The sequence below is a fragment of the Colius striatus genome, chromosome Z (assembly GCF_028858725.1).
Source record: "Colius striatus isolate bColStr4 chromosome Z, bColStr4.1.hap1, whole genome shotgun sequence".
In the NCBI taxonomy this organism is placed as follows: domain Eukaryota; kingdom Metazoa; phylum Chordata; class Aves; order Coliiformes; family Coliidae; genus Colius; species Colius striatus.
In genome coordinates, this window is record NC_084790.1 from 42,111,009 (window position 1) to 42,183,097 (window position 72,089).

The window sequence follows — 72,089 nt, forward strand, 5'->3', positions numbered from 1 at the left end:
GAACTCATCCAGGTGTGCCAGGGCTCCCTCACTCTTACAGTAGTTTTTCCTTATGTTTAAGTTTTTGTATTCCAGCTTTAAAAGAATGCTTATGAGTAGAAAACTCCTTAATGTTTAAGGACATTACCTAGGATGGGAACTTCAGTGTGGAAGACTCAGTGTCATCCTTGCCTACAATTTCCTCATAAGCATCTTGTAGTGATAAACACTAATAGTGGCTACTTTCATGCTGACATGAAAAGACCTCAGTCTGATCCAGTGTTGCACTGTTAGTACACTTCTGTTCTATATTTCAGTCATTATAAGGCTAAAGCAAATGCTTTCCAAATGAATTTTACTGGACAGACCAGTTGCTTCATCAAAATGTTTATTACATAATTTCAATAACTTCTTGCTAATCTCAAAAATATTAAAAAGTGTTTTCCCTCAATAAATTTGTTGCCATTCAGTAGTTGATACCACTCAAAATATAGGCAAGCTGAAGAAGTGAGAGACTATTTTAAGCAAATTTCCCTTAAAGAACATTGGTACTCTGCACAGTACTTCTTTTGAATTCTGACTGCAAAATGAGTTTGTGCATCCAAATGAAGATTAGATGAGTGAAAGAAAAGCTTCAGATTGCACAGAGCAAAGAAAAAGAAAATAAAGTGGCAAAAAAAAAAGTTAGTTTCAATACTATTCTATACCTTTAAATAAACTAACAATAAACCAAGTAGCATTTCTCGGAATTAATTTTCCTAAATTCTCAAATGCCTGTATTTATTTTAGTGTATCTATGTTTGCTCTTTTCATAAGGAATTAACTATTTAGATTAACTATTTGAAAAAAATCACTACTTTTCAGTAATATATCAAGAAATGTTTCCTAATTTTGAATTAAAGGGAAATGGAGATCAGAAAAATGGTATTTCCACTGCACTAAATGTTATTATATGATACAGTGTTTTCACTGGTAATACAAAATGACAAATTTATTCCATATTAACCAATTTTTTTATCCTAAACATCATGTACTTTTTTACAAAGCTCCTAAACTCTGAGTTTAGAGTTCAAAATCTATCCAAAATGTCAGGTATAGATTTATACAATGGTTGTCTAGAGAGGAGCCTTTTAATTTTTGCAGCATGAACTGGAAGATCAAGCACCAGTCAGAGTTGTACTCTGTCAAGACTGGACAGAAACATTTCCTGAACTCTTAGTTTTCCAGGAACCTTGAGAAAAGCTAAGAAGGAAGAATGAGAATTGTTAGCATTATAAATCAAGGAGTATCTGACCTGGACAGCTAAAAGGACTAGAATTTCTAAGAATTGTTCTCTTTTTATTATTCTAAGGCTCTCCTACTAACAAATACTCAGGCACACCCAGGATCTTTCAAAAATCATAGGAGAGAGCAGATGGCTATAAAAATTCAAATACTAAAATCTGTTTTACCTCCATCTTAATTAACAAAAAAACCCACCCCTAACTAAACAAGCCAAACAAAAAGAGAAGCAGAAATTACCCTACAGATGTTAATAATTTTCTGGGGTGGGAGTCAGGGAAGGGGGAGGCTGGCTTCTAAGTAAACAATGCAAAAAGAGACAAAGAGGTCCCTGCTGATGTAAAACAATAAAAGCAGTTTTCTCAGCAGTGTTAGCTTAGCAAGCCTGAGGGTCTGTATTTTAAACCCCAGTGGCCTGACGTCACTCACCCTGATGGTGTGTGTGAAGGAAGCTATCTCTCCACGATGACCGACCTGAAAAGTGTTTTCAAAGCCCAGTGGGCTAATGTCACTCACACCAACAGTAGATGGTGGGATCTCTCAGGGTGGCAGCCTGGGGGAAGTGAGCTGCAACACCAGCAGCCGACCATCACTCACTCTGATGGCAGGGGGTCAGCTGGGATTCTTTGGTGGCCTCCCGGGCAATAGTTAAAAAGAAGATTTTGGTTCACATGTCAATGTCTAGCTTGAAAGCAGGGAGTATAAAAAGTGATTTTTTTTTTGTTTTGTTATGTTGGGTTTTTTTTAATTGTGGTTCACCAGTGGCAGCAGTGCAGCCAGGAAGGGGAGTTTCCCTGAAAGGCTGTTTGATTGCATGTGAAGCTTACAATGGGCTGGCTCTGCCTGGTTTTAATTTTTTTCTCCTGTATGAGCTGAGATGTTTTATTCTCCCATACCAAAGGGGGATTGGAAATTAAATCCAGACAGCTCCAACTGCACTTTAAATCTCATATGCAATCAAACAGATTTTGGGAATGTTGTCAGCTTCCTTACCAACCTGGCTGCCATATAGAGAATGTAAATAAATACTTAAGTCCCAAAACATTACGTTCTTATCCTAACTCATATTTTAATGCAGAAATTGACATCTAGTACAAATTCTCCCATTAAATTTATCCTGACACCTAAAGCACAGTAAGGTTTGCAAAGGACCATACAGGAGGAATAGTCTTTGTCCCACTGCAACTACTCAAAGAAAACGGAAGCATAACTGCACTTGATATTCCATCAGCAAAATAAATTATTTTGGACAGAATGGAACCAAAACAGTCACTACCTAAAGAGTAAGCACTTATAAAAAAGAAAATTTCCAACTAAAGGTTAGTATTTTTTAAACTAAGTCCCAGTCATACAAAAGTTAGTTAATGTGAATTACTCAGTTTATGCTAAGCTGTCATGTTTAGATGTCTGAAGGGTCAAAATCTGAGTTATTAAATACTGAAATCATAGCTTCTGTATGCAGAAGCAATGTAACTATCAAATAAAATGAAACTGAGAATGAATGCAGCTATAGACAGTAAAATGAGTCTGCTTGTATGAGGTACCCCTTTTCTACCAGTTCTTTGCTGCATTAGACTGTCAAGATCTTTGAGACTGATGCCATTGTTTCCTCCAGAGTTCCTCTGTGCCACCCAGAAGAAAACAAACCAATTCAAAGTGACAATACACTAAGGAATAGCTCTAGAATTCTGCTTGTCACAGCTAACTGTGGTTTATTTGAGACTAAAAAATTATTTGCACTACAACTGATTTGCTTGGGCATGGAGTAAACCTGTGCAACCCCAGACTTGCAGGGAAAAAGTGAAAGGTTAAGTTTTCCTCTCCAATTCTTACAATGTGTGCAGCTCACATACATGAAGAGAAAATATGACTCTAACTCTGCATAGTTAAGCTAAAAAGCTTTCTCATAGATTGAGACAATAGGAGCTGTGAGCATACTGTAAAGCACAATAAATGCTGGCACATGAACTGTTTCAGTCTTGAGAGACAGTGTTTCACAGTGCATCAATGACAGAAGACCAGCTTGCAGCAAGACTTATGAATGAAAAGTTTAAGCCTTCATGAAAGTACGGACTTAGAATGATTCTTCTGAAGTCACCTCAACAAATGATGCATTGAATTATTTTGGGAAATACTGTATTTAACAATTCATTTTCAAAGACTGCACACAAATTAATTAGTTTAACATTAAGACATGATGACTATAAAAGGTGATGTATTATGTGCAGGAATACATTTACAGAAATATAAGTCAATCTGATAAAATAGTATACATTCAACTTAAACCTATGTAAGTGTACCTTACAAGTCTACTTACAAGCCCAGAGAAACAGTGGGAGACAGCAAAATTCACTTCTATCCCTTTCTCAGGCACCAGACTGCAAAGTATTGTTGGTGCATATTAATTTCACGGTAAACTCTGTACTTGGAATTTCCACACATGCTGTCTCTGGAGAGCTATGGTTATTTGTCTTGAAATAGTCTCTCATGTGTTTGTGACTACTATACAATAATACTTCAGCAACAAATGCTATGGTTACATTTATATTAGTAAATAAACACTCCAAAGACCCTTTTATATCCCTGATGCAGCTCAGCTTATGTGGCACAGTTCATATCCATGGAGCTAAACTCTTTCCTCTATTCTCCCCTGCTCCCAAAAAACAATCCAAAGACCAGAATGGCCTCATCCAAGCAGCTCACTGGGAACAGTCCCAGGCCCATGCTAGTTCCCAGACTGTGCTCAGACATTGTTTGGGACAGTGCTAATTGACCTGGGCCAAAATGGTTCCAGGGACTGTGCTAGCAATTAGCAGCACGTTCACTTGCACACATGCTTAAGCCCATCAGTTGCTGTGATCTAGCACAAGATGGTTCTGTCTCTGCAACTGCCAAAGACAGCTCCTGAATTTGCCACCCTCCTTTGACAGATTCAGTTAATAAGGTGGCAGTTCCAAATTCCAGCTGCCCTGTGCAGCCTCTGTCTTTCCCTCACTCAAAGAAGAGGTAGCAGGGAGAGCAGGAGTTGAAAGAACTGACCCATGTGAAGCACAAGAATATCCATGTGCTGCCTAGGAACATTCATGTGCTGCCCAAGCCACCAGCTCCACCTCTGACACTTAAAGAAGACACCAGATACAAAGCTGGACCAAACCCAGAAGTCTTTGGCTGAGATATGATGATCTGCCAGCTGATGTAAAGCAGACAGACTCAAACAACTTGCCTCAGTTGACAATGGAGCCCTAAAAGGCAACTGGCCTCACCAAACCGCTAGTGCCTTTGAACAGCTGTAAACTTTCCCCTGCTTCCAGAATGACAGGACTTTTCTCCTAGCTGAAGTACCATAAACGGGACAAGCTTAGATTAGCTGAAGCTGAGTTGGTGTGACCGCTTCCTCTAACCTACTATCACTCATGCATGAGAAAAAAGACCCTGGAAGAGGGAGAGAAAAATCAATGAATTTCCTGAGATAGAGATATTCTTACTATGTCAATCTGCATGTGACTGAGGATTCAGTGCAAGAGATAACATGCATTATTAGGTTAGTAACTTACACGGTTGGCAAAGAAAAACTCAAAAAACAAACCCCCTAAAAAACTCCCAAACTTTGGTGAATAGATGTTTTCAAGGCTTTCTTTTAAAATTCCTGAAAAAAAACTGCTAAGTTCAAAAGTTTGGGGTGTTTTGCCATCTGCATCTAACAAAGGATATCACCTCCATATTAGCCATTTCAGTTCACCACTGCTACAAAATTACTCCTGCTGTCTGACTTAATACATCTGACTCTGAACACATTCACTGATCGAAATATTTTTAACACTCCTATCTGTTAAGACCAACAATTCTGTAAATCACTGTCTTTACTGCGTCTCTGTATAATGCTGCCCAGAAAGCTTCTTCACTTTTCTTCCTTTGCTGAAGCATTGTTGCCGCTCTGAAAGGGAAAAACTGAATTTTCATTTTCCCACAATTCAGAAATATTTAATGGAAAGAAAGCATAGAATATTGCATATTTCAGAGTGGAAAGTTCTAACAGGATGATTTACAACAGAAAGTATTTTGCAACCTTTGCCCAAGACAAGGACTATGAAATAATGGCTCTAGGTCTGACATTGAATTAAGATTATATAATATACGGGTGTTGCTTGTTTGTTCTCAATCAGAAATTAATGCTCTGTTGATTTGAGAACTGCAGAAAACACTCATTGAGAGTTTGTTTAACATTTCACTAGAACTATTCTTTTTCCATCTTCCTTTATTTGGCGTAGGAAAATGTTGAATGTACTTGCTTGTGAAGAATTTTTGTATCTGACTGTGTCAAACTGTGCCTTCAAAACTGAGAACAAGGCTGACTTCTCCTGCAGCAATGCAGAAACAGCTAATCAAAAACAACATCTCCTTTAGGAATGTCATCACTTTTTTGTTTAACAAACTTCTAAATATTTTTTTAAGTTTTCAGTAAAACTAAATGTGAAAATTTAGTGTGGGTTTTTTTTCAAATTGTTAACAGATATTTTAATTAAAAAATAATTATTTTTAAGAATACTACCACTCCTTCAAACCACAAACTTTTCAGTCCTTCATCATATTGAAGACTTTACTCTAACAGTGTGCTTTTGCACCACGTATGTTTGGAAACTGTCATTTGAGGTTTTGGCACTGAACACAGTTGTATTTAACTCTTGATTTATAGAAGCTTGTCTTCTTTAACCATGGAACACATAATGATTCTAAGGTGTAAGTACCAATACGTACTTCCTATTTACAGCTAGTCCATTAAAAATTTGACTCAGCTTTAAGCAAACATGGATCTTGCCAGTCTTCTCTGATTGATTATGGGAAACAAGGCTGAAATTGATTCCAAACCAAAAGTCCTAAAAGTATCACAGTATGTTACAAGATTTGAAGATCTTAGCAAAACAGGAATGTTAATCCATTTTAAGCAGCAAAACTAAGAAACAGCCTAAAAACATGTAAGAAGATATATCCAAGCTTTGATGTCTTTGTATGCACCATTTTCCCAAAAAAGTGTACTAGGAAAGCCCAAGGCCAACTACATGCCTCCATCAGCTTCTGTGTCCACAGAGGACAGGCTGCAGATGGTGGGGACACCAGGGCTGGGCCTTCCCTGACCTGTAGGCCCAGGCACGCACTTCCCCCACTGGGCTCAGCCATGCTGTCAGTGGAGTGGACGGGCCGCTGGGCCCGGAGGTCTGTGCCATCCCTCCTAGGGCCACAGAGAAGGTGGTGTTGCACCCAAAGATCCCAGAAAACACTTCTGGGATGAACATGTAGTGAGGACAAAGGGGTATTTGTGCCCCAAACACGTGCGTGGTTCCTCCACGAGGCTCCAGGCATTGGGCCTGCCTTCCCTCCGTGCTGGGGACGGTGGCGGGGGGGAGGGGGGCAGGGGCGTTCGGGCAGCCGTCTACTTCTTCACTTGTCCCTTTCCCTTGCCCAATTTCATCCTATCCCATCCACCACCCTGCCCGCCCCTCCCTCTCCCTCTTTCCGCCCTTGCCTTCGCGTTTCCTGTCTGGGCGGAGAAGGTTTGGTCCTACGACGCCACCGTCTCCCGGCGGCTGCGGCAAGCGTCATGGCGGCGGTTCTCTCAATGTCAACGGCTCTGAGGCACCTTGTCATGAGGAGCGGGGTGGCCGCGGTCTGGTTGATGCCGGCCAGGTAACGGGCACCGCGGGCTGGGGCTCCGCCGCCCAGGCGGCCGACCCTGCCGCAGACAGGACCCGCTGGCGGCGGCCGCACTCCCGAGGAGCGTGACCCGGGCCTAGGGCTACGCCGCGGCCACCTCGGGCGCTGGGCCGGGGGCGCCGCGCAAGGCTTCACCGCGGGTCGGGGGCGGCCGGGCTGCCGACGGGGGCCTGGCCCAGGCGTTCCGCCGATGCTGTGTGTGTTTGCCCCGACAGTCCTTGCTGTCTTTCTCCCTGCGGCCGCCCGCCTGGTGTCCTTGTGGCGATCCGAGGTCGAGAGCTGGTCGGAACAGCGGAGGAGCGAGTAGCGTCTGGGAACCAGAGATGGCGATAGCCCCTTTCGTCGCCAGCAGGGCCTTCCCAGAGATTTGAACCCCTTTGCCCTGTTGAATACCAAGTAGCTTTTGTTTTCCATTCCATCCCCAAGATCTATTGCTTTTTTTTTTGTTTTTGTTTGTTTGATTTTTTGTCTACGAGATGTGTATCTACTCTTTTATAGATTTGTTGAAATAATGCTGGAAATCGCTTTATAATTTTTGGTAGCCCTTGCTGTTTGTTTCTTTAATGCAGAAAACTGTCTTGGAAGTCCAGTACATGACCCAACATCAGTTATCAGGGGACTGGAACATCTTTCATATGAGGAAAGGCTGCAGGAACTGGGCCTGTTTAGATCTTATTAACATTTATAAATATCTAAATGGTGGATGTCAGGATGTCCCTCTTTTCTGTAGTAGCTAGCAACAGGACAAGGGGTAATGGGATGAAGCTGGAACACAAAAAGTTCCACTTAAATATAACAAAAAACTACTTTACTGTGAGGGTGACGGAGCAGTGGAACAGGCTGCCCAGAGGGGTTGTCTTGTCATTCCTATGCGACATGATCTAGGTGAAGCTGCTTCTGCAGTGGGGGTTGGACTAGATGATCTCTAAAGATCCTTTCCAACACCTACCATTCTGTGATTCTACGATCTGGTTGAAGATATGTGCATGTGTTTAATTCTGTGCATGTCAAAGGACTCAGATTTTTCTAGGACACAGTTGTAGTCAGGAGAAAAAAAAAATACTTCAGTGTTGTTAACTGTGATTTGGAGGCTTTATTTTCTATCCTATGTAAGCCTTTTTAGATAAACATGCATACAAGATAGTTTTAGTGTTTTTAAAAAAACCCGTGAGGTCTTTATAAGTATAGATATACATGTAAAAACACACACCGAAAGCTATATGTAGAGAAAGGAGGACTATGACCATACTGGTTTTTTTTTCCAGTCTTTGTGGTTTGACTGTCCCAATAGTTACTGCTGCTTCCTTTCTCTTAAAATGTTTTACAGCACCTGTTTTACAGTGCTGAAGGTTAATCTTTGGTCTCGTGAAAACACTGGAATCTGTGAATACTAATTTAGGAATTGTTCTCTGCTAATGCAGAAACTTACCATTTATGTTTGTCCATTTCTCCTCTTCTTTTGTTCCTCTCTTGTTGACATAACTGCTCTCCATGCAATGTGGTAAATTGTATCGGTCAACGAGTTCAAGTTAAAAATATTTTTACTTGTTTATTTTAAAGTTTCACAACTATGCCTATTAAACACTTATTCCAGAACAAATAGTAGAATGTAGCAGGGATAGGAATGAACAGCACAAAAAATGTGAGGTAAGGACTGTTAAGTTGACATTTCTTCCAGGAAATTTTTTCTTTGTATTTTCTTTGTGTTTTCTTAGGTTTCTTGCCTGCCACAAACAGGGACTGAAAAATTAATATCCCTTGATGTTTTCAGTATGAGGGAAGTTGAAGCTATTTGCCTGAGGGGACTGGGGACTTAAAGTTTCATAGGAGGGTGGCCTTATCACAGATTTGAAGATTTCTTGGAGAAGAGACAGGGAAGAGTTTTACAAGTGTTGCTTGTTGAAAGTTTACAGATCTTTGTTATCATTACATCTTGGAAGAGTGAGAATAAATTTTCCTTGTAGCAGGGAAAAGATATTTAAGTACAAAATAATTTTGGCAGTATGAAGGAATGGTTACGGCTGTCATTTATTCAATAATTTTTGTAGTATAGTTATTTTTTTGATGAAATAGGCAGTGAAACTTATATCTTTCCTATTCTCAGTTACTATTTTGTACAAAAAGTGTTAAGGAGCTCTGCAGCCTCCTTACTTGGAAGGGAGAATCAAGGTACCTAGTTATAGAGAAGCATTCAGGGCTATAATTTTTAAGTTCAAGATGTCATCCTGCAGCTCGTAGTGAAGTAATAAAATTAGACAAAGGTATGTGGGAAGCGTATCTTTTGCATAGTGCTTTCTTTTGGAAAGAAAGGAGCTGTTTGGCTTAATTTCTTTCATGGATACCTTTCTTATATACCATATAATCCTTTGTATTTTACCAGAAATCTAGGTTACTCCAATGTAATACATTTCAGTAGATGGGTGGGTGCCTGAAAGCTTAGCAGTCCTGTTTCTAGCTTTAATATCTGACAAGTCCCATTTCTGGCTTTATAATATGTGACAAGTCTCATTTCTAGCTTTAGTATCTGACATCACATTTCTAGCTTAAGTATCTCACATCTCATTTTGTAAAAAGGGGATAAAGGAACTTCCTTATCTCACAGAATTGTGCATGGTCATATAATACAAAGCAATTAAGCTTATTTTCTAGTTATAATGATCAGCAACTATTCAAAAGCCTGCTTCTTTGAGAAGCCAGTGGTTTGCAGCATATTTTGCGGTAGACTATACAGATCCTGCTATACTGGTTCTCCTTTCAACAAAGTATTTTGACAGATATAGTTTGTTGCAAGTAACTTCATTGTTACAAAAAATTCAGATGATATTTGAAGTCTCTGTCAATCTAATTTATTATTGGAGTAATCTTTGTGTTTGTCAAACTGTAGAAAGAATGTACTATACTAGTATACTGGTCTTGTGACTTAAATATAAGCATTAGAGTTACTAACAATAAAAGTTAACACTATTCTTACAAAGTAGCTGAAAAGAATAATATAGCTTATTATTGGATTAAAGTTTAAACCTTCAAGAAGTAGTTTTGTTTGCAGTCTTTCTTGCAGTTTTTTGCATATGAAACTTCTAATAGTTCTCCAGTGTTCAGAACTTCACTTACAGAATATAGCTGCCCTTTGACTTTGAAAACAGTTCCTGAAACCAGTTTCCAATAGCCATAAGAGAGATTCTATTCTGATTTCCATGAGTTATGTTTAATTCTTGCAAATATTATTACATCCTCTAACGCAAAGACTGAATTTATCAATGTGTGCTTAAGCACTTCAAAATATGCACACCCAAGCTACTTGACGATTCTGAAGTGAATATTGGTAACAAAACAAGGAAATAAGCTTTTGTTCCAAAGCTAAAAGAACATACTGCAACATTCGTCATTATTTTTGTGAAGTTCTGTGTGTGTAGTTTAAATGACTGAAGCAGTGGTTATTGAGCCCATCATTATTTTTTCTGGTAGTGAGCCTAAGAGACCATGAGCAAACAGCTTGAGCCAGTGCAGAAAGTACAAGAACCTCCTTTGCTTAGCTCAAACCTTTAAAATCAAATCTGTAAGATCTCTCAGGGTTTCAGGAGCTTGAAATCATGTTGAATGTGCTCTACTGAGTTTAACCACTTCAGAAGGATAGTTATACTTTGTTTGTCTGTCTTAATTATTTCAAATTTTACTTCTGAGTTATCTGCAGATAAAATTTGATTAAGGTGTATAGTTTAAAGACAGTTATGTTTCTTCAAGTTTCATGTGTATTGGAGGAAATCAGAGGAGGGACTCCTAAATGTGTTTGTCTTCAAAAAGATTTCCAATGACAAGGAGACACTGCAAACATGGGTAGGTGGAGATGGGAAAAATTCAGACAAATCTGTTCTGAATTTTGTTCCAAATCCACTTTATTTCATAAGATACTGAAGTCAGGGTGCAAAGATAGTAGTTTTTGTTGCAGAAGCAGACGATTTTTTGTATGCTGGTATAATACCTGCCCTCACAGTCTCTACAATTCCTGGTAATGGATTGTTTTTGTCACTTTTCAGTGATAGATGACAGTTCTTTGAGATGTATTACCTTCCTCTTGTAATTCTGTTGTAAAAACTCAAAGCATGATAGCAATTATTTTGCTAGTTCAGGTTATGAAAGCAAAGAATTATGGACATGTATATTAAAGGGAGGCCTGTTAGTCAATTCATGCTGTTTGCATAAGGAGAGTAAGGCAACCTAAGATGGCAATTAAATCTTATTCTTCAATTATACTGTATATAAGCAAACTTTCCCCTCAGTATAACAAGAAGGAAGCCATTTAAAACAAAAAAAAAGTAAAGTACTTAGAACATGAAAGAGGCTTCTGTATTTTATATCCTGCTCTTTTTTGAGTAAAAAGAAAATGTTTATCAGCTTTTCAAAACCAAATTGGGTTCTTTTTCTTCAAGTGACTAGTTTAGTCTTTAGTGTTATTGTTTATTTTGTTTCCTTTTTCCTTCTTCAGAATAGTATTGACTTCTTTATTGCATATTCATACTAAACTACATGTTAAAATAGAGCTTAGTAGGCTTTCCAGGTGTAGGTCTGAGTGGACCAGAGAACTACACAAAGATACACAAAGCTCTGACTGTGTGTCCTGGTTTTGGCTAGGATAGAGATAACTTTGATGGGGAAGTAGGAAGGGGCACAGCATGGGCAGCTGACCTGGGCTGGCCAACAGGTATTGGATACCATACTGACATCATGCCCAGTACCTAGAGGCAGGGAGCTAGTCGGGGGCGGGGCTTCGGGAGCACAGGCGGGGCTGCCGGTCGGAGGGGGGGTCGCGCCGGGTCCCGGGTGGTGAGCAGCCTCGGCACACGCCATTCCATTTGTATATTTCCTTCATTTACTGTTAAAACTGTTCCTTTTTCCCCCTGAACCTGTTTCTTCTTATTGTTGTTCTATTAAACCGCTCTTATTTCAACCTACGCGGGTGTTCCCCCTTTTTCTCTGGTTCCCCTTCCCACTCCACCGGGAGGGGAGGAGTGAGCGAGCACCCTCGTGGCTCTTTGTTCCCGGCTGGGCAAAACCACGACACTGTGTCTGGTTAATACAAACAATAATTAGCCAGTATTATAGCTAGTTAGTGTGACATTTTTGTTTGGAATAAGTGACATGTTACAGTAGTTGTGTTATTACTTATTATTTCATAAGTATATTGGGTATTGTAATTGTGTATACTGTAATATTGTATATTACTTGTTACATCATCCAGCTGTAGTATTTCTGCTGCTTACTCTGGTGTACTGTATGGGATATGTGTGTTGTTGGCAAAATTAAAACACACCAGAAATTTTGGTTTTCACCAATTAAAAAAAATACTTCTGCAGCATTTAACTTCATCAGAATTAATTCCAGTGACTAACTGCTTCTGAAAAAGTACCTGGAATAAAATTCTAAGATTAGACCAGGGGAAAAAGTTTTGTGAGATCTTGCCATTGCTGTGTAAGTGGTGTTAATTTGTAGTTTGGGTTTGGTTATTCAAAGAGAAAAAATACCATGTCTTTAACTGGAATGGTACCATTTTTTCTTGAATATTTTGTTTTAATGCATATCAGAGAAAGTACAGTGACTCAGACTATGTTACAACACAATAGTACAACTGTAAACGGAAATACACAGTAAAACTCCAGGTCATAAGATTGTAGTGACATGGAGGTTTGAAGCAGACTCAAGGTGACATTGTGGATAGACAACTGGACATAGTAAGGGGAGTAAAAGAGGAAAACCACTGCAATTTGTACACTTAATAAGCCTAAAAAGTTTGAAAACAAGGCTTCAGGCAGCAGTGAGTGTTTGCCTGATCTTACTGACAGCTTGAAGCAGTAGTTTGGGAGAAGGAGATGTTCTGTATATCTAAGTGTATAATTCATGTAAAACCCATTCCTTTTGACTTAGTCCACTGTTCAAATAATGATTGTGAAGTTAGGGGAGAGTCTGTCAGCCAGATCTTGCATATTCACTGTGAATGCAAGTGTCATCACTGATAATGATCTGGTGTTTGGTTCTTGTGAGGGAAGGCCCTCTTTTCCCATCAGCTTTGTATATTTTGAAGGAGGGCTTTCTGACAAGTAGGATGACTTAAGTCCTTTTGGAGTACTCTTTGTAGGATCTCAAACACTGCTAATCCATCACTGCTTGCTTCTCTTTTCTAAGAGTTGATGGGACAACAGCGTACTGTCTTATTCATGACTGGTGTGTTATTGATGGATATGCACATTTCTTACGAGATGACTCTGGTTTACCAGTATTAGTGTGTTACATCTTCTGCATTATATGAAGTAGGCTGTGAGGATGCTCTTTGTTTTCTTAAAAATGGAAAGAGGATGTTTTGGAAAGCTCACACGTAGAAACAAACGTGGAATGTAATAACACAGTAGAGAAGTACAATATTGCTGTCAAAGTGAATAATTCTGTCACAGATTAGTGAAATGAAAAAGTGAAAAACAGCGTGTGTTGTGTATCTTTTTTCATTGCATACTTTGTCTCCTAGTGAGATAAAAGCAAGATCATTCTTGTTCTTAAAGTTGTGTGGCATTCCCATAATGTTTCTTAGTGTTCAGTTACTTTCAGTATTGATCTAGGTGAGGAAGAGGGATGAGTAGAAAGACATATGAGAGTGAGAAAGACAGGAGGAAGAAAGAGGTTTGGAGAGCCAAAATTTGAGAATGGGCATAAAGAAGAAATGTATTGTTCTGGAAATGGCTGTTTTTCTAGTGTAATGGCAATTTTTCTGATGTAATTCTGGAGAAAAAAGTAGAGCAGGTGCTATGACAGCAAAACATTCCTGATGAGGCTCCTTGAATTGCTGTTCATTATTGGACATGTAACTTTTAAGTCCCTTATTTTAGTTAGATTTGGTTCCCTCAGTTTTGGAATTAGAAGCCCAAAGAGGAAGGAAAGACAAACTTTTCAGTAAAATAAAGTTTAATAGACACAAACAGGCAAATGTTTAATGTATGTTGTGTGTGTTGAAAGATAACTAGTCAATAAGTGATATCCTTGGTTCTGTGCTAGAATAGCTGAAAACTCTTCTTACCAGCTTTGTGGCAACTAGTTGAGGGCTCAGAGTTGCAGGTAGCTTACCTGAAGTTTGACATGTCTTCAAAAAAATCATTACGTGCTAGAATAACTTCTTTTGCTATATCTACTGATCTGAGAACATACAAATCTCTTAACTTTGAAGATAAGTGGAGATGTGAATAAAACCCCAAAACCTCACCAGAATCACAGAATATTAAGGATTGGAAGGGACCTTGAAAGGTCCAACCCCCTTGCCAGAGCAAGACCACCTAGAGTAGGTCACACAGGAACTCACCCAAGTGGATTTTGAATGTCTCCAGAGAAGGAGACTCAAGAACCCATCTGGGCAGCCTGTTCCAGTGCTACATAACTCTCATGATGAACAAGTTTTTCCTTATGTTTCTTTAGGACCTTTTATGTTCCAGCTTGTACCCACTGCCCCTTGTCCTGTCTTTGGCCATCACTGAGAACAGCCTGGCTCCATCCTCCTAACACCTGCCCTTTACATATTTGTAAACATTAATGAGATCACCCCTCAGTCCCATCTAAACTAAAGAGCTCCAGCTCCCTCAGTCTTTCATCATAAGGGAGATGCTCCACTCCATCATCTTGGTGGCCCTGCGCTGAACTCTCTCCAACAGCTCCCTAAAAGAAAAAAGGCTGTGGAAAGTAGAGGTGAAGTTTACTTCCACCAGTGTCCTTAAACAAAAGGACCTAATGCTTTCCTTCAGGGACTAAATGCTTTAAAACTAGTCCTGACACCATGTTTGAAAATGGCTGCTTTATTTTCAAAACAAAACCCTATTTTTTTTTTTTTTTTTTTATGGAAAGGACTTGGATGTTGATATTTCCTAATACCAAATATTTGGTATCTCAAATTTTGAGAGAAGTACATTTGTGTAACTTGTTACAATAACTTGAAGCACTTTTTTTTTAATCAAGTATATAAAGAAATTGATAGATTATGAAATAACATATGGATACATGGAAAAGGAGAATTTGAATGCCAGCTGTCAATAGATAGAATTTCAAATCTGTGTTAACAAAATAATACAATTTAGTGCTTTAGTGGTTGTGGTTTATTATGTACTTTTCAGCATGTTTAACTCATGCTGGAAAAATACTACTTTTTTGCTTACAGAAATGACCTTGATGTTGCCTTAATGTAAGTTTGTGCATTATGATTCAATTAATCTTGTTATTACATTGTGTGTCTCAACAGTGCAGTATTTAGATATGATTGGAAAAGCACAGAAGATAGTTGGGTTGGTTGTATTTCTAACTGATAGGAACTGTCAGTTTCAAAGCTGTTCTTCACAAAAACAGGCAGTATCAAAATATGCCACTGAGATTCAGATGAAGTTAAGTTCCAAAACATGAAGAGACTTAATTTAGTTGATACTGTCTACCTCAATAACGTTCTGCCTTGACCTTTCACAACTAGACACAAGAAAAATCATTGTCTGATGTTTTCTACCTCAATAACATTCTGCCTTGGCCTTTCATATCTAGACACAAGTAAAATCATTGTCTGATATTTTTGTTTTCTTTATGAGGAAAATCAACAGTAGAAATCGTTAGACCAACTTATAACTCTCAGTCTTATTAGACCAATGTGTATAGATCTTCCCTGTGGCACTGCGGTAAATCTCAGCTGTTGTTATGGATGAGTAGTGAGGGTGGAAACACTGATTCCAGTTTATATGGTTGATGTTTTTAGTTTTTTATCTGCATTCTTGGTTTTGAATGTTGTTTTTGCTGACATATTTGTATGGCTTATTCTATGGACAAATCATCTACTTAGTAAGATAAGAGTTTATCTTCTCCAAACTAGTGACCATTTCTGTCAATATATTTTTTTAAAGGAATTTGTCAACTTCGAGCATTCTTGGAAGCAGTATTAGGCATAAGCTAAATTTCTGGAAATGCAAAGGCAATGTTACTCGTCAGTTCTGTCTGTGGACAATGTGCAGTCTTGTTCTTAGTTATATTTTATACAATTCTTTGTGATATAGTGTCATGATTTGACATGACAGCCTTTTCTGGTAAGGGGGAAGGGGCTGTAAAGATGGCTTCTGTAAGAAGTTGCTCACAACTCTCCCCAGCTCTGAGCCAGACCCACTTCTGGGGCTGAGCCAATTAGACGCCTCCACGATCACTTTTTAAGCTGGAAGAGGAGGTTTCTTCCTCCATCTTCTTTCCTTCTTCTGCCCCTTCTTCTTCTGGCTGGTGGTGGTGCAAGGAGTAAGAACAGTGAGAAAAACAACCATGTGGACTCCAAGATCAGTGATGAAAGAGAGGAGGAGGTGTGCTGGAGCAGAGACTCCCCTGCATTCTATGGAGAGAACTGATGAAGCTGAGATTTATTTTCATTTCTTTAAAGACAGGGGCAGAGACTAATCAGGGGCAGAGACTCATTTTGCTAAAGCTGGCCTGGACCAGGGGCAGCAATTCACTTCATTAAAGGCCCCGAGCCAGGGACAGTGACTGTGGCTGGAGGAGGCCGTGTCCCATGGGAGGGACCCAATCACTTCACTACAGACCCCAAGACAGGGGCAGTGATTTTTTTCTTTAAAACTATGGCCAGAAGAGGCTGTGTCCTGAAGGAGGGACACAATATCCACAGCTGTAACTGTGGGGAGGAACCCACAACAAAGCAGCTCATTAAACTTGTGCCCAGAAGAGGCCTTGTCCCGAGAGAGGGACCCTGTAACTGCAACCACGGTGAAGAATCCACACCAGAGATATACACCAAGGACTGCGTCCCGTGTGAGGGAACCGTAATTGGCAGCGAGCCCTCCCTGCCCTTGTCTCAATCCACAACAACCTTGCTTATCTTTTTACTCCCATTTTGCTGGGTCCTCCACCATCCTAACGAGGGTGGGGGTGAATGGGGGCACCGAGCGAGAGGCTGTGGTAGTGCTGCTCTGCTATCTGGGCCAAACCACGACATATAGGAAAATATCTGTTCTTAAACGTTTGCATTTCTGGTTCTTTGAGAACTATGTCTCTTTGCTGCTTTTTTTTTTTTTTTTTTACCATAGGGCCTGAAATTAAATTTTTTATGTTTTGAGAAAAACTAGAATTTAGAGATAATCCATCCACCAGATGATTATCTGTTGTAGATAAATTTTCTAGCAGCAATAATTTCTGTCAGTCTTAATCTTCCTCTGACCTGTGGCTGATGTTGAGGAAGTAAATTAGCTTTAGACTCAACTGGGCAGACTGTAGGCAGTTCCAGAATGTCTATGGGCAAACAATTCTTGCAGCTGCTTATTCTTGGAGTGTTAATGTTCTATTCATTTTTTTAAAATGACATTTGATGTATTTTATGTAAATTATTTGAAGACCTATATTTTATGAATATATACTCTAAATACTGCTTCTGATGTTGTCAAATACTTGTTATTAGCTTAGTGAGGTAATAGTCTGCTAAATGTTAGTGATGTCGCTTGCATTGGAAGTCCAAACCACGAATTTGTTGCAGAGGGTAACTTAAATTTTTCATCCTTTCTATATATTTCAGTAGCTTCAATTTGAGTTTTTTATGGATATTGCATCTGATGCCAATAATGTTCAGAAGTACTATCTTTCAGTATAAAACCAGAGATGTATTTTGTGGCTATTTGAATACCTAAGATTAAACAAGTGTCTTACTACTTTCAACAGAGCCACCATATTTTAAATGAAGGAAAAAACCCACAGTTCTTAATGCAGTAGCTTTAACTGTTGTGTCATGTATTCAGGGAGTATTTGTAGGTGCTGCATAAGTTCTGAAGGGAAATTATAGACCACTGATGTTTTGTCATAGGTCAGGGTTGATTGTGCCTCTCAGATAAAGATAAAAAATATGAATGTTGCTGTCCAAACTGGAACTCAAGAGTAAGATTTGCATTGGAAGCACCAATTTTGCCCTGAGGGCTTATTCTACTTCTGAAAAGAGTGAGCAATAGCAAGGCTGTCATTCTGTTTTGGGAGAGCTAATAGCTGCTCAAAAAGTAAGAGTATTAATAGACTAGGAAAAGGAAAGATTAGTAGAGGAGAATATATAAGCAAAGAATACAAGAGAACATAGAGGGTAGGTGATAAGGTTATTTTTATTCTCAAAGGTGAGTTCTTAAAAAATGCTTGTAAGAGGTGTTTAAATCAATAAATAGCAGTAAATAGCAAGACAATTATGGAACAGGACACTCAAGCTTTCTTTTAAAGTAGACTTCATTTAAGTAGCTTGGCAGTTTCATTATATTACTCTTGTAACACACAATAAATTATCTTTCATCAGTTTAAAGAATTGTTGTCCCAAGACTTCAGATGCTGATAAAATACTTTCTAGGAGGAAGTACTTTTTTTTTTTTTTTTAATTTTCCCTAAAGTAGTGCCATGTCATTGTTACTTGCCTGTGCATGTAGAATAGCAGTTAAAAGTTTTGATGTGATAATTTTTAAAAACTCTGTTGAAGACACTTGCATAGGCTGCTTACATTCCAGCCAACCATTTGCTTTAAGCTAAAGATATATGTGTATTGAAAAAGCTAATTAATCACACTTACACCTACAACAAAAAAAACTTTGTGGTTAGTATCTTTTTAAAAAGAGATAAGATTGAAAATTGTTCATCATAGAGACACTACATAAAAGAAAGTGTTGTGCTTTGGTTGCAAAGCAATGAGGCTGAAGAACATGTACAAATATCTCACCTACACTGGAAAAAATGAATTTGATAAGAATTAATGACTAGCAAAATGTCAGAGGGCAGTAAGACCTACATGCTCCTGAAGGTAAGGCAAGATGGAAGTTGAGTATGATCCTATCAGAGACAGTGCCCTCACTCACCAGGGCACAGTCCCACAGCATCTATACATGAGGAGGGCTGGATGCTGATAATAAAGTCCATCAACAGTTCCAGACAGTGAAGTCATGATCAAGGTCCAGGGTCCATTGAGGAGCCCAGTAAGGAGCAAAAGGAACTAAAGACAGGTTATGAGGCAAGCTGCAACACGTGTCTGAAGTCAGTCCAGGCAACAGACTCTGAACAGAACTAGAGGCATACTGCAGCTTGAGTGAGGGGTCTAGCCAGGCTTGGAGATGGGAAGCAGAGCCAGGTCTGTAGGTGAGGTACTCTTAATGGTGTTGCTTAGGCGAGGGCTGAAGGACTAGTGCTGTTCTGAAATGGAGGACTGAGGCCAAAGGCAAGGCATGTTCATGGACAACCTGGCTTAGGTTGGTCAGGACCATTATGATCAGTTAGCACCCTCAGAATCTTGATATGTGATCTAACAGAGTTTTATCTTCCTACAGTTAATATTAGAGCACAAGCTGACTTGTAAACTCGAGTGATATTCTGGCACTAAGATGGCACCACTGGTATATCTTTTCTACTTATAAATTAATAGGCAAAGATTGATTGAAATACAGAGGTCGTTCTACCTATAGGTGTTTGAAAAGAAATCTGGAAATACGTCAACAAAGGAATGATATGAACAGGTAGGACTGTGGTGTGATTAGATTGTGTGATATAATGGAGAGTAGCTAAGGTACCTAATAACTGGAATGGCAACAGTTCAAAGAGGGTTTGAGGACAAAAGCTTGATACCAGGAAGGAAATTGAAGAGTAAGGTGGCTGAGACAAGGCAAAGGTGATATCAAGTAATATGCAATAATATTTGCTATACTGTCCCATTCTCATCTAGAACATGTAGTTCTGAAAGGTGACCTGCTTCTGTATGTTGCATTGCATTTGTCAGTCATTTAGCTATCTCTAAGAGGATTTTACAAACAAATGGATAGCTCTTAAACACAGTTTTTTCTTAGCTGCCCAACAGGCTCAGGCTTACAAGCCAAATAGCTCCATTGACTTTCATGAACCCTTAAAAACCAAGGTGTAGTTTTCCAGTAACATTTTAAAGGATTCTTTTCATACTACAGTTTAGTTCAGTAGTTTACAATTCAAGTATTTGAGGGCATTAAGAAAGAAGTTGCCTTTCTTTCTATGCCATGTTTTACAGACTTTGCTGTTACCTTACGTCATTAGAGTAAGGTGCAGTCAGATAGAAAGGCTAAATCAAAAAGGAGGGATAGGGATTAAATAAATGACCATACTATCCCATAAACTGATTTGCAAACAAAAGAATCTTTACTCATTTTTATATAATTTTACATGATTAAAAGGCTCTTGTTCAAAATGCAAAAACTTCCATAAGATAGAGGTGGGTTGTAGAACATTAGTTTCATTCCTCACAGTTTTGGAATTAAACTCTTTGACTTCTGTTGTTCTTACTATAAAGAGAGCACAGTTTTTAGTTATTGTCTAGATGTATGATTGCCTGAATGCGCATGTGTGGGGAGAAGTTTGACATTTAGAAAGCATAGAGAGAGAAAATATGTCACCTGTGTATTTTATCTTTACTCACTACGTAACTTTTCTCTCTTAGTTTCTAACTTTGTTAGGTTTTCTAACTAGATAATGTAAAATTCACTTTGATAGCTGATTTTGTCTGTGCAGCATTTCCAGTATTATTTGTCTTTCAGCTGACGACTACAAGAGATTTCCACTAGTTCGTGGGGAAGCTGCTGTTCTCAGATTGGGTTCTGAGGTTTACTTGCTGAGGGAACAGAAGGCCCTGTCGGTGACTTTGCCGATGATACTAAACTAGGGGGAGTGGCTGACACACCAGAAGCAGGCTGTTCTGCCATTCAACGAGACCTGGACAGGCTGGAGGGTTGGCAGGGAGAAATCTAATGAAATTCAACAAAGGCAAGTGTGAAGTCTTGCATCTGGGAAAGAATAACCCCATGTACCAGTACAGGTTTGGGAATGAACTCTTAGAGAGTAGTGTAGGGGGAAGGGACCTGGGGGTCTCTGTGTACAGCAAGGATGAACATGAGCCAGCAATGTGCCCTCATGGCCAAGAAGGCCAGTGGCATCCTGGGGTGTGTTAGTGTGTAGGCCAAGTTAGTAGGTTGAGAGAGGTTCTCCTCCCTCTCTACTCTGCCCTTGTGTCCAGTTCTGGGCCCCTCAGTTCAAGAAGGACAAGGAGCTGCTGGAGAGAGTTCAGCACTGGGCCACCAAGATGATGAAGGGAATGGAGCATCTCCCTTCTCATGAAAGGCTGAGGGAGCTGGGGCTCTTTAGCTTGGAGAAGAGGAGACTGAGGGGCGACCTCCTTAATGTTTACAAATACATTAAGGGTGGATGTCAGGAGGATGGAGCCAGGCTCTTCTCAGTGATGACCAATGATAAGACAAGGGGCAATGGGTACAAGCTGGAACATAAGAGATTCCAAAGAAACAAAAGGGAAAAATTCTTCACTCTGAGGCTGATGGGACACTGGAACAGGCTGCCCAGATGGGTTGTTGAGTCTCCTTCTCTGTTGACGTTCAAAACCCATCTGGACAAGTTTCTGTGTGACCAACTCTAGGTGGTCCTGCTCTGGCAGGGGAGTTGGACTAGATGATCTCTCAAGGTCCCTTGCAACCCTTAAAATCTGTGATTTCTAAGATTAGGTCTTCTGTTTTGCAGAGAAACATGTAACGAAATTGCTGATCAGCAACTATGTGGATGCTAGTAGTTCAGAGCTCCTATCACCTGACAGCAGTTGGATGTCTTACAGATTATGTTTGTTGTTGTAAAAGTAGAACACCACATCTACTTTCATAACAAATTTTATGATTTCTGCTACAAAATTTGTTTAATCCTTTTGGGTTTTTTATTCCTAACATGTTAAGCCCCTCTCTCCAAAGCATTTCTAGTTTATTTGCTATAATCTGGGAGGGACCACTGGCATACTTGGAGTGCATATGAGAGTCTAGAAGCACTGGCATAACTTTGTTCGGAAGTTTAGTTGGAATAATGACTGAGTTTATGTCCAGGCATATTGGACATGAATATGTCCAGGCATGTTGAGAGACAGTCTGGTGTTAGCCTGAGACTTGCAGAGGACTGTTTCAAGATGTGCAGCACTCACTAGTGAGAGTACTGCCTTCCAAGCTAGCTCTGTGGATTTTCGTTTGAACTATTGTCCCTGAGTTGAAGCTGTTTTCATCATGTTTGTGCTTATGTCCTGCAAGTACCCACCTAATCAATGGTCCTACAAGACATAGCACTCAAAAACTTGTTGGAGACACTGGTGTAGCTCTGCAGTAGTAGGTTGAGCTTGCCTGTGCTGCTTTCTGGCCATTGTGAAGCCTTTGGAAAGGTTGTGCTGGTCTTTGTTGTGTGCCCAGTGGTGTCAGCTGAATTAGCTGACTAGAGAGCAGCTCAAATGAGCCCTGTTTCAGTCAGAGGCAGTGCAAGCTTGGCACTAAGTCAGAGCTAACCTTAGTCATTCTTTGTTGACCCTGAAAAAACTGTTTAAATGAGGAAAACTGATGGTGGGCAACTCAAGCCATGTCTTAACAGAGATGGCTTTTGTCCTGGGGACTTGAGTGCCAGGAATGGATATAGTACTCTGCTCCTGCAGTAGTTCTGGAAGGACTACAGCTGTGTCTGGGTAGTGCAGTGGTTCAGCTAATGCCTTGATTGTCTGTAGGTACTTCAATAGAATTTTCCTATCTGTGGGATAATTAAAGTAGAGCCTGAAGTAACTAAAATTTGTTTTCTACTTAATAAAGTATTTACTACTTGCAAATGTAACCCATTTAACATTTCTAAAGTAAACCTAACATTCAGCTTTGAAGATGCCTACTGAGTTAAAAGTTACAAATCAAATGCTTGAAGTTATTTTCATGTTTATCAGTCCATTTATATTTCTTTTTTTCATAATGCAGATTTGCCTAACAGAAAAGCACAGTCAATTCCTGACCTGTTTTCCAAATACATACTTGGAAAGTTTATATATATGTTTTGCATATGGAGTTCTTAGCAAGTAGAAGCAGTGTTTATATATTTCAATTTAGATTTTTTTCCCACTTAATACAGAAATTTCAGTAGATTAGATTAAATGAATTGATTTCTTTTCATCTATTCAGAAACATAATTAATATAATCAACATAATTAACATCAAAAGGAAAAGTTGTGATGTGCCAATATTCTTTGAGAATGTAACTGTTTATAAATGAGGAACTTGCTTTTCCTACAAACTTCATACTACAAAAGAGAACTGCATGGTCTCCACAGGCAGTATTTGGCATTATGTTCAATATTTTGTTTATGTTGGAATGTAGTAAGAACAGTAAATGTATCCTCATAAAAATGAAATACCATTGACTCTTGTTAAGTCTTTATCACTGTAATTACAAAAGTGAATTTTAATACCAAGGGAAAAGTATCCCACTGTATTGAAGTTCATCGCTCACAAGTTCAGCTTTACAAACTGTCTTTATGAAAATACATTATATTGGACTTATTATATTGGATACTGTAATGTGCACTGTATTAGATATCATATAACAAACAGTCATTAATGCCTGTATTTTATATGAGAGATTATACCAATTTGGTTTTAATCTATTTAATAGCAGTGTATGACCAGGCTGGATGCTGTGGAAGTTCCAAGCTGGCTGTTTGAATGTTCTTTTTTGTTCAGAATTTTATGTCTTCATGGTGGCTGTATACTGTGAAGCTTATCTTATTCCTGTCAAATGCAACAATATTTTAAAAGGTTGATTTTCTAAGAATCATTATCTCTTCAGTGTATTGAGTGATTCATCATGGCCTCTGCTTCTGCATGTATGTATATTCAAACCTACTGGTGTCCTTATCTTTCAGTATCAGAATAATTTAAACTCTTTTAAGATTTACTTCTTAATATCTGCCCTTAATTTTTCGTGAGGCACGTAAGGTTTTATTCAAGACTTTTCATCTGTGTTGTGATCTGGCCTGGGATCTAGTTTTCTTTAACATTTCTCCAACAGTTGACCAAAAGGGGGTGCTAATAGATCAAACAGTCAGATGTGTTGCCTTTTTTTGTGTGCAGTGAATTAAATCTCAGGTACTGAGTTAGATCAGGTAAATTCAAGTTTTTGCATCTGGATGTTGTGCAACATGCCAGTCATGCATTGCTGTTCTTGGAAAGCAAATACATGCCTTGTACATATGTCTACTTCTCACCTTCCACTAGCCTTGGAGAGGATTCTTCATGACATTTCAGAGGTTCTGTGGCAGGAATTCTCTTTTGTAAGGCTTCCATTTATTTTTCTGTTTCTGCAGTTAAAAACCAAAAGCATGTAGGGTTTGAACATAGGTTATTTAGCAGATATTGAAGAAGTTCAAATTTGTTGAGTTTTAGAATTTGAATACCGCTACGTCAAACTGCCAAGATAAATGTTCAACTTAGATATCTTAGTATTTTCATTCTGACATCACAAAAGACTTTCACTGTCCATTTCTTTATTATTTGATTTTTCTAGTTCAACAGAAGTGGTTAATAGTGTCAACAGAGCCATTCTTGGCCATGAGGGCACTTTTCTGGCTCATGTTCAGTTTATTAGCCCAGGCATCTCCCTGCAGAGCTGCTCTCCAGCAGGTCAACCCCCAGCCTCTACTTGTGCTTGGGGTTGTTCCTCCCCAGGTGCAGGACTCTACACTTGTCCTTGTTGAACCTCATGAGGTTCCTCTCTGCCTAACTCTCAAGCCAGTCAAGATGCCACTGAATGGCAGCACAGCCTTCTGGGGAATCAGCCAGTCCGCCCAGTTTGATGTCATCAGCCAACTTGCTGAGGGTACACTCTGTCCCCTCATCCAGGTCGTTGATGAAAATGATGGAAAAGACTGGCCCCAGAACCGATCCTTGTGGAACTCCACTCGTCACAGGCCTCCAACTTGATTATGTGCCATTGATCACCACCCTCTGAATTCTGTCATTCAGCCATCTGTCTTGATCCACCTCACTGTCCACTCATCCAATCCACATTGTCTGAGCTTTCTGATGAGGATGTTATGGGAGACAGTGTCAAAAGCCTTGCTGAAATCAAGATAGATGACATCCACTGCTCTCCCCTCATCTAGCCAGTCAGTTATGCACTCATAGAAGACTATCAGGTTGGTCAAACGGGATTTCCCCTTGGTGATTCCATGTTGACTCCCCCGATAACCATCTTTTCCTTCATATATTTACTGACAACATTCAGGGTGAGTTGTTCCATCACCTTTCCAGGAATGGAAGTGAGGCTGACCAGACTTTTTTTAATAAACCTTTTTTTTAATAAACTTTTTAAAATAAACCTTAATTTTACTTTTGTCTATGTAATTTTGAAGGGGTTTGTTTTAAAAGGCTAGCCATTCTAATAAACCTGGGCTTTTACATTTAAAGTCTTATTTCTTAATCATTAGGGAACTCACTGTAAGAAAAATGTCTGAGCAGATTCACAACGGTTATGTGGCCAACTTGTAATACTTTTTTTAACAGTAACTGTGAAGGAAGTTTGTCTGATCTGTGTTTTGAATGAGACATTAATAAGCGTAGAAGATAGAAGAGTTTACCGTTGCTAGCTATTACATTTAAAACTTTATGTATAGTTTCTAAACTTTTGAATTATATTGCTGGTCTAGTTATTATTACTTGAAAGTATTCTGTGTACAATATTTTTAAATTAGAGTTTGAATAATCTTGGAAAAGGATAAGAAGTGGAACTTTGTGCTCTTAAGGCCTCATCCTTAGATGTTTCACTGAAAAAAAAAGATAACATGGACGTGCATTGCTTACAAAGAGAAGAGAGAAGGCAGGTTACCTTTTTGGAGGCCGGTAGTAAAAGAGAGGAGGAGAATCTTCTGAGATTGAAGCGGTAAAAAGTAAGTTTTACACTTCTGCAAGTTTATCTGCCATAAGCTGGTCAAGGTGAATGTGGACAAAGGCAATTATTAATTGGAAATTTAATGAGAATTATTTTAGTGTTGAGTACAGAATAAAAGGTTTAAATTGACTAAATTAAGTGATTTAGATTATATAGTAATTTAATTTGAAGGTAAAATAAGTGTTGTAAATTTTAGACAATTTCTAAGGGGAAATGAGTGATGAGATGATACGTGTCAAGTTTGAAAAGAGAGTTTATGTGAAAGAGGTCTGTTTCCTGGTTATCTCCTCAGTTAAGTGCTTAATGTTAAGGACAAACTTAAAATGCAACGTGTTGAAAGTTAAACCATCGCACTAGGAATCAAGTAACACTTTCTATTAGCTTTTAAATAGTTCTATTTCAGATTACATAATATTTCCAAATTGATACTATTTCTAAGCTCCAGGTTTCTTTCTTAAGAGATGCAATAAATGGAAATATCTATAGCTTGTCATCGATTAAGCAATTTTATGTATTTTTGCATAGAGAGACCTCCATGGATTTACCATTCACATTCCTAGTCTAGTCCAAATACCAGTTTCCAATCAATTTTCAAAGAGGAAGTTCTTAGAGAAAGTATTCTCATTGCCATACACGAAAGGACAGAAGGCCAAGCATTTAAGAAACATACAAGATTGCAAATTCCAGTAACAGCTGGTCTTTTTCCAGAATAATGTAGACAAGAGAAATGGCTTTTAAAAGTGATGAAGAGGAGCAGAAGGTGACTTAGGTTAGTAAACTGTCTGCTTCATCAAGAGAGAGCTGTAAGATATGATGCCTTGCAATTTATCCCAATTGACATAGATACCTGGTACAAAACAATCAGCTCAGTACACAGTATAGATGCATCTGAGAGAGATTTTCCGCCCATCTTTAATCTGGTGGGATTTTTACACCAGTCTTCTTTATTAACTATAATGGTATGAAATCTCTTGATTTTTTTTTGTCTGCAAATACAGAAATTTCCAGAATTAGTAATGGTCTTGAGTAAAAAAAGATGTCAAATGACACATGCTCAGTGGACGTCATTTTCCAAAGGCATGACATTGATACTTTTCAAAGATGATTAATGAATTCCCAAATGAAGAAAAACCCCAACAAAACAGAAAACCCAAACAAATTCAAACTGAATTCTACTAAATTTAATTCCAGATACCATTTATATTACCAGAAAAAGTGTAATTCTGATCAGTCTTATTACTTAAGTCCTGTCATACTCAAATCTTCACATGACGCCTCTTCACAGAACAAGGTTTAGAGAACTTCTTGATTAAATTAGTTTAGATTATTTTCTACCCAGAAAGCATCAGTGTTGTTGATGCAAATGTCCTTTTTTTGACTATATATGATATAGTATAGTGTAATATAGTATCACGTGAAGTTGTGGAATACCTGCAGAATACTACTTTGATACTAAAATTCTTGGAGTGGAACTAATTGTCCTGATTCAATGTTTTTACCTCATTTACAGTTGGAAATTATGTGACTTCACCACTGGAACTGAAGTGTGATGCTGCTGTTCCAAAGGCTTTTAGGATAACTTTCCTCTTGGTGTGTTTTTGAATAGCACCTTATAACAGTGATTTCTTACAGCATACTGCTCCATCCAGGCTTTATGAATAATTCTGTGATTCTATGAAGTATTATTTTACATTTAAAAATTTAAAAATTTCGTCTGTGTGGAGCCAGAAACTCGCTGGGACAGAGATTTTGAGCTAACAAAGCAGATATAATTTTGATGTTTCAGAAGTTCTTGTGCTCCCTTGTACTCAAGTAACATCTTTTTCTTCAACACATTTTTCCAGGCAGATTTTGTCATTTTAAATAGGAATAGATAGACCTGTCCATATCTCAAAGTTATGGTAATTCTGTATACTTTGTGCTGTGAGTTTATTCTCCATGATGTGGAGATTTTTTGAAAGTTGTTATTGACAAATGTAAAATAATTTAGTAGATTATAATATGTGTTAGAAGTACAGATTTTTGGAAATCTACATTTGAAATGTTACTGAACTGAACTTTATTCCAGTTGCATAGTTTCATAAGATTCTTGTGGCTTTCTTTATAGTTGCTAATTCCAAATTCCTTTCTAGTGTAGATTCTACCTCCTAAAACTTTATCATGCTAATGTTCTCTGAAAGTTGAATATTTGTTTAGTTGGTGTTCTAAATCGAGTGCAGCTATGTTAATTAAATGATCAAGTTCATATCTTCAAATTAATTTTAGTCAGAATAAACAAGGGAGGGATTTGAGATTAGAAGACAAGGAAGATATATGTGTTTTGGGCCCCTAGTGAGGTCTTCCATGTTTCCATGCCTTAGTAGAGTGGGGTAGAAGTTTCACTCTTTTAGTTCAGTGGGTTATGATGGATTGAGCACAAGATATCCTGAGACACATTATTGACTATTTAACAGTTGTAGTTTATGTTAGGGAAGAGGTTGGTTTGGATATTATTGCAGATTTTCTGAAAGTCTTGGAATTTGTCTTTAAAAGCTGTGGAATCTTAAAAAATTAGGTAAATATTACCAATAGTGTTAAACTACTAGATTTATGGTTGTAAGTATCCCATGAAAAAAAAGCTCAGAGTTCATTTGCATCTGCAAGCATGTCTGGCTTCCCAAATTAGGTAATCTTCTGAAGAACAGATGAAACAAAAGTGGCTTAGTCCCTCTTACTGTTCAGTTGTCTATATTCTTGCATTTTTGTGCCTCATTTGTTTAAAATGACCTTAATTAAATGTGAAGCTTTTTGGCTTGTTTCAGCTGCTGTTGCATTATTTTGCCAAAAGATTATTTGTACTCAGAGAGCCCAATCCTGACATTACTGACAAAATGCAAATTCAGGGTGAATTTTAATTCTTAATTCAGCGTTGTGGAATTGGGTTCTTTCTTTCCATCTGTACCTTACAGGTTATGTAACTAACACAAGAATCTTAATTCTTGGAAACAAGTAAGCTGACCCATAGTGATTTAGTAGTGAAGCAAAATGGTTGTGAGCTTTGCCCATTCAACTGCAGAAAATGTTATTTGAACTATCACTTTAGGATTTATGTTGTTGAGGTTTTTTTGGTATTGATTTTGTGGTTTCATTGTTTGGTTTTGGAAGTTTTTTTACATTGTTTAATATTCTGTAGTTAAAGTGTAGAACTGGAGCTTTACCATTACAAATAGATTGAGGATTTTTTTCCTCTGATGCCATCATTTTAAGGATCAGAGTTCCGGAATGCTAGCAGCAGCCTTGTATTTTTCTGTCTGTTCGTGACAAACCAGCTACTGTACATTCATATAGAGAAGTACAGTCCTTGCCACTGGCAGTCTCTCTGTGACAGAGAGCCTGTAGGCTGACATAAAGTGCAGCCTGTTGTGAACTGCTAAGTGGGAGTCTGCCAAAAACTCAGCAGACAGAACTAATTGGGGAGAAAAAGGATTTTTGTGCCCTCATCTCTCCCTCTTCGATTTTTTTTTACAAGACGGATATTGTTAAAGTAACTTGTTTATGTAAGATTTGTCTGCCTCTATTTTCTCATTGCATGAATCATTTTTTAACTTCAAGTCTTGCACCACAGGTCACTGAGCACTTCCACATGGCGGCTGGCACAGGACCAAACTCGAGACACGCAACTCATCACAGTTGATGAAAAATTGGTAAGGGTTTTCTACTGCATACTGCTATGATACAGCCTTCAGGGTTATTTTTGCACAATAGTCATTCACTATGGTATTCAGTGTTCTTCTAGGAAAGCTGTGTAAATATGAACTAAAAAGCAATAATCCTTCATACATTTTTAAAGGGGAAACATTGGTAGAACATAGATATGTGAAGGAAATATGGCATTTGAAGTGTTAGACAATATAAAATGTTGAGTACCTTGTTTACTATTATATTATGGCCAAGGACCAGTAAGAGCTGTAATTTATAGCAAGTTTGTTCTTCTTGAAAACTGGGCATGTTTTCTGTGTAGTGAAATTATACAGAATTTGCCAGCTTCCTGAAATTGTCTTCATTAGGACCCATATTATTAAAAAAAAAGTTTAAAGAAGCATTATGCAAGATTATTGTTACTATGCACATATACTCTAGATTTTGAATATGCATGAAGGTTAGATTACAACTAGGAACAAATGCATAACATTCTTCTGCTAATCAGTAGCAGATCAGAAATTTGGCAATCTTTTCCTCTAAGTTCTTCCATAATGTGTGGTCTGTTACTGTAGATGCAACCTGACACTTATGTTTACATTATTCAATAGTATAATTTTTGTAAGACTTCTGGGGGGAATGCGTCACAGCAGAAGCATGCGTTTCATTGGTTTTCATATCACTTTTGAATCTTAAGGGGAAAAAAAATCCCATGATGTATACCAGTCAGTTCATATTGTGTGTACATTCTTTTATCCCTGAAGCTGTATTAACTATTTAAGAAATATTTGGAATTTGTATTTATAAATTGAATATTTGCAATGATAACTACAGGTTGAGACAGCTGAGTTTAACAGTCTATTGGAGAAAAACAACACTTCAGGACCTTTTTTCTCATGCTTTGTAATATAGACCTAGCAATAAGAATGTCCTGACACAATAATAATGTCAGTACAAAAATAATGTACTGACAGGTAAAAAAAAACCCAGTTATTTTGTAAACTTTTTTCCAAATTTAATCGTATGATTTGGGGTTTAACAATTAAGGGGAAAACACTGCATTCTAGCAAACAGGATTATCTTGCTAATCTAGTTGTGTAACTTGGGATTCAGGAAATTTCATTTAATGTACAAGAGTTCATGAGTCACTATGTAAATAAGATTCACCAATTAAATAGACCTACATTTCCCTAAATAAATTATGAATTGCGTTTGATTGTGGTAGTGCTGTTATTTAACATTTAAAAAAAAAAAATCTAAATTGAGTTTTATAATGCCGGAAATTACAGTATCACATTTCCCATTGTGACCTCCAGTAATGGATACATAGATCTGAAGGAGACTACAATGTGAAGACAAACCCACAAAATAAATCCTCTTCTGTCTTCCAGTTTGAATTTAAATGTATATTACTCTAATTTGAGGTTGTACGTTACCATGTCTAGCTATGTGAGTTTGCACTTTCAGTTGAATTAAAGGGATCCTAAATGGAAATACAACTATTCTGTTCTCTTAGTGTTGGTGTAAATGAAATGTGAAGTAGTTCTTTCTAGTGTCTTTATATGTTTTCATCAAATTGAAGGTTCTGTTATCATAGTTGGGGTGTTTTTAAGATCTCGTAGTAGCAGCTATTGGATAATTTAGTTTGATTTTGATACATACAATGTATCTAATGATTATTTTATTTTCAGTTCTCTCAAATATTAGATTAAATGTTAGACTGAGTAATATTTTACTACAATATTGCATAAATAGTTGCACATTCTAGATGCACATATTTTTTTTCCAGATTTTTGTAGAGCTTGAAATAAGGTGATAGAAAACTAGATTATTTGTAGATTTAGGAATTTTTTTTTTTTTAGAATTTTCCATAACATGGCAAAATATCTAGTAATTGATGTTCTATTAGTGGACAAAAATTTATATCCTATTATCAAGGAAAACATTAGGGAGAAAGAGGTTTGATGTGGTTTTTCAACTCCATCAGAATTAAAAGAAGTTCTCTAGACACTTGTTAAACCCGTGGAAATGTAGAGTACTGTATTAATTTAGGCTGTTGCAGTATATTTTATAATTTTAAGTAGGATTAATTACAACTTATTGCAATGAAATTAACATATTACATTACTTTTCAGTTTTTAAAATAATATTAAGTGTAGTAAAACTGCTATTTCCATGCAAATTTAATTAAAATGTATTCCAGGAGTTACTGTTGAACTTTTAATTTAGAAAGACACCTGTACCAGATGTATGCATCTTATGCATCAGAAATCATTAAGTCATATTTTGATGGATTTGTTGGCTTTGTTGTACTTCTGTTTTTTAAAAAAATTTAAGGCATCATCCTATGGGTGGATTTTATGTGTAAATCACAAAGAAGAAACCAGTGAGATACCATTATCCCCATTTGCCTTCTCTTACTTACTTACTTTGAAACTGAATCCTTTTTGAGTTGATGTTCACAAGGCTAATACAGTAGTACTGTAGTTATTGTAAACATTTAACTGTGTATTATATTTGAATTACTGTGTTTATTTTCTTTGATTTTGTAGATGTTGTATTCTTTTGTATAGATGCATGAACTTGATCAACAGGGATTCACTTGAATTATCTAAAGTTACATCTCATTCTGTACATACTAAAATATTCTTTGTCTTGGGAAATACAAATGAAATAGAATGAGGAAGAGCATCTAGACATTGAATTATTAAGCAGTAGTCTGTAACCTACCTACCCCAGCCCAGCATGTGTTGAATGCAACAGGAAAGTGAGTTCTAATGGAATAGTAGAAAATTCAGTAGTTGGGGCCACATTAATTTTTCATGTTAGAAAAATATAGAACTCATAAATGGAAAAGGAGTTAAATACTTAGCCTGTACAGAATGCATCCAAGAAATTATATCTTTGTCTCAGTTACTGTTTTCAGTGAAAATTGAATAAATAACTTTTAATGAACAGTTACATCCAAAGAAAATAACATACAGCATGAACAAAGCTAAACAGAAATATAGTTCTTGCATCACATTTGAGTCTCTGGCCGCCAATTAGGTCTTATTCCAAGAGTCTGGAAAAATAGCTGTGTGAAAAGTAGTCTCTCAAGACCCTGCTTGCATTAGGAAATTTGGGCTATAGAGGACAAGAGCTGTCCACAACAAATCTCCCTCAGGTGGTGTTCCAAATGATTTAACTGTTTGTGTGTACGGAGTAACATAGCTTCCATCATAGTTATAAAAAGCTTCAGTGGTTTTGCCTAAAATTGAGTTTGAACTATTTTAAATTACTGTTTCACAGAATCACAGATTCTTAAGGGTTAGAAGGGACCTCGAGATCATCTAGTCCAACCCCCCTGCCAGAGCAGGCCACCTAGAGTAAGTCACACAGGAACTCATCATTCTAAGTAGGATGCACCAGTACTGTTTGTTGTAGTTTGTTATCCAGTTCAGCAAGTGTGCTTAAAGCAGGCTTCCCAGTAAAGTGCTGGTAATGCTACATTGTGGATGTCTAGCCTGGAGTTCTTGCTTTTGTGAAAGTTAGTCTGCAGTTGTAAGGTACCCACAAATACTTGCCAATAAAAGGACTTTTGTAGTGTTTAAATGATACCAATGTGATAAGAATGTTTCAAAAGTAAAACAACTGCCAGAAAATAATTTTTGCATCTCTAAAGCAGAATATTCCACACATGTTGTATATGCTGTAGCTCAAAGCAAAAACTTTTGCAAGACCAGTTGTAGGGTTTGGTCACTATGGAAGTGCTGGAAACATTGTGGAACTGTGGTTAAGAGTCAGCTGTTAGGTGTAGTCATCTCATAGATGTTTTATTGTCTAAATGAATTCTATCAGACAAAGATAAAATAGGCTGAGTTGCTACACAAATTTAAGCATTCTTGAGCAACGCTATCAAGTGCGATTGAAACCGTTCTAAAGTAGTTTTGTTAGCATTGTGAGGACATGTAGGAGTAGACTCTTAAAAGCTGAACAGGCTAACTACAATGGTACTATTGGCATTTCAGCACTTATTCTGAAGTAATTTTGTTTTGTCTGTGCTGTTAATAAACCTTTTCTTCAGTGATGGTTGAGATGTCTCAGTACTGAACTTCAACAGATCTAGTTTTCATAGAATCATAGAATGATAGGGGTTGTTTTTCTGATTGTAGACAAAATCTACATAACTGGTGAAAGATAAGGTGCTTTGATCCTCTCTTTGAGGATCAGTTCATTCTTTTTAGATGATGTTCCAGAGAAGCCGTAAATGCTGTACTCTGCAGCAGCCTGGGGCAAAGTGGGCTTAGTAGATCAGGAAAAGGCTGTGGATCTTGTTTATCTGGATTTTAGTACCATTTCCCAGAGCATTCTCCCAGAGAAACTGGTTGTCCATGGCTTGGACAGATGCAGTATTCACTGTGTAACAGTCTGGATGGCCAGGCCCAGAGAGTTGTGGGGAATGGAGTTAAACCCAGTTGGTGTCTAGTCACCAGTGGTGTTCCCCGGAGCTCAGTGTTGTGGACAGTTCTGTTTAATACCTTTACCACTGTTCTAGATGAGGGAATTGAGTGCACCCACAATAAGTTTGCAGAGGATGCCAAGTTGAGCAGGAGTGTTGATCTGCTAGAGGGCAGGAAGGCTCTCAAGAGCCTCTCTTTGAAGAGGGACTGGACAGACTGGATCAGTAGGCTAAGGCCAGTTGTATGAGGTTTAACAAGGCCAACTGCCAGGTCCTGCACTTTGGCCACAACAAAGCCATGCAACGGTACGGAGCTGGGGAGAGTGGCTGGAAAGCTGCCTGGAGGAAAAGGACCGGGGTGTTAATGCACATCAGTTGAACATGAGCCAGCAGTGTGCCCAGGTGGCCAAGAAGGCCAATGGCATCCTGGCTCGAGTCAGACATAGTGTGACCAGCAGGACCAGGGAGGTGATCATCCCCCTGTACTGGGCACTGGTGAGGCCACACCTCAAATACTATGTCCAACACTGAGTTGCTGGAGCGTGTTCAGAGACAGGCAGTGAAGCTGGTGAAAGATCTAGAAAAGAAGTCTTATGAGGAGCTGTTAGGAGAACTGGGGTTGTTTAGCCTAGAGAAGAGGAGGCTGAGAGGAGACCTTATGGCTCTCTACAACTATCTGAAAGGAGGTCACAGCAAGGTAGTGTTGGCCTCTTCTGTCAAGTAGCAAATGATAAGACAAGAAGAAATGGATCAGATCTTAGGAAAAATGTCTTTACTGAAAAGATTGTCAAACATTGGAACAGGCTGCCGAGGGAAGTGGTTGAGTCATTCACCATCCCTGGAAGTATTTAAAAGACATGTAGATGTGGCACTTGAGGACATGGTTTAGTAGTCGACTTGGCAGTGTTAGGTTTACAGTTGGACTTGATGATCTTAAGGTTCTTTTCTAACCAAAATGATTCCGTGATTCTAATAACCATTGTGAAACTGATACCAAGAATCTCAGGAACTTTCTCTTGGCTGTGGAGGTGGTAGTGTCTTATGTAAGTATTTACTACTGGATAATTCAAGAGTAGCTGTATATTAATAGGATTCTTAGAACATGAAGTTCCTTTAGGAAAAAAGTTGGAGGACACTCCAGTCCATTTTTTTATGAGGACTGCATTATTAGCAAACATCACACAGTGTTTTCAAGATTAAGTATTCTTTCAGTAAAGGTGAAATATTCAAAAGAGAAGACTGTTTGCAAGTAAAAATATTTTTTGATTTAAGAGGGGACTTGCGTAGAGTTAAATACTTAAAGACTTTTACTCTTTGGAGTCACAGATACTTTATTTGTGAATCTACATTTTTGTTGCAAAACATAATTATTAAAAAAAATCTTTTTCTCTTTCCACCATGGAAGATTAAGAAATACAGCTGTGTGGAGGAGAAAGCTATCTTGGATAATTTTGTCAAGCAGCTAATGTGAAATTTAGTAGTTAAAGGTTTTAATGATTTGAGGGATAGTGATATTCCTTTGCGCTTCACATACGCCATGCTTGTTTGCCAGAGCATATGTTTAGTCCTAAATGGTGATTTGTTTTGTTTTTAATTTAAGTAGTTCAGCAGTGTCTTCTTTATAGTTTTGGCTGGTAGTTGCATTTGGTCTTAAATATAGTACAAGCCTAGGTTTAGTTGTGTAGTTACCAGATTATCTAGTTATGTACAAATTTTCAGTACAGCAAATTCACAATATTTTGCTGTTTCACAATTAAACTCGTCTTCATTTGAAATATCCTAACTCAATTCAATCTATACTGCTTGCTGCAACTTGTTTTTGTTAGCAATTGCAGTTTGATGAAGCTTTCAGTGGTTTAGAAAACCCAGTTGGCTGATACTGATAAAGAGCTTTCTGTAAGAATGTCTGCAGGCAACAAGTTACCCCCCCATGATAAAGAAGCTTTCTATAACTGACATTCTGAGTAATGAAATTGCCATCACCTTTAGTAGACTTTTAAGAGCAATAAATATTGCTATATGGCTAAATTTCAGCTTGGAAGAATTTTGTTTCTCACCATTTTGCAACTAGCCGAGAACATTGTATAGACATATGTATATCAGGGAGAGACTCTCATAGTCATGTCGGTTTATTTTGGTTTTAGGATAGGGTAAAGGATTTTGATTTCTATGGTGCATGGTAGTGCTATCTCTGCTGGTTATTGGAAGGAGGAGTGTCTGAGATTGAGGTTACACAACCTTCTAACATCTCGAGTGTCTGTTTTGTCTGGGCTTTCTTCATGCAGAATTCTTGTGCAAACATTTCAAGGCTTTAGTCTGTAGCACTGGGTCAAAGAATATGTCTCTTTGAAGGATATGCAAGCGATTAATTTTTTGTTTGTTTGTTTCGTTACATAGTATTTCATTTTTTATTAAAAAATACTAGTTTTGAAGAGCTTACTATGATGCCTGCTCAGAACAAATTAAAAGGAGTGTCTGTGCCATGTTTAGCTTGTCTGGCTCCCAAAGGGTTATTCAACATGCAAATACTTGTTTGGTTTTGTAAGCCTAAATATGCAAGCAATGTTTTAATCTACTAGAAAGAATAAAAGTAAGGCATTGATATAGTGTAATAAACAACAGCAATAAGAAGTAATTTCACTTTTGGAGTTGTTTTGTTTAGTACTTTTGGCTTTTAAAGACCAGATAGTATTATTGTGTTCTCGTAAAACAATATAATTATCTAAACCTTTTCTAGAAGACCTAAGTTAGTATCTGTTATGAAATCTTTCTGTAGATGACGTGAATTCCTCTTTTCCTGTCAGGAATAGAGAATAAACAGTTCCTTGTAGAGCTCTTGCTTTTCTGTTCAATCAAATTTGTCTTTCTGCACTTTGTAGTACATCTATGTTGTAGATTGAAGATATTCACAGTAGCCTAAGTAAGTTCTATGTACAGCTTTGAAAGCTGTTTCTAGTCATTATATTCTCGTTAAATCATTTTATCAAATCAGAAAGGAAAATCTTTCTCTGGAAATCCCAGTAATCCTGTGGGAATCCTTGAACATCTTGGTCATGGTGCAAGAGAGCTTTGTGCTTCTTCAGTACTACCTCTTTTCTATTCAGGAGATCAGTGATGGAATGGAGCTAGTTGCTCTTCCAGGTTTTTATGGCTTGTTTATGAGACATCTTTGAACTGTTTTCGTGGCTGCTTTCTCGAGTTAGGAGTGTTAACCCATGGTAAATGGGAACATGGACTGTGTAGAGAGCATCTGAGCATCTGATGCCCAGATCTGGAGTTTTAATGTGCAGTTTAGTTCTGTTGTGAAGCATGTTCTATAGATAAACTGCTCAATCTCTTAGTGATTTTTTTTACATACTCTGTACTATTCCTTCTGTAAAGCCTTTTGGCTTACATTTAGTGCAAAAAAAACCCACCTTTGCTTTATGGGGAAATAACTTTTATCCTGTTACCTGTAACCTGAGTTAGTTAGTGAGAAGAAGCTGAAGTACAAGGAAGTTCTCCAAAATACTATTAAGACATACCAAATACTGTATTTTGTAAAAGATGTTTTAATTATATTCCAAATGTTTTGAAAATATTAAAACTACAACGATTAGCTCTGATTACAAACATATGAGGAAGTGAGTAGTTTTTTTATTACAGATTCATTGTATAGATGTACATATCTATTCACATATAAAACCAAATAACGGTATTTCTTTATATAGGCCAGTATCATCATAATAAATGAAGTATTTTTAAGTTTTCACTGAGTAGCATGTTAACTAGGCTGAAGGGGTTTTAAGATTAAAATTGTAGTTTGTCTTAGTTTTGGGTTTTTTTTGGTTTTGGGGTGATTTTTGGGCTCTTTATTCTCCTGGTTTATATTTTTTTCTTAGGACCAGATTTTTGTTGCCATGTCCACTCCATTTGAAAAGATTCTTGCTTCAACTAATTGTGGATCTCTGATAAGTCAGAAGTTGGATATCTTCTGTAATGTCTATTTCCAATACAAATTCTTAATTTTTTTATCACCATTCAGTAAGCACAGTTGTACATTATACTCTCTTTGAGTTTTATCCCCTCAGTGGTAGAAAACTGAAAGAAAAGATGTAGCCTATCAAGTGGAATTACTGAATTTAATTGACTAATGATTTCTTGTATCGGGAAGTATGTTCTGTCCTGTAAATAACCTTTAAGGCCAAGCATATAAAGGCCAAAGCACAAATTACAGGGACAGACTTCTGTACAGAACAAGCTAAGAACGTTTTGTGAAGTAACACTAACACATTCTGGTCATGATTTAGCTTTTTAGAGAGACATTGGAGAAAGCTGCTGTTTTAACTAGCCCTATAGTTAAATTTAAAGAAACCAGTTTTGTTCAGTGGTCTTAAGCTGTGCATTTTACTGATGAAGTTGAAACAGTTGAAGTCTCATCAACCTGTCCCATCCCTACCAGGCAATAATTACTGTGTTACCCTTGGAAAAGCATCTTCTAAGACACTTTTAAGGCTTAGAAGCTGTATGCACTAATTAACAGAAGATAGTGAACATTTAAGCTGTTAATAACCGAAACATCCCTGATGCATAGACCTTCAGTATGCTAACACTGCCTAACAGTTCTCTATTGTGCATCTCTTTAACGAGGGTAACTGTGTCAGTTCTTTTCTTGCTTCACTACCTGCTGTGTATGGAAATTATGTACACTATTTAGCACTTACTTTCAGCTTTTAAAGTCTATGCATATTACATAGAAGCATTAAATCTTGCATTAGGGTAAGGGACAGCTTTTAGCCGATCTGGCTTCCTTGTAATTTGTTAAATTCAGTTATTCTTCTAAAAAGCAGGCACCAACGGGGATTTTGCTCTAAATTTGCATTTCTTGATTGGGGATTTGCTTCTGTGTTTCTACCCTATGTCTCACACCACTTGTACTATGTAGCAAAGACCTGTTACAGAAATCACTTTCTCATAAAGGAGATGTGAAGAATAGAGAACATGCCTCACAATGAAGACAGGCATTGGTTTACATGAACTCACGATTTCTTGATATTGTTCTTAGTAGCAGACCATGCATTAGTGTGACAGTGTGTCAAGCTAAACTAAAAAACACAATTTTGGGGTTCCCCCCCCAACCTTTGGATGAATGTCTTTTTTGAATAAACAAAAGCCTAAAGAATTGGTTAAATTTTAACCCTTAAAGTTAGGTGGTTTTCCACAGCAACCACTAAATAGGTAATTAATAGGTAGTTGGGAGGTGAAAGGAAAAGTACACCAGATTGCAGCGCAGTGAGTTTAAAAAAAAAAAAGGAAAAAAAAAAAAAAAAAGCTCTAGCTGCCATCCCAGAGAGATCCTTAGTTATTTAAAATTTAATCCACAACCATTATTTCATATGCCATAGTGATAACATGTCTTAAGGCTTCATAACTGGAAATCTTACTAGAGTTATCAAGTCCAAAGACTTTGCTGCACATCCAGATTTGAACTCAACAGCTCAGACTTAGGATATTTACTGTCCAGATTAGAGTAAGAATTGACTAAGATGTTCCTGCTTCACATCATCAATTGCACTGGTTATGTGTAAGTAGTGTCCCAGTTCACTGCTAGACTCTGTATGTCATGTTCCCTTGGGTCTTTGGCAGCCTGAACTGGTAAGGGAGCTTTCCACAAAATTTAAGATAGGTTAGACCACTTTCCCTCTGAGGCCTGAAGATGATGAAGGAAGTGGTGCTTGTGTTTGGGAACTCTGCTGGGGTCTTATTTGAAAAATTTCTTAATGGTTAGTGAAAAAGAAGCTTTGCAAGTTTTTCAAATGGCTATAAATCTGATCAGAACTGTTAATTTTCATCTTCCTGACAGAATTCCTGAAAACCAGTAATTTTATAAAATTCATTTAAATCATGTGCTTATGATTTATTTTGTAAATACAGGTAACCTCTCAACAAGGACTTTACTAAAATGGCATCAGAAACACACCAACACAAGAAATATTCCCTCTGTGCAAGATTAGTCTGTATTTTGACTCTCACTTCAGGTGTAGAAGAACCTAGCCTGAGCTACTGGTTCACCTTTGGATGTCCATTGTCAGATCTATGTTTTATAGACTGTAAGATCAAGAGTCATCTGTAGTGAAAAATTGAAGATATTCTTGAAATGTTATATTTAGCTTTGCTAGCCAGTGTGATTTCTGTGACTTACACTAGGAGTACAGTGTAAATAATCAGAACCACAAAATGAATAAATTTTGATTGAAAGAATATGTGATCAGTGAACTGCAAGTGAACTACAGTATGCTATTTAGTACTATCTACAAACTTGAACTGGTCAGGGGAATCAGTACAAAGCTGTCTGTTCTAGGTGGGTTATAGCTGCTTGTGCTCCTGTCTTTCCTGTAAAGCTCCTTACTACTTGTGGGGTTTTTTTGTTTTTAAACTGAGAAACAGTATTTGTAAGAACAGTTGCTTATAGTAGTAAAGCAGTAGAATGTTGCTATAACTGCAAATTATTCCTAGAGGATTCAGTTTATTTTAATTGTTTGGTTATCTTCTTTCATTTCTAAATGCAGGTAAACTGTGTCTTCCTCTACTTTTATTTGAACCTTTAAAGTCTAAAAACTTTGTGTAATTGTATTCTTAAAATTTATATTTTGCACATTTTTTCATCTGATGATTGTAAAGGTCTTGTATAGTGCTTCAAATTTGTATGAAATGCCTCACAGGCAATTAAAAAAACTCAGCCACTTGGATGAGTGGAAGCAAACTATTTGCTTATATGTACTTCAAATGGAAGTTCTAGGAAGTGTAGTCTGTCTAAAACTTGCTGTACTACAAGAAAAAAGTGGTTTACAAAATCTGTAAGTTAATTGATACTTTTTTCCACTTTGTTTGAGATAAGCATACTGTTTATCATTTCCTCAATCTGAAGAATGTCATGACCACACTGAAGTCCATGATGACTACTAGTAGCAACATCAGTCTGTTTTTGCAGAATTACAATACTACTCAGTTTAATAATGGTTTACTTAATTTTAGTGTTATGGAGAAAGTGCAAAGTGTAAAACGAGACATTTGATTTCTCTTCTCTTTAATTTCATTGTGTTTACCCAGACAACATTTGCTAAACGGAGATATACTGTTACAGGAAAAAAACACATTAATAATTAAATAATCATTTTGTCTTACTCTTTGATTCTTTCTTGGCAGAAAAACTTTACTAAGCATGAAATATCTCTCTGTGCTGAAAGTGGGACTTATGTGTTTTGAATGTTTAATTTTTAAATTTCTAAACTGTTTTTTACCTGTCCATAAGAACGCAAGCTGAATAACAGGTATTTTTTTCATATTTCTCAGGAAAAATGCCTCTGTTTTGAGTCTTGTCAGGGCACTGAGAGGAGGAAAATCTTACTATTTTGCTTTTATTTTTAGTATTATGGTTTGAACTAATGAAAGTATTAACACAACAGCTTTTGCCATAACTTTTACCATCAGTCACTTTTAAAAATACACTCTATTCGCTTTTGTCTCATGCAAAATTCATACAAAACTTGGGAATGTAATGTAGACTAAAGTGTTTTAAGATGCAAAGTAAGAGTTCAGGAGTAAGAAGTTTTCTCCTTATTAGTTTGAAGACATGTTTCAATTTGTAGAAAGCACACAGATTTTCTAGAAGTCTAATCAGGTTGTTGGTTGGGCTTGATTATTGTAAAAGTATTTTCCAACCAAAATGATTATATAATAATTATTCCTGTTTAGTCTTTTGCCATATTGTTTGCACAAGTCCAAGGGACATTGACTTAAATGTTGCCATTATGTTTGTAGTATCTCATGCAAGTGTCATGGAATAATATAGGACATGCAAAATACTGGGAAAGCAGAGTAAGCTTTTGTTGCAGGGGGACGACAGGGAAGTTATCAAGGAGGTTTTTTAGCAACAGCAAGTATGTAGCCATCATGGCTGTTAAAGTACTATTTCTTCAGATGTGAAATACAAACTGATGAATAGAGTTATTTGAATCTAACAGCATTTGGGACTGTTTTAGATGCTGACACCTGCTTTGCATAATGGCAGTTGATAGTCAAAAAGTATTATAATGGACTTATATTGATTCCAGTAATGTAACAACTTCTGCTTCTGTTAGACTCACTTTTCAGCATGTCCTTTTCTCCATATCCACTTTTTCTTTAGTGTTTTCTGCAAAACTGCCTATGGAAAGAGATTCTGTTTAAATGGATGCTTTCATGCAATCATTATTATTATTATTGAAGCCTGTTTACAATGTTCATTTTTCTTTTTTCAAACACAGTTCTTTCACTACTTTTCTCAACTTCTTTATTAAATATTAATCATTATTCAGGGTGTTTAGATGAGAGGACACGTTATGGGTAATGCCATGTTCTTCACAGATTACTTTGATAATGTAAAATGATTGTGAAGCTTGAAAGAATACTGTATTCTGTATGATACCAAGTTTCCTAAGGGCAAATATGATTTTTTCCCCTTGTTCTGTCCATAGCTGTTAGATAAATGTTGTCGGATCATGTTTAGTTCATTCTGCTCCATTTTTCCACTTAAAATTTGCATAGTAGTTCTGTTCTCATAGATTCAAAAATACTGTATTGAAGTATACAAATGTAAATGTTCTCATCCTGACTCACAGCCTCAGTAGCTGAGCTCACTAAATAAAAAGCTTCTTTCATGATAGCTGTTTTGTGAGTATTATGCAAGATGTTCTGTGCCTTGCTATAACAGCTCCTGAAGACAGTGCGTTGCAACATGAATTTATAGCAAAACTTTGTGCTCTTAACTCTGGTAAAACATGTTAGGGGTGGGGAAGAGAGCAAGCTGTTGTAAGCTCCTGTAATGTACAGAAACCTTCTACTTTCCCTCCTTTCTAACAAGTGTAAATTATTGAGGTTAAGTAGGTGGGGCAACCGGAAGTAATTACTAAGGCCAGTGGCATTTTTGTGGTTTAATAAAGGCAGAAGCTAATTATTCAAGTTTTATTTAAGTGAAATGGTGCCAAAAAGGAGATTCCTGCAGAGCAGCTGCACTCCTTCAGTGTTACCCTAATTTACCACAGACACAACTGTCACAAACAGAACTTTTAAACTTGATATATAGCCACAAAAGTAAGGAGCTCTTTGTCTGGAGTGCATGCAGAAGAACTCCTTTATACAAATCAACCGGCAGATGATGGACAATGATGAAAATTTGATTCTTTGAAGTCATAATGGTCATTGAAATGTGTGAAATTCTGGTATTGAAAAGAAAGCGGCTAGGAAGACTCTAAATCCTGGGTGGTTGCTGGAAGCTTGCTGGGAGGTTTTCTGTGTTTTGACATCAACTTCCCATTGCTTGTTCCCTGTTTCCTTTATTTTTTTTTTTTTAAAAAAAAAGGAGGGGGGGTGTCTGCTAAACAGTAGATAGTTGATAGTGGTTATGTACAGTTTTTGTCTATGTGTGGAAAGAATGTCTTAGGAGAAACATGACACCTTTATGCACACCTGACCCATCTATTCAAAAACCATTTGTTTTCAGAGATACTGTCAATCATTTTCTCTCTTTCCTTTGAATTAAAGAGTTCTATTTCCTGTCCCCTTTGGAATTTATGCTGTTAGTGGAGTAAGTATTTAAAAGAAGGAAATTCTCTTTTCGTTCAAAAGTCAGGCCAAATCTTGTTTTCATTGACACTGCCGCCAGTTTTGCTGGTGATGTATGGTGTGTATATTGTTTCATATGACTTTCCCTACCAGCTTTATCACGCTTTTCATCACAAGTTTTCTTAAAGCTGTAATAAAGACACAAGTTCTTTTTGTAGGCATTTGTAGGCAATTGGATATGTTTTCTGCCGTTTAATTTCTCCCTCTTAGCTTATTCCAAGAGCAAAACTGCCTCAAAATGAGTATTTTCTATTTTTTTTTACTTACAGAAAAATTCAGAGATTGCTCTTGAAGGAAAAACCCTTTCTACACATTATGAAAAAACGAATATCAGAATGCACCTTTTAGATGATAGCCCATGTTAGAAATGTTCATTTCTAGTAAAGCAAAACTATACAGTTCAAATCACAAGTATTTTATGTTGTCAACATATTATTTAGGATTTTGAATGCTGAACACCTCTCTAATATTCTAATATGCTAATATAGCAAAAATCAATATGAAGCAATTTTTAAAAAATAAAAGAAATAGTAATGTGAGATCAGCTGTCAAAAATGTCTTTGTTTTGGAAAGTTGGTTCACAGGTAGTTTCAATGAGAACTTGAACTCAGAACAAAGCACTGAAGACACAGTAAAGAGTTCAACCCAGTGCAGCAGTAGTTCTTTTCAAGTATTATATTGTTTTAATGGCATCTTGGAGCGGGAGCTTTAGCCCATTGAAATGTCGCTTAAAGGACAGGTTCTTCTGTCACTAGCTGAAGCTGTGTGGATGAAATGATCACAATAGAGTGTTGTAATGCATTTTAAAAGTGTGAGAAATCAGTTTGTCTAGACTAAGAGTGCGCCTACAGGGAATAGGAATTTTCGAGCTTCTGTGCTCTTTAGGTGTCAAGTATGTGATAGATGCCAAGCCTTTTTATTCCATATCTTTGGCAACAGCTCAGCTATGCTACAGTACCTTACATGTCTGCAGCAACGAAAACCAGTGATTTTATGTCAGGACAACTTGGGCTTCAGAAACCAGAAACTCATTGTCCTAACAACTGTTTGTTCAATTGCCAACTTTAAAATGGGGAAGATATCAATAAACAATTGCTAAATTACCAGAAGGTATGGAAACTTTAGCTATAATGAGTCAAAGTACAAAGAGATAGCAACACCATGCAGATATTTTAGTTTTGGAAAGTAGACAGGTTTTAGTTTTCACCTTGAAAAGATTTTTGCGGGATTAATTCTATATTATTAGTGAAATAACCAATTTGGAGCCAACTGATGCCAGAAAAAACATGGCTTAAAGGGACTTAGGGTTTGTCTGAGGTTTTGTTTTTATTTTCATCCAGATGAACAAGTCTAGGCATTTCTTTACTACAGTTACATCAGAGCATTTGCTGGTTTTTAATATGCTTTCTAGATTGTGTTCCATAAGCACTAATGTGGAGTGTTTTCATGATTCTCTGGTGTAGCTTAAAAAAAAAGGAAATTGTCTATGTCCATAATGTTATTTAACACAGTATCTTATTTTAATAATTCTGGAAAATAAATTAAAAAACTCTAAATCTGAAGCATAAAATTTGTAGTGGACATATGAGTTTCTGAGAATAATAATAGTAAAAAAAAAAGAGATTTTTAAAATTTGGGCTTTTGTGAAGCTTGCCTATTTGGAGGTAATTGATGATAACAAACCCAAAATTTTTGCATGTGGCAGATTGTTGCAGAGGGGGAAAATAACTATTTTTTGAATATTCCTACGTTTGCTCAATAGGCATGTTAAATACAGAAATGAAGGCTAATACAGTAGCCTATTCCTATAAACAGGCAAGCTGAAACACTGAGGCCCCACCAAGCTTTACTGCAGGTAAAAACTCCTTTTTGTTAACATAAAATGCTTTGCCAATTCAAATAAGAAAACTTTAAGCTATTTCCTTCTGAAACTGTGGTTTCTTCAGCGGTCAGAAACGCCAGTCTGTTCTACAAACGTGTTGCAACATTCCAGTGACTGGTAGTGTTTCTTTTTCATATCACTTCTAGATTCATATTAAAAATAAACATTGCTTCATCCTAATAAAATAATTCATAAAGAAATTGTTAAGATACTTATGACAATTTCTTTTAGTAGTCTGGGTAGAAATGTCAGAAGTTACAGAACTGATGTGCGTGCTTGCTTGTTTCCCCCTGCTGTTCTAATTACAAATACAAGTAAAATGCTTTAAACTTTCTCCCTTGTGCACTTTTGAGAGACTGGTCTCCCAAAATTTATTTCCTGAAGCAAAATGAAAAACAAGACTTGCCTCATTTCAAAGGATGATCTGGTGACAGCACCAAGAGCTTTTAAGTTTGCCACAAAACAAAATCCCATAAAGTTAGTAGCTACAGACATGTAAAGCCACAGTGTTTTATTTAAGCTATTTTGCTTTTCAAGTTGTGGTGGTACTGGTAAGATGAGTTCAATATGCCAAAGTTTTACTGCACTTTCTTGGATTTGTAGCAGTTTACTGTTTGTTCCTAGAAAGAGGAGGAGAGGGGAGGGAAGGGAGGAGACCAAGGAGCTCCACTAGCAGGAGTAGTTTAGCATCCTTAGAGATGGATTTGATGTTTGACTTGACTAGGGGGAACTGACAGGTTAATTCTATGTAATTACTGTTTAGTTTTTATCAAGAAAGTTCACTTTGATTGTATCAGATGCTGCTGAGAGTAATTTTTCTCATCAATTCTTGTGAGGTTTTTTGCAATCTTACTCTTTGTTAAAGTCAGGTAGTGTTTTTAGGCTGGTTTTCTGATCCTTCAGTTTTTATCTTTGCTAGGTTTATTTGTCAAAGGCTCACAAGTCAAGCATTACTTAGTAGAGGAGGACATACTACTGCTGAACCATATACAAAGTAACAAGCCTTTTTTTTTTTTTCCTTTCCTCTTGGTAGGATGGAATCTCCCGAATCCTTTTGTCCCTTCACAAAAATACCAGGAACTGTTACCAGTATCAAATGTTCTTCTCTTGCTCTTGACCATCAACAGAAGAATTGACTCCCCAAAGCTGACATTCATAGCTTGAAACATGATGAGACCATCATTTTTATTATTGATAATAGCTAATTGTTAGAGAAATGAGAGATGAATTCCAGTATCCAGTCTCAATCAATTAATAGATTATTGTCCAAAAAGATAACCTCCTGCATTTTCCTTTTTGTTAAGGATAGCTTCTTGAGTCATCACGGATGTTGGTGCTTCTTAATTATATATCGACTTAAGCTCAAGTGAAAACACACTGCAGCACATAGGTATCTGTCTTGGATAATGGTCCTGTTTATATGAAGTTTGAACTCCAAATGTTAACATAAAATTTCAGGATCTGTTGATGCTTCCATCTGTGCTCTAATATTTTCTTGAAGGGAAAAATAAGAACTTGCACATTTCTGCATTTGCTTTAGTTGATGTCCCATCACAGTCACAGCCATTGCATAGCTGGGAGATGAGCAGGTTCAGATAAGTGATCCATGCAAAATCTATTATATCCAGGGGAAGCAAGAGGCTAACAGCCCCAGCATGTTTCAGCTTCACTTCTATATAGCTGGCATCGTAACATACTTTTCTACAACATTTTTTCTAACTTAAAAATAAAAATAAAGCAAGAAATTATGTAAAATAATAATGTTTATCCTGGATACAAGCCTTTAATGTGAACCCTTCTTTAACAAATTCCAATTGTGTTTTTCATAGGATATCACTGCCTTAACTGGTGTTCCAGATGAGCACATCAAAACCAGAAAAGTCCACATTTTTGTTCCAGCACGTAATGCAATGCAAGCAGGAGTTAACAATACAAAGAAATGGAAGATGGAATTTGATAACAGGGAGCGCTGGGAGAACCCCTTAATGGGCTGGGCATCTACGTGAGTAGTTACTGAATTGAGAAATACTTTTTTTCTATATCTGGCTCTTACTAGTCATGTAAATTTTATGTTTGAAATATCCTTTCTACCTGTAAATCTGCTTGTGTTTTAACAGTACTTAGACTAAGTGGTTGGTTTTGTTAGTCATATGATTAATGATCTGTTACATTTAAAAGCAAATTTTAGCTCATGACATCATCTAGAAGAGTTTAGAAAAAGTCTTAACAACCAAAAATTTCAATGATTAACTTTGTGGTGCTGTTATTGTATGGCAGCATCAGGGAAAGAAGGTTATTACTTGCCTGAAGTAGTAAATCCTTCTCAGCTCTCAGTTGCATCTTCTAGATTTGTTTAAACATAAAATAACAGTACTCAGCTTATGGTTTTGGTTTTTTTTACAAAGTATTTTAAACATATGAAGATCAGAAATGAGGAGCCATAATGAATTTTAAAAAACGAAACAAAACACCACAACCTGCAAACAACTACTTAAAATATTACACTATCTGTTTCAATGTTCCTATTAGCAAAAATTCTGAAATGCATCAAGACCTAGAAAAGCACTAATATAGCTAAATATGCTGTAATTTGTAGATGTAAGTATAGCTTTGCTGCAGCTAATTTTTAGTTCTTTTTTTCTTGTACTGATTTAAACCTCCACCAACAAATTGTTTTCTGGGTGGGATTTATCTCAGCCAAAACAATGGCTTTTAACCTTTTTAAGAGTTATAACCATTTGTGTTAAAGAAACCACCTAGATGATTGAGCCGCGCTATTAAAGGCTTACATGTATGTTAAATTGTCCTGGAGTAAGTTTATTGGGGGAATTTCAAAATGAATGGCTGTTATGAATGAATCCATCTCCACATACATTTTTGTTTTAGGTTAGGGAAAGGAAGATTTCCTGTAAAGTAAGGTCCAGGTAGGCCAAAAGTGACTGCTCTGAACTGACACTGCTAGATTAAGGGGTTTGTAAACTAGTTTGTATCTGTTGATTTTTTTTTAAGGAATTCTCACAAAAAGTATTAGTGGGCATTCTGGTAGTTTCAAATTAACAATCCACACCTAGAAGTACCTAAGAAGAGTTTCTTTTCTTCCGATTTGATTTCTGCAAAGAACAGTCTTAGATGTTTTCCCATTTAGTTTTGAGTAACCTAATAGGACTAGTGGATTAGAGCCCTTGAGGTTCTACGGACCACAACACTTTTCACCTGAACTCGGTATATGTTTTTACCTGTAGATCTTTGCTATATTCTGTCATCGTACGGTCTTGTTTGCCTTATTGTTGTTGTTGCATTTATTGTTTCTTAGATATAGGAGTTTTTTTCAGTTCAAATTATCCAACTGTAAATCTAAATAAAATGGACTTATGGCAATTTTTTTTTTTTAATTTGGAGTTTTCATTACAAGGAATGCCTATGGGTAGTTCTTGACTGCATCTTTTAATATAAAACTGGAAACAAAGAAATGCGGGAAATGCCTGGTTTCCATTGTAGAAGAGAAGAAGAGAAGAGAAGAAAATACAGAAACCCGATTTATAGTGACTGATGACACAGTTTGGTGCAGATGTAGGAATTCCTGCAGCACCAGTGTTCTGACTCTGTCAGGACATCATGCTAGCCATCCCGAACTTCAGATTGCTCATGGATTATCACGAACACAGGGATAGCTCATTTATGGAAAGAAATCAAAAAGCTATGTTTTGATTGGATGAAAGGTGATCCCCCATGAAAAGACAACAAATGATTTCTGCACAGTCCTCATGTCCAAACTGCCTTGATCCCAGAAGGTTTTTGCCAGACCTGCAATACTGAATAGGCATCAGTCTCTCACTACACTGAGACTTAAGCGTCTTTGTTCCCTTTTCGTAGTGTTCAGGAGGTTTTTACAAGCGCAGTCGTGGAAGAGAAGAATGATAAGCAAAAATTGTCACAATACGGTGATATACTCGTGTCTCTTGATTCATCATGGATAATGTTATGGGCTAATTCTTAGCTTATGATTATTCTTCATGCCATTATAAAAGAATCTTTAAACATCTTTAAGAGAGCCCATCTTAGGTGCTTTTGAAAGCGTAATTTCTACTTATATCCTTGTTTGTTGTTTTGGGGGGTTTTGTTGTTAGGAGTTTATTTTTGTTGGGGAGTATGGGGGATTTTGTTGTTAGGAGTTTATTTTTGTTGGGGAGTATATTGGGCATATAGTGAACTCCACTCTTCCATGGGTACATAAGTTAAAATTACATTGTTGTCATTGCTGGAAGCTAGATTCCCCATCTTCCCTTCCCCCTCTGCCAGTTACAGGCTTTGTCCTTTATTGTAGAGAGTTCAGTGTATCTTTGGTTGCTTTTTCTCTTAATTTACCCTTCTAGCTTCAAAGAGAAAACAGTTGAGAGGCAGCTTCTTCAATAATTTGTTGCAATTTGGTCTTGTCTTTCTGGTTGTCTTCCAGGCTCTTGTGTAGTGTTGTCTCAGGGAAGTATTATCGAATCATCATGCTGCTTCAACCAGTATCTTATTTCTCTAAAAGTTTCGTAGATTAATTTTTAAAATGCTATCTTTTTCTCATTCTTTTTCATTGTTCTTCAGTGGAGCTTTTATAGCAACAAATAAGACTGTGTTTTGGTTTTTTTTAAACTCAGACTTTAATTAGTTTCAAAAAGCTTTTTGCTGTTTGATTCCTTTCAGAAATATAGTTTAGGTCATCTAAAACTAATCACTCTGCCTTTAGTTATCTAGCACTTTGCATTTCTGAGCTTTGTTTTTAGTGATGGCCTGGGATCTGCTTGCTGTATCTCCGTCAAAGCTGAACTGTGCTTTTTTACGTGTCAGCTTTTGATTAATTCCTGTTCTTCTTGCTTTAATATTCTGCACTTTTCTGTAAAAGAGTGTTCTTCCCCCAGCTGCTTTACATACTCCTAGTCTCCTTGAAATGTTCAAAATTACCTTAAACCTCCTAACCTTCTAAAAAGAGAGAGACTACACAGCTTTAAAGAGTAAAAAAATTGTTGTAGAGCACTTGCCTAACCATTAATTTCTGCAAGGAGTTGGAAGTTGCTAACAGACCGAGAGGGTGCAACACTGCTATGCAGGAAGTGTTGATGCTAGAAATAATTTTTTTTAAAGGCATTTTGAATGGCTTGTGAAGTGGTGTACTACAAACTAAGTCACGTAATACAGCATTTAACTAGCATTTCAGATACAAATATAATTATTTTGTATTTCAAATGTGCTTAAAATTTGTCATTGGATTTTCTTTTTAACAGAGCGGATCCTTTATCCAACATGGTTCTTACTTTCTCTACTAAAGAAGATGCCATTGCCTTTGCTGAAAAAAATGGTATGTATTGTGTGTGAGGGATCCGGCTTTCTGTAGGCAATCTTGATCTGAAAGTATTAACAAAGTATTAGTGTTCCACTTGAGGGAGGAGGAACATGGGGGGGCAGATATTACTGAGAACACTGAATGCATTGAATCTAGGCCTTCCTTTTCTGGAAAAGTGATCCAGCCTCTTTAACATCACTCTTGCAGTGCTTTCACAAGTATCTGTGTTTCAAATGAGAACTGGGCTTTGCTCAGGTCTTGGAAGAATACTAATTAATATTAACTAATACTTTTAAGAGTGTCCCAGCCAAATGGCAGTGCGATTTTTGCCTGAAGACTTGAGATAAGCATCTGAATACTAGTTAAGGAAAGACTGTCAGAACCCTTGGGAATGTTTGATAATCAGAAAAACACAGTTTAAACAACTACCAACTAAACATGTTGGAGTTTAGTTTTAGCCAGGTCACAGAATAGGTTTATTGTGGAGTCATAGAGTATCTCAAGATGGAAAGGACCTGTAAGGATCATAAATTCCAACTCCCTGCTTCTAGCAGGAATATCTAAAACTAAACCATATGACCAAGAACATCATCCAGATCCTCCATGAACTATGACAGGCTTGGTGCTGTGACCACTTTCCTGGGGAGCCAGTTGCAGGGTGAAGAACATTTTCCTAATGTCCAGTCTGAACTTCCTTTGACACAACTTCATTCCTTTTCTTTGTATCCCATCACTGGTGACCAAAGAGAGGAGATCAGCACCTCCTGACTGCTCTCCTGAAACTGCAGATTGAGGGGCACCTAACTCCTCTCAAGTACAGTACTAAAGTCTGAATGCTTACACTTCATGATTTGTCATATGCGAGATGACAGAAAAGCCAGTATAATTACCTTATATTTTTAATGATATAGCAGGAAGACGTTATCTGTAAACTTATTTGGTAATTTAGGCTTGTATTTTCTCACAGAATTATGGTACTAGAAAGAGTATCCATAATCTCAGCTTTTTGAATATTCAGCAATCATTTATGTGTTGGTGTGGTGTTTTCACTGCACTTTTTTTTTTATGTTTTAAAAATGAGTTTAATTTTCCTTAAAGAGCTGGGCTTGATGTTTAGTGCCAGTGATGTGAGGAAGATTAATTGCACTGAGTTAAAGCCACGAGTAATGCAAATGGAATTTAAGCTTCTTCAGAACACTCCCCTGTGGTTGGCAGCTTCTAACTACATATATAGTCTGAGGTAAACAGACAATGAAGTTTCTTGGTCAGACCAAAGTGTGCAAAATTGTTAGATGGCTTATACTGTACACTTAAAAAACAGGACAAGTCCATTAACTTATACAGTTAAGAAGCTGAAACATTAATGTGTGATTTGTTTACACTTTTTAATGATAAAGGCTAGTATTTTATTCCTCTTTGAGTGGGTCTTTTATTGGAAAAATCAATTTTATTCAGTAAGAAATTGATAGAATCATCGAATTTGCATTGGATATACCAATTAGTATGAAGTTTTAATAGTATTTTGTAGTGGCTTATGAACAGATGCCAAATTTGGGAGAATCTAATGTTCCTTCACTTCTCTATTGTTCATGCTATTCCTATCTCTTGGGAAATTCAGCCTATAAGAAAAAAAACATGATTCCTGGTGTATATATCACTATATTAATGAGCTAATTGTGTAATCTCTTCATACATGTTGTGTTTTGTCCTTTCAAAATGCAGATTCAAGTAAAATACTTGATTTGTTCAGTGTAGAAAGTTTATGCCTTCACTGAATTAGTTATGCATCTCCATTTTGCAGGAACACTGCAAAGAAATTATACCCACAAAACTAAGGCCCTGACTTAGTTACACTAGTTCAGTATTCTCTTAGCCCGCAGCCATAATTTCACCATAATTGAGATGTACCACAATTTTTTGCAGATATTGGCTTGCCTAAATTAGTGTTCCGTTTTTATTTAAGGTGTCTTAGTTTTGTTTTATAGTACTGAGTTCTGCTTTTAGAAATAAATGAAAAACTTAGGCATATATTTACAATGCAACTTAGCTTCTAAACTGAGGCTTTATTGCAACATGCCTAGGTCTAGGAACACAAATACTTACCTTTCTGTTCTCTCGTATGAACCACTCACATTTTCTACTACAAGGTTTACTAAAGTCTTCAAGTTTAATTTCTAGAAATCCTAGATATACCAGGTACTTTGATACAATCGGGAAACCTAAGAATTCTTCCTGACCGAAGAACTTCAGGGAGCTGAGACAAGTTTTCTCTGCCTTGCCCATATGATGTGTTTTGTAATTTAAGAATAATAGCACTGAATACAGCAACAGGAGAAATCCATTTAAAGTATGAGGATGAGGATGGTCTGAAGTTGAGGCAAGGAGGAAACACTTGTAACCAGATGAAATTAAAAGACTGTTGAGCTAAATTCTCTTGTCCTGTTCAACATCACCAAGGCAGTTGTTTAAAAATATATGGCTTTATTATCAAGGGTGGAAAACTTTTCTACTCCACAGTAACCTTCAGACAGGTGATGAGGGTGTTCTTCCAGAGACAAAGAAATCTGCTTTTGATCCACTTGGCTTGTATGGCAGGGTTTGGGTCAAGAGTAACCTCTTGGACTGTTCTGGTATTTTTATGAAAGTGACCTCTGCTCTCTGTCATGAACATAGGAAAGGTACCTAACTCAAGGAGATTGTTCCAGAGTGTGAAACCTTACTGCATATGGTGGCTTTTTGTAATTCAAAGTTGGATGTAAATGACTTTGTGGATCTTGGATAGCTGTGTCAGCCCAAGTCATTGTGCTGGCAGTTGTGAATCTCTTTTGGAGGCACTTAGCTCCTCTCTATCTAGTATATAAAAGATGAAGCAATAACTTGGGGCTGTAGATTCCATTCCAGCAGCCAAGTGCCTCAAAGTTAGGTGTTATAATGCTGAATGTTGCAATACCAAAGTCTGTCTCTGGATCTAGTTCTGGCTGTTTACTCAAGCTTATATTTTTAATCAGAACAGAAGGCAAAAGCCAGTGCACTCACAGATGGAAAGAACATGTTTTTCAAACCTTTATTCCAGTGTTTCTTACAGAGAATATTTAACTTGAAAATTAACAGTGGTTCAGCCTAATAAACATGAAGAAACTGTTTATGTGACACTTGTGAATACAAAACATTGAGGTACTGTGACAACTTGTGTGTTTTACAGAACTTGTTTTGATGTGTAGATGCATCTTGAGTGTTTTCTGTGAATATCTTAAATGTGAAAATTCAGATGTAAGTTGAACCTTTTCGATCTTACCAAGGTTTTGTTTTAAAACTAAGGAAAAAAAGTATCATCTTATTAGTATCATTTAAAATAGCATACTTAACCACTTCTAGCTTCAACTCAAGTATCTCAGCTTTGAGTGAAGTCTTGAAGCTGAAGAGACCAAACTTTGCAACACTGAGTGCTGCCCTGGCAACTTTCCAGGCACCTGGAGACTGCAACCAATTTGCATTTTGATTTACATAAACACTAATGTCTCCACCTCCTCTTATTTGACATTTTTAAGCATTCCTCTTGCTTAACTATCACGTAATTTACTTGTCTTCTATCACTTCATTCCCTTTTGCTCCTGATTTTTTTTTTTTAGTGTTTTATAAAAATGTGAAGTATGAAACTCTTTCTAATGCTGAAGTTTTTTCTGTGCTCTTCCTTTCTTTGGTCCTCCCACCCTTCGTTTTTCTCTAGCTTTCAATGTTCTTGGTTCTCTCCCAACCTTTGGATTTGATCTTCTGTGTGTTATTTTTTTAACACATTTTTCTTCAATTTAATTCCCTCTCCCAGCATATGCAGGGCCCTAGTGTTTCTGTGATGCTGTTGAGTTGTGGAGCCATGAGCTTGCAGGACAGTCTGTGTTCCCTGTTGCACTTTTCACCAATGACTGTGAGTTTTTTTGCAGGAGTAAAGAAAATGGAGGTACTTAGTATGTTGAAGTCTTACCAACACAGAATGAACATATGTCACATCTATGGCATTTCAGTATTCTCTACTGCCAGCTACAAAGTAATAAACTAGTAGATGCCTATGTGGAGAAATAATTTATTTATTTTAAAAGGTTTAAGTTGCATTTGCTTTATTTTTTTTATGCTAAGAATATTTAGAATTCTTTGTTTTCTGTCTCCCCCCACCATTTCCCCTGTAACCTCCAGGCTGGAGCTATGATGTTGAAGAGAAGAAGATTCCAAAACCTAAATCCAAGTCTTATGGTGCAAACTTTTCTTGGAACAAAAGAACCAGGGTGTCTACAAAATAGGTTGGCATCGTCTGACTGACTGTGAATAAAGTCAGCTGTGATATATTTATAGTCCCATGTATAATACATCTCTTAATCTCCTAATAAATTTGACCTTTAAACTACAGATGTATCTTCTGATGTCTATTTAAAATGTTTTTGATGTCTCCAATTGAACCTGTTGCAAACTTACCTATAAATAGAGGAGATTTGGATTGTTCATACTTTTGTAAAGTTGCTGTACTAGGAATCTATCAAAAGGAATGTTAAAGCTGCAACTTGAAAGATTATGGTTTATCTTTGATGGTAATTCTCATAGTCACTCTCTTGCTTAAACTTATCAGCCTTTCATATACAAAAATCTCTCAAGAGAAGTTGGGTTACTTTCTTTCTGACAGGAGGAGTTTGCCAATTGAACAGCAAAGTACAATATATAAAATTTAACATTTGATGTAACTTAGATTATTGTGTGTAAATACATATTATATAACCTCCTTGCTGCCCAAATTAATATTGTCATTATTCCAGAAGCGTTCATGGCTGAACTAGAAACCACTGTTTTTTGTGTTGGATGTGGGCAAATTAAGTCCAAAAAATTGTGATTGTCTCTCTGTGCTGTTCTTCTAAAGTGAAACTAAGACAGTTAAATATTCACAAATTAAATCAGAATAGGGTCAGGTACCTCACACTGCATCAGCATGTGGTAATGATATAATTATAGTTCTGGGTTTTTTTATTGCTAATTACATTTATCTGTATTGAGATTTCCTGTTGCCTAACAAAAGATGTGATAATAGCATCTCAGCCTGAACATTGAGTATAAAGCCTAAACTATATAAGATACTCAGTTTGTCCTACATAACAGTTTTAATAATGCACAATATTACATTTGGAATCTCTGATTATGTATCTATGGGGTTTGATTTATTCACTTTTTAACAAGTTGAGATATCAATACATGGTCAGTGAAATCTATTGCAAATTGGAGAGATAACAGCTCGTTCTTGTGCAGCTGAGAGAAACATCAAGAAAGCTGGCACTAAATAGATCTAAAGAATAGTGTAAGTGCTAAGCACTGAATTCTAGCTAAAAGAAAGCATAGAACTACCTTGGTTTCCCCAGATTTGATAATATTCTTGACTCAGTTATAACTAGATGCCCTAAATGCTGGCTTACACTTGTTTAAAGTGTTGGTTTTGACTCAGTTTCAGGGTAGCTGGCTTATGTCACTGTTTTCCTATCATAGAGAAGAACTGTTATTCAAATTCATCTTCCTATTGATTTTTGAATGCTACATTGTGCCGTGGAGCCTAAAATCCTCCGGGAATAGTAGACTGCATCAAACTGGAACCTTAGCAATCCTGAATCTGCTGTATCTCTTTGTATTCCAACCGAGCTGAACGTTCTGATCTTGCTAAAGAGAAAGGAAATAGGAAAAGATATGTGGTTTTGGGGTTATTTTTCCTTCTGTCTTTTACAAGTGAAAAGCATCAAGATGTTAATTTAATGGTCTTCAAGTTTTCTATGATTGTCAACATTAAAATTGAAAAGTGCTTGATTGTCTAATGGAACAGATTGGGTTTTTTAATTATGTGGTCCAGAGAAAAGACTGATAAATGTTAGACACCTAACATTATTTTTGGACACCTAACACATGAAATTGCTGTATGTTAATCTACACTTCTCATAACTAGAATCAGTCTCACGTAGAGCACAATTTTTATTTGTTTTTTTTCTTCCTGCTGAGATAATGAAAATATTCAAAGGAGAATTCTTTAAATGAGGAATAAAACTTTTCCTTTTTTTTCTTTAAATGCATATGTTCATTATGACTCTTTGATCAGTTTCTTAGGAACTTTGTTTGTTTTCTCCTCTTGGATGACTTCTTAAGAGTAAGAATGCTGACAATGGAAGAAAGTTGATTGTCATTGCTATGGTCTTGAAATTGAGTGCAAGAGCTTGCAGAGGACCAGTACCAGCTGGAATATAGAGATCAAAAAGTCTTTCATTAATTTGTCAGAATACTACAGCACTAGGCTGTACAATTGTACAAGATGATGTGACCATCTTCCGTTAAAAATAATTAATGGGGAAAGAAAATGTTAAAGCTCCCCCAAAAAATTGAACATATTCTTTACCCAGGGAGATTTGCATGACTCTGAGTGTCTCACCACCTTATATGGCAGTACCAACCAAAAAAGTATTGAAGAACAGACCAGCACTGCAGAGGAGCCTTACACAGAGGTTATATATTTATGTTCTTTATTGAGCTGTGTGAGTTGGATAGGCATTCTTTACAGTTCTGTAGCTTCCATTATTATAGGAAGTCTTATGCAGAAAATTAAAAGAGGCTGATATGAAGTAGTTTACACTTGGACTTGTGTAGATACATTGTGTGAAGTTGTGGAGATAGAGCTCTGCTACTGGGTGAAGTCATTTCCCATTAGTCCATAGTTTCACCAGTTTTCTGAAAAAGGCTTATTGTCTGTCATTGCTACCTCAGCCAGCTATGTGTGGTAATGAGGTCTGAGTTTTACCTGTGAAGTAAGGTGAAAGTTTCTTTTTTTAAGAAAGAAGCAACATCATGACCTTTTTCCTCCTATATGCTACTACTTCTGTTCCCATCAGCTCTGCAAGGTAGGCAGCACTCCTAGTTTTTTTAATGCCTCTTGACCACATGAAAATTTTCATACATGAGTTTTGAAAGGTTGGCCCCTCCAGTACTATAATTTTTCATTAAAACGAGGAATGTTTTTACTTTAAGCATTTCTTTTACCTAAGCCAAATAGAAATGATGGAAGTAAATGCTCCCTTTGCTATTGCTGTCTACAGATAACAAAGTCTGCTTTGCAGAATAGGACTCCCTTGCATACTTGCAGTAACTTTGGTGTATTTTGCTTAGCTCTGTGGTGATAAAATGATACTTGCAGGATACCAAATTATTTTGAAGATAGTCAGCGTTTGTAATTCCTGTGAACATTTTTTAACAAAGGTCCAGCAACTCTCCAAATCATGGTGTTGTAATGGGAGCTAAAGACTGTCAGGAAACTAAAAGTACAGTTTCAGATTCATGGCAATGTATTTCTTAACTGTGCAGTTTGATGGATAATTTAAAACAAATCAAACTATTAAGTAATACTATGAAATGTAAAATTTAATTACACTTACCTGCAAAGTTTTGTCATGTGGTAGAAAAGGAGAAGCTAATTTGGACTAATTTTAGCTTTTGCCTGTAACTGCACACCAGGAACTTGTGTAGTTTGGTTTTTCCAGAGATAACAGTTACCTGACCTGTGTTTGGTTCCTGGGCATGGCAACGTATTTTGTTAATCCAAAAAGAAAAAAAAATAAGCACAAAAAAAGAAACCTGAAATAATCTAAAAAAAAAAAAAAGTTTAGGTGGTTGTATAGAAAGACATGATATGTCTGGTAAGACAGTTTGCTTTGATAAGTCCTCATTCTCTTTTCTGCATTCTGAGAGGGATTTATTTTTAATTGGAATCACAAGATTGCTGAAATAAACACACCTACAGCAACTTAGAAAAAAGGGGCAAATTATTTTGAAATGTATTAAAATGTGGATTTCAGTTGAGTTTAAAATACTAATTCTTCACACGTTCATCATTAAGGAAGGTAGAAAGGCTCCTTGTCTGCACAGAAAATGTGAATTAAAACCTTTTTGGACAAGTTTTGAACAAGAAATATAAAGTTCAGACAGTAGTCATGTGAGAGTCTTGAAGGAATTAAGCTGTGTAAATGTTATCTGTGGCTTAAACATTTTGCTTAAAACTCTCACTCTACCTGACAATGGGTGACAGGTTTTGGGTTTATTCAGCTTTTGGGGTGTTTTCCCCCCCATGAAGTCTATCAGTAGTGCTGTGAACAGTTAAGCTATTAAAATGATGCATCAGTTTGACTGTTTTAGATGTAATTCACTGTCATGTTCTTCAGAGAAGCTGGTGAATAGGGGGACAAGGTGATTCAGGTGGTCTACTTGGATTTACAGAGGACTTTCAGAACGGACTCTTTCCAAGTTAAAGAGATGGGCAAGAGCGTATTTACATCTATAAGTATTTTTTGTTTGAGGAGCAAATCTGTAGAAATGAAGTCAACACTTCAGCTATAGAAGAGAGAACCGATGACTATGGTAGCAGCTTCTAAAATCACAAGTGGTGCAGAGAATAGAGTGTAGTAATTCACTGTTTTTCATACAGAGGCAGATCAACAAACTCACAAGGATGCAGCTTAAAAATAAATAGATTTTCACACAGTAGATTTTGAAATTCATTGGCAACTTTTTAACTATCAAATGAACTTCACAGTAGCTCAAATTCAACACAAGAAGTGCATGCAACAAAAGTTTGCATTAAACATAAAATAGTATCCTGTTTAGAAAAATGCTTACAAGCTGAATGCTGCTGATGGCTGGGAAAGGCTGTCCTTGACGCAGCTCTGTTTCACTGTTCTTTCTTTTGCAGTCACTATTAGCCACTGCCAAGACTGGGTTTGTTCAGGTAGGTGTCATGACTTGGCACAGAAGGGCAGTAAATTTTACTATTTGCTAGTATGTTGTGCAGTGCATTCAAATTATGTGTACAATTTACCGTCTTAAAACATTAACAGTAAAACAATGGCTTGACTTGGTAAGTATAACTAATTAATAAGTTATCACTAAATTATAAGAAGTAAAGAAACCTGTTTGTTCTGGTATCATGCCTGTAAGTACTGGAAGATATTTTAATTTCTACCTATTAGGTGGGGATGATGAGAAAATTCTTAGCATGTCTATCAAATAAAGCGGTTGCCTTTTAGTGTGCCTTGGTTGTCTGTTACAGGAATATGTATGCAAAGTCATAGTCAGTCTGCTGAGATGATTTTTCTAATCAAATGCAAGCCTGTCATTGCTGCCTTGCAGCTAAGGGAAGTAAAACATCAAAGTGAGAACTACTGCGCATTTAAAACCAGAAGATACTACAAGCAGTGCCTAATAACTACTCTGCTTATTACAGCACTTTTTTCTGATCAGTTGTTGGATGTTTGACATTTTTGATTTTAGTATGATCTGATGTTGCCAAGTAGGTGTTTAGTAAAAATTACAAAGCTGCTTAGAAATGATTTTTTTTTTTTTTTTACTTTCTCCTCCTTTGCCCCACATGACCACTTTTGTTCCTTCAATTGAGATGTCTGCATGGTGCTTGAGAAAATGTTTGAGTGATATACATGGCTGCGAAAATGCTGCAGTTAGAGTGTCCTTTTAATAAACAAGACAATCTGCAATTTATCTTCTGCATGGGTCGTTCAAGCTGTAGCTTTCTGATGGTGCGTTTTTTTCTCTCCCTTTGGTGAGACAGATTTCCAGGTTATTATGGAGACACTGATAGCAGAGTTCCTGTACCAGTCAGCATCCTAAAGTACAGCCTTTGAATATATAAAATACACAGTAACTAGAACAGACATAAAATCTCATTTATAACAAACAAGCTTCACTGACATACTCTAAAACTATGAAATATTTTACTACTTCAACTAAATAAAGGGGTTTTAATTTCCACTTTCATGATCCTTAGTTTGCAACCACTCTTTGCAGCCATAACTTGGGAGCAAAAGATGTTTGCCTCAGCAAGGGATACTGAACCACAGTACTGAGAGTGTGCAGTAACAAGCTATGAAAACAATGAGAGTAAAAGGATTTAAACAAAATTGAAACTAGGCTATAAAAAAAGCAAAACCTTACAAAATTTAAAAATAACAGTACATTGGGAAAAACTTTGCCACAGCCCGTCACCCATAACAGAAATGCTTACGTCTTCCAGTATCTGCTTAAAAGTGCAGTGACATAGAACTACTTACATATCCATGATGTGGATGTCCATACTTTAACTGGATTTCTTTAGAAGCCAGTGGATTTTGATTAATTTAGCTAGTGTAGAAATCTAAGGTCAGATGCATTGAGCTTTAGAAGTACCTTTTTCTCTGCTGCCATAAGCATGATGTGAATGCTAAATATCCATGTCTCAGAAGAGAGACTAAAGTTATTGGGGATGGGGAGGGGAAATGCCGTTAAACACATAGAAGCTACCTGCAGTGAACAAGTCACTCAAGTACAAATGGCTGGAGGGTGAGAATACTCAAAAGTACATGACTCTGCAGGTGTCCCTACAGAGCTAGACAGCTGTGTACATTTGCATCCCATCAGAAGTGGGACCTGGGCTAGACAGAGCCACTGTAACCACCATAGGTGGTTCTTAGAACTACTACCATGACTATAAACAGACTAGTTATGCTACTTCCACCTCCACTATAAACACCTGAAGTTCAGTCAACAATACCACTATGTCTGAGAGATAATTCATATCTGATTGGTAGAATGTCATCTGGCTGAGGTAAGTTGAAACTGGTGAATTTAATCAATAAATCTCCCTTTGCTCAGATTAAGATTGAATTACAGAAGTATTTTGGTTTTTTTCCTATTATCTCAGGTTCCTTCAGGGTTTTTTTTTTCTGCCTTCTCTAAACAATGGCTGAAGCATCCACCTCTGCTACAAAAGTGGCTAAGAAATGCCTTTGTAACTTTTTTTTCCCCCTCCAGACTAGTATTTTGTATCAAACTAGTTTAGTATCAAAGCCTTGGCTGTGTCTCAAGATTCTTTATGCTTTCTGACGGAGACATAGGTGCTACAAGTGAGTGTAACTGAAGGAGTGGAGAGAGTTAGACATACTCACTTCTCTTGATGTGACCTCAAAAATAGCATCCTCACTTCTCATCAGTGCCTACTTTCGGATTTCAGACTGATAAAGAAGCACAGGAGAAATTGCAGAACCCGTATTTGATCTTTATCTTCCTGAGGAGAGCAAGGAGAAGACCATGGAAGACAATACAGAAATCCCATTTCAGGAAAGGGAGATGACTACTTGAAATACTCTGAATACTCTGAATCATTTTCAGTTCATCCCCTGCATGTGTTCTGTGCACTGGAAAGCAGGTTATGAGGAAAAGTAGGTAACAAATACAATTAGCACCTCTTCGCTTTTACATGTTAGAATAGGGTAGAAAATAATGAGCACCTGGCTCCTCCACTCACCAATCGCAGAGTGCACCTTAGGTTTCACTTCTTACCTCCTTTTCCCACACTACATGATGGCTTATCTTCAAAGCATTCCCATTTAGCTATCTTCAGACAATTCTGTTTTGCAGGTGGAAGGCAGCCTTTTGTTTTTCCTCAACTTTGATCATTACCATATGGTCTTTCATTGCTCAGGGTCTCTTTCCAGGATCACGATTCATTTTTCTCTTCCTGGAGAGTTTTTATGACCCGGTCTCTATACAACAACAACAACAACAACAAAAAAAAAAAAAAAACAACCAAAAAAATCAACAACAACAAAAACCCAAAAAAAAAAACAACTGAAACATAAAGTGATGTGGTTCTTGGGAGTAGTTTTGATTCCAGACAGAAATAGTTCTATGGTGCCAGTGACATAGATCCGTGGCCTGGCCTGGAGATGAATGTTATTAGGTATAAGGTCTTATCTCAGAGGAATGCTAACCTAAGACACAAATATCCATGGTGTCACAGAAACAAAAATCCAGTTCTTACTGGCGCCTGTTGGGTCTTTTATTCTTTTCCATAGGCATTGCCTTAAAGATTCACAGTCAGTCTGAGTGATGTGGTTATGTGTGCTCCATCCTGGTGCTACGTTTTTTGAGTTTGGAATTTCTTTTTTGGCCAGTAGGCTCAGCATCCCATATCTATGCACTTAAATGACCTTCGCCATCTCCTGAGGACATAAAATGACAGAGTGCAGCCAACTATCTCATCTGCGATTAAGATTACCAGTCATATTTAGGTGCTTAACTCTTTTTTTTGTCTGTGCCATATGATTAATCTAGTATTAAGCTAACTGGAATAGATTTTATTTTTAAGCTTAATTTTGGGGTTTTTTTTTAACCTATGGGAGTTTTTCTGTTTAAGTTGTCTGCAACATAAAAAGTTTGCTGAATCTTGGCAGCTTGGAAATATTTGGTAAAAATATATTAAGTAATATTGGGAAATATTTAGTTGTTGAAGTTATTATAATTTGTGGGAAAATTCTGGCTTAACCTTAGCTTTTAAATATTCTGCAGCTATATGTAACTCACAGATCAAAACCAGAACTTGGATGAGAGTAGCAGGAAGGTGCAACGTCTGGGAAGGCATAGTCAAGGGATTGGCACCTGCTGCTGCTACATCCCATGTGAATCCCCTGGCTAAGGAATTCCTCTCCTTTTTGCCAACCCAACTCATACCCAGCTGCACAGAATAAGACTGCTTCATGGCAGTGACTGTAGAATACTTATCTCCTATGTAAATGGCCCTGTCTCGTCATTTGGAGCCAGAACTTCAGTCCAGATCTGATGTCTCCTAGGTAGCTACTGTGACTGTTATTTGGTCTTACTTATTTCTCTGTTGCTCTTTTCTATTTTTTCTTTGCAAGGAACTTCAAAAGCTCCACGTTTTATATCCAGGCAAGATCCTCAGAGATATTTCCCCACCCACTTCTAGTTAATTTAGAATATCTGCTTTGCCAGATCACAGCAGAATATGCTGCCTCTCACATCTCTGCCAAATTTTGGCTTGGAATGAAAAATGTAATTTCTAATGCGGAATTTGCAAACTTTGGGTTTCAGAGCATCAACAGGAATCAGTAAAACTGGCTTCAATTTTAGAGAAATTCCTGGGCAGGAATAAGCCTGAATCTAAGAATACATAGTCATGTGCCTTTGGGCATGTCCATTTCTCCTGAAGCCAGATTTTGCCTTCCTTGTATGCAAGAGTTCCTGGCCTGGCATTCTGGTTCAGAGACTAAAACATTGTAGCATGTCTGGTGGAAGGATCCTGTTACAGTATATATGAAGCTGTTAGAACAACCTTCACCTGCAGCCATTCTGATAAAAAAAAAAAATCTGTCTGATATTCATCGAAATAAGCTCTCCTGTTTCCCTGAGACCTGGGGAATCTCATCAAGTATCAAGGTTTGTTTGTCTGTCCAGCTTGCTACCATCTGAAAAACAAAAACAAAAACAGCTGTGTGTGCACTCTGCAGTTATTGAGCCCTTCCTTTCTAGCATCTTAGGTGAACTGAATGGGAACTGGCTTGTGACTCATTAATTTTGTTTCTTAAACTACCTTTGTGTGAATAAAGGACCTTTTATGAGCATTTTAACTCTGCTGCTTGGGAATCTATAGAAACACACCTAACTTTATTCTCCAAGAAAAATTTCTCCTTAAAATATTTGTAGTTCTCCATGTCAATTACTATTTTTAAAGTCTTCATATACTGAACATGTTAGAACACTTTTTGATGTCTTGCATACTACTAAAATATTCATGGTGTGATTGAGGTGACTGGCTATATTGAAAGAGTAGAAGAAAAAACATTTTGCAAACAGTTCTTCAGATTTTCTCCCAAAGTGAATCCGTATGGATTGCTAACTCAAATACTGTCTGCATTAACAGATAGCTAAATGAGAACCTTCTCTTCAATCAGATAAAGATTTGCTCCATGAAAGCTTCTGCAACTTGTTTTGGAAATATTCCCATCTGTGGGGTATGCTCTGCGCCACTTGTTTATGCATTTATGAAACACTGCTCCCTGTGGGACAAGTCTGGGTTGTATGCGTATTTTGATGGAGTGGTTCTTTAATCTTCAGTCAGACACTGAGCCATTGCCTCCTGCTACTGAAGTAATGACCAACAGTAAAACACATGATATCTTTTCTCTCTCAGTTATTTCCACAAGTCAACTGTTCATTGTATTGTGTACATGTATTCAGTACTTTGCTATTATAAAGCTTTGAACATGTTTGTAAATGAAGGAAATATCTAGGGCTCACTGAAGACCATCTAACAGCTCAGGATTGTGTGTTCTGACTCTGCGTGCATGACATACATACAACAAGTGATCATTTGTTACAGAAACAGATTTTATAAAACAGGAACTGCAGGAGAAGCAACAGTTTGGTCTCCTTTGAGTAAGTTTATGTATTACACTGTTGATACCTTGCAAATGCTAATCCAGTAATAGGAAGAGATGCTTACTATATAGCTAAATAAAGATTGAAATGCTCCTTAATTAAATAAGCTTATGTTTCCCTAAGGGCATCCAACTGGTTTGATGTCTGCACAGTTACCCAGTGCTGGGTATTCTCTCTATATGCCATCCCATTTTATCCACAGCTGAGCTGTATTTCCAAATAGGTACTAGTCATTCAATAATAAATAAGGATACACAGATTCTTTTAAGGGATCTTCACAGTTCTGCTCAGTGAGTGGATGCCGTGTTAGCTCCAGCAGGATGGTTCATGGGGTTTATCCAAGGCTGATCCTTTCTTGAATAACAGATCTGTTCTGGTCAGTCTGTATATTTAACAGAATTCACAATAGGTTGGAATGGCACTTCTATCCCTATCTGGAATTTCTTACATTCTAGAAAGAACAGGGTTTCTTATTGCTGTATGCACAGCAGCACCATCAGGGTGCAGATGTACACATAGAATGAGCTGCATTAATAGGAGTTACTAAAAAAATGGCTCACTCAGACTTACTTGTAGAACTACAGGTTGAGTCTTTACATCTGGAAGCAATAAACGAAGTGGCCTATTATTTCTTAAGTGTCAAGACTGAGGATAGGAGGTGGTGAGTGACATTTTACAAAGCTGAGCAAGGTCCCTGCTAAAGGTTGTTCGGTCTTTTACCTTGCTTTTGGAATGGTACCAAAAAACAGAAGATTATGACTCTATCATCTACAGTGCCACTATCCAAAGGTGAAACCCTGCTATGTTGCCATCCTGCCTAAATGATGGAGTTAGAATGCAAACCTAATGAAGTGACTAGCATCCCCAGAAGCTAGAACTCTTGTAGCTGACAAACCATGAAACACCCTAGAAAGTTTTACTACAGGAGCCCACAGTAAATAATTTTTTTAAAAAAAAAAGTCTCCACTGTAAACTACATGTTCTCAATATGTTCAGGTAAAGGACATACAGAGCAACTTCCTATGCTTAATATCCATTAGGACATCAAACATATTCCAGCTAGTCACAGAGATTCAACAACTATTAGGTGGACTTAAATACTAAGAAACCTAGGTCTTTGGAGGGACCTGGAATCAATCACAGCTGTCCATGAATAAATAGATACTTCACAGCTGAGTATGGACACATCTCTGACTTCTCCCACTGCTCAGCCATGCACTTATTCATGAAACATCAAAATCTTGTATAAAAGTTTCTGTCACTCTATAGCTAACCCAGAACATTCATTATAAAGACAAAAAAGAAGTCATCACAGAGGTTAATATGCAAGAGTTAAACAGGAAAAATTAAATGTTATCACTGACATCTCAACCATGGCTTTAGCAATAGTAGGGGATTTTTGAAGAGAAATGCCCATGGTATCCTAAAACACAAGCACTGCCTAACACCATATAGAAAGGCAGAAAACAAACCAAAAAAAAGACTGTTAACAGACTGTCAACACACTGAGTTTGGGGAGAGGAATCCAAATGTCTCCAAATGTGACAATCGGGGTCTTCCTAAACAATCAAATGGGAAAGTTGGTGTTTTTTTCCATATCATGAAAATACCAGTAGATTCTGCCCCAATACCCTATCACTTTCTGTGGACACTGATGCTTCAAAGAAAGTAACCCTGCCTACTCATTCCCCAAAAGCCAAAGTATGCACTAAGGGCAAATGTAAATGTCTCTGGCCCCTGCAGGTAAACAGTTGGCAGGATTAAAGTATTTAAAATATGGTGCAAAAAAAGATATATGGAAATGCAGTCTCCTTTCAAGGTTCTGTTACAGATACAAGAAGTTAACCACCCAGAGATAAAAAACACAAGTTTAAATTTTCAACAACAGCATCACTTCTATCATGTCATCAGATCCCACTGACAAAATCATGAGTTGCTAGCATGAAAAGCTGTATTCCTTGTCGTGCTTTTCAAAGACCTGTCCAGAATGGCTCATCTCTGAAATACTGATTTTTCTGGACTCATTTACAGAGTAGTTTTATTTATAGACAGTTCATACATCTTTCCACTTATTTAGCCAATATTCCCTCTCTGGTAATTGTTTTCTGAACTGAAATAGTTAATCAGATTCCCTTTTAGCCTTTGACTACTAAACTAAACACATCAAACTCTTTCTTTAATCTTCTCTCATGCCAATAGCTTGCCAGTTCAAAAAAATATTTTATTAGCCACTGCTCCATTGTTCTTTTTGTAAGAGCTTTAGATGCTGTTCACTTTCAAAGCACTAATAATCTCATAGTGGAGTGCAGTCATCTTCAGTATTATTAAGACTAGCTAGTCTACTAGACAGCAAGACAAGCACCACCAAGTTGAGCATACACAATTTTAGTCACGGGCACTTTTTCCTTTTGACAAGAATTTTCTGTATAGCTTTATCTCCAGGCAATGATGGAAGATTCAATGTATCTATAAAACAGTTTTTGTTTTGCAGAGCCATACATAAAGAATGAACCTCTTCCCATAGTCAAGTACCTTTCAACATGAAGAAAAAAAGGGGAGGCTTACCTGAAAGTTTCTATTCAGGCAGTTTCCTTTCATCTGTAAATCATGCCCAATGCAGAGCTGAAGCACTGTTAGAATGGGAGTAGAAATTGATTTGTTGTCATTAGAGCACATGATACTCTGAAAATGGAAGAATCATGTTTCTGTCATGGAGTGCAGTTAACCCAAAACAGCATTTGGTAATGTAAATAGGAAACATTACAGCCTAAACATATTCTCAGAAGAAGAAAATGGCTGAAAGCAGTGACTTACAAATCAGATTCTGAACTTGGATTATAAGGACTCTAGAATACCAGTCAAGTCAATCCGTTGAATGGAGATGCTGAAAATTTTCAGACAAGCAATAGGGAAAAGAAATTACTGTTCTCTTATTTTTTTATTTTGTTTTCGAGGAAATAACTTTTAACTCATTAACAAGTTGTAATCAAACATGGAATTGATCAAGACAGTAGTTTCTAACTGCCTTCTGATGGCACTGAAATACTTGAAGTTTAGCAATTTTATTTCAATATGAGAAACTTTACATTATACTAAATAGAAAAAAGAGAAATTTATCTTAAACCAGAGATAAATTTAGAGCATTAAAAGTACACAGATCTCTATTTTCATGTTCTTTGTTGGTTTAGTAGTTTTTTCAAAGAAAATTCCATCATCAGTTGTCCTAAAAATGTTCTCACCTCTCCCTAAAAACTTTGCCTTTTAAACTTCAAAACAACAAGGAAAAAGTCAGCTGAATATAGTCAACAAATAACAAATGGGAGTTGCTTTCTTACTAGAACAACAGTGCCCATGGTCATGATTGGACTGCAAGTATTTACCTTCCATTTGCAACACAGCTTGCTAATGTGATGATTATTTGTATGTAGTCACAAATAAGATAGATGAAGGAGAAAGGGAAGTTCTTCATCAAGACTGCAGAATACAAAGTGACAGTGGTTAGTGTATATCAGGATTGCAACTGTTGAAACAAATGCTGATTTGCTAAGCCTAAATTGTTTAGGAAAGGCAATGTGTTAAGATATTCCTTTGATAGATTTACTATCCCGTTCCTTATTTAAAGTCTGAAGAAAGAAGTGTTTATTGTAAAAAGTGTAAACTTTCATTAAAATAATGTTTTTTTTAAATCATGCAGATAAACTATAACTTAACCTTTGAGCTAAGAAGAACACAATCACTAAATTTGTAGGTTTGGATGAAATTACTATTAGCAGCTCAGTTAAATTGAAAACAGCCTGTTTCTGACACATCAAGACTTTATCTTCCTTGATAATAGTAACAACAATAGTTTCTTTGAAAAGAAACAAAGAATGCAAGCAAAGTCAGTTTTGATCACATTTTCATCCAAATCCAAGCAAAGTTCACTTTTGTCAGGCTTCCAAACAGAATGTGAGTTTTAACTTGAAATTCTGAAGTTCAGTGACAAAATTAATCCCTCAAACTTGCTACTTCTCAAAAACCACCACCAGCGATACACTGAATACGTTACCATGCAGCACATAGGTATTTTAAATTTTACAGTTGCTTCACTGAAACAGCTTTCAGGAGCAAGTCCTTTAAATACTTTACAGTATAATGACTAGAGGTAGTTGTGTGTTTTTTTACAGAGGGAGATGCCATTTAAGATATATGTATATATGTTCCATCTTGGATAAGGGAAAGGGACAGGGAAGTCTGTGAAGAGCTGAAACTTCTTTATGGCCACAAGAAGTTTCAGTCTGTTCTGTCATTAAGATGACTCTGGAAACTACTCATTAATCAGACAGTATTAGTAACACCTTTGTTTTGTGCATTCGAGTTTTTAAAAAATTGTGTTGAGAAGTTAAGTGGTTACTTATCACAAATGTAAGGTAGAAAACTTTGTTTCATAATACTGACGTTGAGCAGTTTGAGAACCAATAAAAAATAAATGCACAACTAAGTATATATGCACACAAATCTGGTCTATTTATTTATTTATTTATTTATTTATTTAAACTGAAATGCAGTGGCTATTTTTTGCCACAATATGCTGTTTCTTAGGGTGTTCCAGTGAAATGGAAAGTCCTTGCTTAGGAAGAGCTGTTACAGGGAGATTACTATTTTGAGCTGTCACAAGTAACAACCCTAGACTGCGACATAGAATAGTAACATGCAAACAATGGAAATAAAAATATCAGAATGAAATACATCTTTTAAGATAAACAATCTTCAAGGCTCTGCCAAAGTCACGACTGTCATTAAGAGCAAGCTGAAGGATTCCAGGACTGAGACAAAGTTTGTATCATGAAATCACCAAAATAGGCAATGACTGGCTGTTCATTGTAGTTTTTGAGCATACTATGTTGAAGAGTATCTACAACTGACTGGCTAGAAGGACCAAATGTATTCATTACAATGTTTCTGCTCCTCTTGCATCATCTGTGCATCAGCAAGCATTTCTTCTCGCGTTTCATGTGTGATTAAAAATGTAGATGTCCATACTGTTCGTACTTCCCAGGAAGCCCTAGACCAGAAAAAAAATACAACAATACTGTAATAAGAAACACACCCTGTGGATGCCTTCTCCGCAGCAGTTAGCAAAACAGGGCCTTTCAAGACAGTGTGATAAACCAGTAAGGATCTCACTCCACAACTTCACTGCCTGAATTCTCTTATTGCAGTGCATGTTGTTTTTCAAGTAGAATAAAAGCTTTATGGCTAGTTTAGAAAACTAAATCAATCCTGAAATGACACCTTTTAATAGAGAAACAGATGTTAACTCAGTGGAGCACTGTCTCTTTCTTGTGTCCTTTTCCAATTTGTGTCTTTTATTGCCAGGTATATCTGATGCCATTCTGCCGGTGCGTGACAGAAGCTCAATGGAGTGATCTTAACTGGGCAAGAATTAATCTGAATGTGTTTAGTTCTTAGCGGAGAAGAATCTACATGAGTCAGTACTATTGTAAAGTACCTGACCAATGCACAAGACCAAAAATAGTCTGTGCTAAAGACAGTTCCCACCAAGATGAAGAATTAATCAAGGCTATGGGCTCAACAAACTCTGCAGTAACACAGAACCAAGAGTCTGTCTTACCCCAGAGGGCAGTCCATCCCCATCTTGCTAAGTCTTTGATCCTGTATCTTAATAAGGAGAGCATAACATGATGGAGGTCTGCAAGAACCAAGGAAATATGTAGCACATTTCCATAGATGTGGGGTTTTAATGCATAAGTGTCTTAGCCAGTTGTCGTGCTTTGATATACTGGTGCAATGTCTTTCTATGTGGATTTTATTGGCTGTCTCAGAGCTTATAGTGATGAACATGCAGCAACATGTACTTCACATATGAAAGAATTACAAGGCAATGAACATTTTTGCTAGATTATGTTATATAATGGCAAATTATTCTCATCCCAATAATACTATCTGCATAATGATTAATCTATACTATTCTTGTTTTTTACAATATTGTTCTTTAAAAGCTCCATTGCCTCACATATACACACTGTCTCAAAAGTCTACTGAAAAATTTTCTGTTGAACATACTGATGAGGAAGATGAACTATGCCCAGAATACAAAATGCCTTTGGGAGGGGAGAAGTGCATTTCTTTGTCATACTCTGTGAAAAAGAGTAACATATAATCAAGGTCTATAATTTTAACTACTATACTTTTATGTTACTACTGTAATGTAGATAAGTTATGATTTCTAAGTCAGTCAATCATTAAAAGTTTTGCTGCATGTGCAGGATATGAATCCTGTGTGGATTCTTGCAGACTTCACATGTTCCCACTACAGAATTACAAGGAGGATTCACTTTACTGAGACAGTAATGTCAGTATACTCTTCTATTAGAAAATATGTCCAATATGAAAATTGAGGTTATGTCATAGCTCCTGGTTCCTGTAATGCAATATATAGCAATTGCTCTCAAACTCCAGAGGCTGTAGCTTTGAGTTATCTGTATTTTATTACTTTGCACAAGCCCTCTTTTAGAACTGGGAGGGGAGGAGAGTTTGGAAACATAAACATAAACATAAAGCAAAGTGGTGAATGATACCCGTATGGAAACATCCATTTTCAGTTTTGTCTCCCAGTGTTAAACAGCTGACAGACTTCGCTGGTTTTTTGTGTGTTCTGAGGTAGACAGCTCCTGTTTGCATTACTGTAATAGTGAAATAATAGAAAATGTAACCATTTCTATATCGACTAAGAATTGCTATTCTCAAACCTTTCAAATATAATTTAAAAAGAAAAGCAAAACAAAAGAGTAACTAGCAATAAGTAAACTGGAGCTAAGAATTCCAAATAGCCCAGAGAATAAAATAGTTTATGAAAAATCAGAAATATTTTTAAAATCTGATAGTAAAAGGATGTTAAAGTCCAACTGAATATATAGTTGGAGAGATTTAGAAGTCTATTAGATGTTCTACAATGTTTCCTCTTATGTTTTCTGGCTGCTTGTCTTCCTGGCCTTAAAAGAGCAGTCTTAATTTACTTCATAAGCGTCTATGTGAATCACAGGAAGGCCATAAGGTTCATATAGATAAAATAAACCACCCCACCCTAT

General features: G+C 36.9%; 1 protein-coding gene across 1 annotated transcript; it reads left to right on the top strand.

Annotated features, from left to right (window-relative positions):
• Positions 1–6,797: 6,797 nt before the first annotated feature.
• Positions 6,798–55,110, top strand: NDUFS4 (NADH:ubiquinone oxidoreductase subunit S4). The gene is made up of 5 exons (XM_062018319.1): positions 6,798–6,942; positions 29,348–29,426; positions 47,216–47,388; positions 50,654–50,727; positions 54,901–55,110. Exons 1-5 carry the CDS (start codon positions 6,857–6,859, stop codon positions 55,002–55,004), a joined length of 516 nt encoding a protein of 171 aa, XP_061874303.1. The 5' UTR covers positions 6,798–6,856; the 3' UTR covers positions 55,005–55,110.
• Positions 55,111–72,089: the final 16,979 nt, after the last annotated feature.

Coding starts and splice junctions, on each gene's coding strand:
- NDUFS4 (XM_062018319.1), top strand. CDS start 6,857: ATGGCGGCGGTTCTCTCAATGTCAACGGCTCTGAGGCACCTTGTCATG. Junction 47,389..50,653: donor TTAATGGGCTGGGCATCTAC/GTGAGTAGTTAC, acceptor TCTTTTTAACAG/AGCGGATCCTTTATCCAACA. Junction 50,728..54,900: donor TGCCTTTGCTGAAAAAAATG/GTATGTATTGTG, acceptor TGTAACCTCCAG/GCTGGAGCTATGATGTTGAA.